At 36.2% G+C, this 72,089-nt stretch overlaps 1 protein-coding gene across 1 annotated transcript; it reads left to right on the top strand.

Moving 5' to 3' along the window:
- Positions 1 to 5,095: 5,095 nt before the first annotated feature.
- Positions 5,096 to 44,085, top strand: LOC114364674 (collagen alpha-1(V) chain-like). Its single transcript, XM_028320905.1, has 22 exons — positions 5,096 to 5,350; positions 18,666 to 18,714; positions 19,457 to 19,482; positions 20,450 to 20,587; positions 21,688 to 21,882; positions 22,266 to 22,424; positions 23,336 to 23,453; positions 24,502 to 24,594; positions 25,377 to 25,438; positions 25,939 to 26,145; positions 26,249 to 26,392; positions 26,809 to 26,898; positions 27,263 to 27,497; positions 28,618 to 28,689; positions 29,362 to 29,465; positions 30,299 to 30,391; positions 32,457 to 32,576; positions 34,233 to 34,363; positions 40,087 to 40,266; positions 40,721 to 40,864; positions 42,631 to 42,711; positions 43,105 to 44,085. Exons 1-22 carry the CDS (start codon positions 5,162 to 5,164, stop codon positions 43,175 to 43,177), a joined length of 2,703 nt encoding a protein of 900 aa, XP_028176706.1. The 5' UTR covers positions 5,096 to 5,161; the 3' UTR covers positions 43,178 to 44,085.
- The last annotated feature ends 28,004 nt before the right edge of the window (positions 44,086 to 72,089 follow it).

Consider the following 72,089-nt stretch of genomic DNA (forward strand, 5'->3'; position numbering starts at 1 on the left):
CTGTGACATCTATGTAACTGTAGTTCCAATAGGCGCGATTTTGCCATAAATAGTATAGTATAGTCTGACGTGCTGTCGACTGTACCTAAACACTATAAAATTTCATTATTTTCATATCTAATTGTTAATAATACTCCCGTTAGTGATTAGGGTTCATGCAATTATTGGCCGATCGCTCCCACTAATCAGTCTATTATCAGATTAAAAGCCCAATTAAGCTCTCCAATAAGTTTAAATTAATGGCCGAACAGCTTTCTTTGTTAAGCTCTAATAACGTTTATTATGTAGGATGTAGTTCAGACTTTATTAACTTTACAAGTTTAGTGCTATTACTAGTTTTAGCAGTTTTAGTAAGGATTTATATAGAATCCGCACTCAAAATAAGATACTGAGTGTATTCAGAATGCAGAACAATGGTCAAATAATACAATGCCGTTAATGCTAATGCAAGAACGACTATTGTTTCTTGTAGGTAAATGAATTTTCTTATTTCTGTACTAAAGTGTGACATGTTGCAATATAAGGAATTTAATCTAAATACCATGCTTTACAGGTAAATACAGTATTCGAAATAAATAGATTACACATTGACAACCTTTTAGCTTGCGACTAGCCTAAAAAAATAAGTAGTTTTTTTATTCATGACAAGTTAGGTATTTGACCGCAATCGCACCTGGTATTAAGTGAGAAGCAGTCTAGGATGGTCCATTATCTGCCCTGTAAGTGCCTATTCACTCTCGCCTTGAACAGGCCCAGATTATAGTGTTTAGGAAAGATTTATCGTTGTCTATCTTCAAAGGTAGCCATGAACCACTAAATTAAGGAACTTCTAGATAAACTAAAATAGTAAGACAGGGGTCTTAACGCGACGTTTATTAATGACATCATGTACTCACTGCTTGACGTTGCAGCCGTGGTCACAAGCAGACTGGGCGGCTCGCGGCGTCGTCCGTGCGGGCGGGCTTGAAAGACAAACATCAGATAGATACAAAGTAAGCCTATCCCATCCAAATATCTGCAATCATTTCGCTCGTAACATAAACGGAACATGATCAAATATGCATGGACATTACGCAATATATTTCCAAAGGCGCGAACCACGCTGAATGTTTGATATCACGTTACTACAAAATCTCCAACTTTCCCGTTTGAAATTTTCACAAAATACGGAGGCATCTGAGTGTTATTCGATTTAAGGCAGTTTGCATACGTAAAGAGGGCAGACGATACGAAACTTGGGACTTGAAACAATTTTCGCTCCGTCTCTGCAGCAATGTAAATCGTTCATACATTTCTTATGTTACGATATTGACAAAACCACTTCTTGTGACCGTCCACTCTCAAAGAAAAGCTCTTAGGCTGAGGTCACACGGAGCAATAAGCTGAAAATCGGATTTGTTGCAATTGAACAATAACAAGACGTGTATTCAAATCTGCTTCACTATAAATATAGGTTTAGGGGCGGGGATAATACTGAACAAAATAATATAAGGAGTAAAAAAACTCCTAAACCTTTCGTGGCTTTGGGCGTTTAAAGACGTGACGTAAAAATAGCTTCTTTACCAATTTTAGAATAGTCTTGAGACATTGATTGACCTATCGGATTACCCATATCAATTTTGTATTTAAAATTTAAAAAAGAGGAAAGGTAACTTAACAATCTTCTCTCTAAATCTTTTTCACTTCGTTTTGCTGCTAGTTGCACATTAGGCACATAGCTACTGGATTTGTAAAGTTAGGTAATACAATTTGCCTAACTTAATATGTAACAAGGTCCAATATTGTGTACAAAGCTTTACGTATACATTCAAATGGAATTGCAAGAGAACTGGCAGCGTACAATGAAAGTTTAACTTTTCATTTCCTTTAGGTGGTTTGAGAAAGATTTGGTCAAGGGGTATTATTTATTTACGTCAATTTTTCCGTTCTCAAATAACAATCGTACAGAAACTAAGGAACTTGATAAAGCTTTTCGTAAAGGTACGGGGGTATCGCATACCATTATTAGTTTATTTTGATGTAGGTCAAGTTTTAAACCTCCCGTTTTTATTGAGGTTTTTCACATGAACTTCGAAAAGTGTAGATATTTTTCTTTTTGGGTTAAGTTACGTAGCCATTTTTAAATTGTATCCTTCAGTCGGCGCACAAGTTTAATTTTAAATAGGTATCAAATCGCAATGCTCATAATAAGTAATTAGAGTTTGATTTTTAATTAAATGTTGCCAATATGCTTAAAGTCTTGTGAAAACCCCATAATAATAATAATATAGATCTCATTTACTCTCCCATATAACCTACCCTGGTAGGCACAAAACTGATCAACTAACTAAATGTCAAATCCGATCACTGATTAACTAACTTCGAGACCTTTCTAAAGTTAACTACCGTGTATTAACTACGGCTTTCAATTATTTGCATAGTTTAACCTACGACTAAATAGAGGCTTTCTATAAATTCATTGTTATACGAACCCAAAGACCCAGGTACTATAGGGATTAGAGGTATAGAACGTAATAAAGAGCGTTCGTGCGCTTTGACAAACTGTTACGCAATTAGTAGCAGTCGCGTTTTACGTAATAAGCCCGGGCTGTTCCTTGCCTTGTACGTAGGGTCTTCACCTACATATTATTAACGGGTTTACGAATGTGTGCTATCGTAATACGTAAGAAAGCTTAGAATCGTGTGGCAAGTCATGCGGAGCTCAATGTTTTTTTGAGATGTAGGTAGAAATAGAATAAGGATGCGTAGAAGAGTGTAAGTCAGCAACATAGTCCATAATGTTGATGTTCAATATTAGGTCTATACTAAGTGTCGTGCCTAGGAAAATATTTATTCAGCTGTGACAAATATTTTGGCACTCATGACCGTCAAAAACTGCCCTACGAACGGATCTTACACTAAGTTCTACAAAAACCTTTTTGTTGTTCTTTGTTTTTTTTAACAATTGGCTTTACAACTTGAATACTCTTAAATCTTTTACAAAAACGTATTTCCAGTTTCCGCTAGCCTTGTCTGACCCACGAAATTATCCGTAAGGGTATTTTCTGTCACAGACCGACATTAATAGTGTGACCCTTACGAGCTCTGCGTAAGACTTGTTTAATAGTTTATAAGACCTTTGTTACTAACACTTTTATGGGCTATGCCTGAAATAAATACCTTTTATTTTATTTATTTATTTAATCTACTACTATTCTTATGGTGCTATTGACAAATCGAAAAAAGTCCAAAACTTGCGACACTTGGGTTTTATTGAACTGTTATTTTGCTCACAAAACGTAAAAGTTTGGTTATTTAGTTTTGTGATTATATTGTTTTGCTTGGTATGAATTTCTTTCATTTATTCGTACAACCAAAGCATAAACATTAAAGTTAAGCTGCTTATTCACAATCACAGCAGCTATTAGTGCTATTTGAGATACTTCTCATTCATAATTCACTTAGTGGCTCTTAAGGATAAGTGTCATCTTAGAAATTTTCAGGAGCTGAAAATGACCGCCCGCATCATTTATATTTATTCATAGCGTCCCACCTTTTGTGATGTATACATTTGCGATGGCTCGGGTCCTCTGGGTAAGCCTACTTCAGTTGGGTTTACAAAGCTTTATAGTTATCTGGTTGCGAAAGTATTAAAGAGGGTAGGCCCTAAAGTGGTTTGCCTTTCAGTTTTGTATCGGATTCATTTCGAATGAAAACTTTCGAATTTAATCCATACACACCTTTTTTATTTGGACAACAAGACGTGTGTCTATGTCCCTGTACATTCGACAGTACGTCAGACTGTAGGTACAGTTTTTTGATACAAAATAGCACTGAAAAAAGGACAGCCGATGGGGCGTGTCAGGCGGAAATAAAATTATTGCTCTCAAAACCAAGAAAATGTATTACCAAAATGCGGTGACAGATAAATACCTTCAAGAGTATCAAAACACAATAGTTAACCTTAAAAAAAAAAAGATATTATCAAAAGGTATAAAAAACATAGACAACTATAAAATAATGTGGTCCGGTCCACCTGTCACAACAAGCACCTACCACGACTAGGTAGCTCACAATTATGGTTCGCGCTCCCTTAGGACGATGATACGTACAACATAAAAATTCATACGACTAGTTCGTACGAATTTTTATTGCTGTACGTATGAGTTACTACAGTGTACAAGCAGCAAATCGAACGCACAGCGTTGAATAGAGCTCTATGATTGGTTCGTGTCCCGTACGTCCACGCGCACTGTGAGACCTCATAGTAATGTTTGTGAATACAGGCATTATTTTACGTATTCCACAGACTTCGACAAAGTATTTACTGGTGTGTTACATCAAGTCAGCCATACTATCAATATACAATTACAAGGACGTTGTTATAAAGCCGCCTATCTGGGTTATCGTGGCTGCATACAATGGCTCGCGCTCCCTTCCGACCTGGTGTGGTCCGTATTGACGCAAATTGAATACCTTGGATACATCATTTGCATAGAGGTTTAGATGTGAGAGTGATATTTTGCGATATGCCGTCATTTGCATTGCAGATTGAGCCAGGTATTATGAGATCCTTTGAATTGTATTATGGGCTGATATTGAATAGATTTGACAGGGTTAAGTTGGACTAACTTTAGTAATTATGTTGCGAGTTACGAATATTTGTATCGATTCTGCTTTTCTATTAAATGTTAGAGGCCTGTAAAGTTCTTTGACCGTAACCGAAAATAAAATACTGTTTTTAAAAATAACGTTATTCATGATTTAATCGTAAAATAAGGCACTGCTTGACCATTATCTTTTTACTGCCTACAGTTATTTTTAATTATAACGTTACCGTTTAGCGAACAATTTGCTGCCCTTCAATTACTATTTACTAAGTTGGTAACTTTTGTAAGAAACTTTAATAGAGGGCAATAACCTTATCCGTAACTAAGGTCATTGTTCTTTATTACCTACGGCTTAAGCTTGACATTATTATCTAGGTACTCATATAATATTAAATATTCTTTGATAAGATACTGAAATGTTTTTTCCTTGTTACAGGTTAAGTGAAAAGTGCTCATCAATTTTAAAATTAGAATCAAACCTCCGCGATGTTTTTAAATGTAACAAAAGAATGCCGAACTTAAAAATTAAAAGTGTGAAAATAATGACAGAGAGGTGATAAGTGTGATTCAAAATGGCGATGGTTATATCTCAGACGACTAAAGCGGCGATCGGTGGGTTCCTGGCTCTCATGGTTTTGGGGGCTGTGCTGGTGGTGGGAGCTGCCTTCGGGTGGTTCGATCCTAAAAGAGAAGACGAGGATACGCCAGCGAAAGTCAGCGCGAGGCTGCAAGGGCGGACGTCTTTTGTCACGCATCGAGCTGTGAGTATTCATTTAATCCTTTAGTACAGCGATCGGCAACCTTTTGGCAAAATAAATTAAAGGCGGGCACTTGTGATATTAACCCTAGAAGCCCAATACATCAACGTATCTAATAGAAAAAATAAAAATGCTTAACATTCACGGGCCGCGTGTTGCCGACCTCTGCTTTAGTAAGTACATAGTTGATATAAGTGCAGTATGTTTGAGTGTGAGCGTATTTGTGTATTTAGTAACGTGAATTACTTGGACAATTAACTTATCAATTAAGTCACAGGATAAATGCTCGATAAAGTAAGTAATTTATCCAAATACGCAAGAATATAATCTATAATCACAGTTTAATGAAGTCGGTTAAAAATTAGAAGGATAGCCTTTGTTTGTAATGAACTTTATTCATGTTTTTAGGACATTAATATCCCTCCTCGTTCTCCTGATAAAATTTTGAACCTCAAACGAGTAACCATATTGTTTTTTTAAACAAAATCGACACACTTTCCACCACCAGAGAGAGTTAATCTCACTACAATCTCATCAATATTTTACTGGCAGCTTAAAATCCTTATTTATTTTAGCTCTGGAGCTAGTGAACCGTAAAATAACAAATCGCAAGTAGTTAGATAAGGCCAGGGGACGTTTGATTGGAATTTGCAACGACGAAACGTTTTATTTCAGCGAAACCCACTAGACCGTGGTGCTAGTTTAGGGATATAAATTTGTAACATCAGGTTCTTTAGAGCGATTCAGTTTCTATAGATTATACGCCTGAAGTGTTCTAAAAATATATTTAGTTTTGGCAAATTGGTGCGATTTTCAAGTGATATTTTTGCTTATTAAGTGAAACCTTTTTAGTTTACACTACAACTACATAGCTAAGTGGGCCAATTTTATATTAAATACTTATTAATATGCGTTTTTAAATTCATTGGCTAACTAAGAAAATGTCTGCTAATCGAGGTCAACGTTCCGAATTGGGCCAGACAGAATCAATCGAATGCTACTAATATCTGTAGAACCGCCATTAAAATTGATAGTTAAGCCAATTTAGTGAAGACGTTTACTTTTATGAAATACTTAGGTTATTTCTTCGTTGAAGGTACTTTGAGCTTTTGTAAGTTAAAAGGCGTTGATAATAGTTCTTACAACCTAGTTAAGATTAGAACGTATCAAAAAATAAATTTATCATTGTAGCTACGGCAGAATCTCTCGTAGCTTGCTACGACTCTACTGACTTCGTAGTACGCCGCGCCGCTACGAAATACTACAATACATTTTCGTAGCGTTAAAAATGTTAGAATCTCACTGCACTTTTATTATTCAACTAAAAACCCACACTAAAAGTACGAAGTGTTCGTGTATAAAACCATTACGCAGATTTTGATTCTGATAACAGAAAGAGCGGAGCGAGCGTTTTCTCCATCCATGTTTTTGCACTTAAAAAGTAAATTTGTATGCCAACCGGTGTCTGCTTGAACCATTTCAGAATAAGTTGATTTTAAATTAATTTAAAACATGAGGGAATTTAAAATTCTATACGGAGACTCTAGCAGCTCGGATCTGTCCTGTTTTATTCATAACAAAGCCGAAAAGCCAATTACAGGACTGGTGCAATATTTTTGATGACTTAAGCTCGACTCACGTCTCGGCTAAATGCTGCAAGTAATTTGAGCGTTTTAATTTTAATTTGAAAGTTTAGTTTTGTTGTTTATTACTTTATAATGTTAAAGTGATTTTAGGCGTGCTTTTAATAAATTTAACAGTTTTGGAGAATTATTAAAACTGTTAACATACATTCATGCGATCCAAAGTCAAACTTAATACCATAAAATATTCTATCCCAGTCAACCTGTAGGGTAACAGAAATTAGTCTACTATTTGTACTACATGGCAACGGCGACCATTTACGTAGGTACATACGATAGCTAAACAGTAAATACTAACCAGAATAACTAAGAAAGAAAAATGTTTTTACTGTAGATCCAATAGGGATAAAATTCTATGTACCTAATGTTATCCCATTCACAAAAATAAAAAAGCTGTTCGATCGAGCGCAAACATAACCAATTTCAATTACACCTAAAGGTGATCGTAGTATTTACTTTGATTCCACCAGCATTTCGATAAAATGCTAAAGGTTACACCAGAAAAACATTTCGCCAACAATGTTTACAAAAACAACATAACTGTTTACCTTTATCGTTCAGCCACAACAACCCTTACGATAGCGCGGAGAGAACAGCCAAACCAGTCATATTGAATTAGAGAGTTAGCACATTTAAGAATTGTTCTATGTGCTGCCATGAGTTTGCAGTAAATTCACTTGCAAGTAACTGCGTAAACATAATACATTATGGTCATTAAGGTTGCCTTATCTACCTTGTTCAATGTGCAAGTTAATTTTTGATAAAATAAATTGGAATGAAAAATATTACTTGATAAGAAGTTGAGGTATGCCAGCAACTTGAAAGCCACGATAGCCGACTGAAGGGGTCGGACTGGCCGACTCGTAATCCGGGGAACATGGGTTCGGTCCCCGCCGCCACTCGACTATTGTGGTGAGCTCACTCGTGATACAAGCATATTTAGCTTAGTACGAGGCGAGGGGCTAACGGAATTATAAACAAATTACTAATAATCTTAAAAAATAACAAAAAAAACTCTTCAACTGAAAAAGAGAGAGCGGCTAGAGCTTTCGACCGACAAGCGAAGTGTTGTAGGTCATTCTTAACTTAGGCTATTATTTTTTTTTAAGTTCTAAGTAATTATACTTCTACTGAACCACTAAACTCACTTCCACTAAACCCAGCCAAATGTGAGCTACACACTTGTAGGTGATTCGTTACAATATCTATTCTATTTTACTGGATTTGTTTTGTCAAAGATCGTTATAAATGTATTCTGATGTAATAGCAATAATTCTGCAACATACGTCCATACAAACTTTCGTATTTATAATATTAGTGGTATTCTATTAACTTTAATCTAAACTTTAACTATTAAATAAATTCATTCATACATCACGCAATTAAACTATTTATTAATCGCATATAAAATAATATTTCGTCGACAAGCAAAACCGCGTCAATACCTTGTGTGCGGCGATCGCAATAGATCTGCGTATAGCTATACATATTCGCCCACTAGGCTCAAGGACGCGCGCCGTGCGCCGGCCGCAGAAACCGAGCGCTCGCCAGTCCGCAGCTACGATCCCACGCGAAGCCCGTGCCCGCCTGCGCGCGCGCCACTGGTATTCGATTGTATCGATCTATTACATTCGGAAGTAAACGACCGTTGTTTCAAGTCTTATGTTTTATTTCGCGCTCGGTAAATTTAGAATAACACATCTAAACACTCGCGTGCAAAAGTGTTTACTTAACACTTACGCGCTTGTCCCCATAACGTGTCGTATTCATACATTTCTTAAGGGGTTGGCGGCCGCGTCCGAATCACAAGCAAAATTATGATATACCTGTTATTTAATACGGCCGCTTGTGAACAAGTGCGTGGTTTAAGGTCAAGGTTGTTTGCAAACGCTTTAATTTAACGATGAAGACAAATAAAAGATGCTTGAATCGTCAATTGAAGCCTTTGGCTTGGCAAACAGTGCCAACGCAATTTGAACCTCATTTTCTTACAATAAGGTCAAAAAGCAATGCACTATAAAGAGTCAAGTCCTTGAAAGTGACTCACTTTAAAAAAAAGTGTCACAAATTGCTTTAAGTCTATTGTTAAGCCAGCAGAATAACTTATTTAAAAGCGCACTGATAAAAATAGTTCTTTTAAGTGTTCGCTTAAGCTGAACATTTATTTAATGGATGGCATGTCTGCTTTAATTATTCTACGTTAGCTGAGCGAATAGCATCACTTATATGTGTTTTTAGACCTTACTTTGTGAGTAATTAAGGCACTTTCCCCCTTTTAGCCGAAACAAAGCGTTTAGTCGACCGCTATTTTATTCAGAAAAAGCATTCTCACGAAAAGTAGGGTGGAAATGTGTTGAATACTAACGGGGGAGTGTAGAACTGTAGACCAAACAACGAATATAGACTATGAATAATAAACAAGCCTAACCCTTAATTACGCGCATAAAGAATCTTACATAACTGCTCGCATGGGGTCACAGATGACCCCAAATTGTATGAGTAGTTTTTAATACATACTGAAATTTTATAAGTAAATGAACTATATCATTATAAANCTCGCAGTACGGCGGCTGACACGATGCGACTCCCACAACCTTATACTGTAGTCATAAAGTCACGATGACGGAGAGTGCGGAGTGCTCTCGGAGGGCTCGGAGACGTCGGAGGGCGGCCGCGCCGACACCGACGATGAGGGCATCGAGCGGGACGCGGAGCCCGTGCCGCGGCGCCGGCGCAGGCGGCGGCGGTTCATGCTCAGGGACGTCATAGAGGCAAGTACCTTACTGTTGTCATCATTAGGTCATGATGACGAGAGACGACACAGAGGTAAGTTTGGTCTCCACTGCAGGAGCATGACCCTGTCTTAACTCACCACAGGCAAACGGAGGAATTTAGTGAAATGGGAAGGAAAGCAGGTACTCATAACAACTTAAACATTTATAACATTCTTAACGTTCCATTTCTTTACTCTTAATTGGCATATGTCTCAGTGTATTGAATTGAAACCCGCTCTTCGTAATTACTTTTATCTTGGGTAGTATCACTAACTTACCCTAGGAATACCGTTGGAGGACAAGCTGGAGACCCTGACTTTCCTGGAATTGCAGCAGTAGGAAACAGTTTCATTAGCGTAATAATATGGATTCAGTAATTAGATTTCATCGATGCGTAATTTTGTAAAGCTTCGAAAATACACATGAGAGTCTTCCTAAATCACCATTTGCTCCCCATTTAGAAAACAATAGTTAACCATATGGAACAGTGTTGTCAATTTTATTATCCGATGTCCTTGGGGGCAATAAAGCGGGTGGTTTATTGTTATTGGCCTCCGCAGGCGCCGGCACTTGATACACTTTATTGGGAAACGTCTCCACTTTCACTCGAGGATGAGATGAGCTTTAGGCTTGGAGCTCATCTTACGCATTATTAAATGCACTCTTGCACATTTCACTGATTTTAACATGGTGGTTGACTTACTACTGTAGATAACGAATGACCTAAAAAGGCATTTATTTATTTTGAAATAGGTACTTATGGTGGTAGTACGAATACAAATTATCTGGGTATTGATTTTTTGATATTTTTTTATTAGTACAGATTTATTGGTATTTAATTAATAAAACATTTTTAGTTGATCAGAGCATCCAAAAGTGACGTGAAAGAATTCAACTTTATTGTTATTTTTTGTCTTGACTCACACTGAGTAGCCAAAACTATACAGAACCTGCATGATGTCCCAAAAACCGCATCTCGTGAGTTACTAACTTTATCCGATTGGATGATACTACAATTCCTTCCACATCCGTTGTATGATATAGCATTTTTTCTTTCATCCTATTACAACGATTGCGTTCCATCTACCCAATTGTTTTTCCGGGAGTAAAATAATAAAAATTTGCAATTTTGTTAATAAATAAGGTCAACTTACGTCTACAACGACGAATTCTCGAGTCCTTAGGTGATTACTTTAACCAATGTTTGCAATATTACGGATGTCTTTACTATTTGCGTCATTGAAGTTTAACAGATGTTGACCTATATGACAGATGGAATGTATTGACGAACATAAAGCACGATTACACGGAAACGAAGAGTGTTACACGATACACGTAACTCTATTAAGATGTTCGGGACTGCTCCAATTTCGCCACGAGCGTGATCATGGTGGACTCGTTCCATTCATCCGAATGTTACGCAAAGTGACGAGCGCTCGCCGAATAAGGAGCCATCCGTCACAGGTCACGCGGATGCCTTATACAGGCTGTGTCACTGTCACTGACGCTGGCCAATGCAGGGATGATAGTGATGTGCGTTATTTTTGGGAAGGTAAACTTTGAGTTTTGATTATTTGGTTTTATTTGTCTTCTTCCATATTGAGATTGTTGCGGAAATTTTGTGGTTGAGAGCTTTCTGCGCTTACTTGTCAGCAACAAAATTGAATGATCAAACGAACTTACCAAGTGAAGTTCGATCTAAATTATCCTGTTTTCGCCTAAGAGATTTATTTTACCATGTAGTACCCCTGTACGACAACCCAATCCGCACACAATATTCAGCGTAGTAGTATTAAAAAACAAAAGAGCGGGCAACCCCACCCCTACCACGCTGTGGGCTCGGTGTCCGAGCGGTCTCATTATATTTAGAGAAGAGATGACATTGACGTTTACCTCCAGGGAAGAAGATATAGAAATCTTCGGGTTGGGAGGGACCTTAAATCTCTTCGGCGAAAACAGGATAATTTAGATCGAACTTCACTTGGTAAGTTCGTTTGATCATTCAATNTCGCATGGGGTCACCACTCAAGAGCGCAGCGACGCATCCTTCCACTCCCGTGAATTAGTCGCTATCAAAATACAAACTAAGACGTGTTTTATGAAGCTACTGGGGGCGCGGAGAAAATCGGGCCGCGCCAAGTGCTTCATTTTTGAATCCGAAAATGCTTTGACCCCATGCGACTAATTAAGGGTTAATAACGGTTCTAATAATAATTCTTTGTTTCTGTTTGGTGGTCTGGCTAGTGGACGTGATATTAACTGGGTCAAATGCTAACCCGTCTTGAATAAAAAGTCTTAAGACACTTTAAAGTTGTATAGGATGAAAATATACGGTGACAAAACCCCATGGGTACGGCGCGTCTCATATAATTCATTATGACCACTAACAATACAAATCGATGAGTTTCCTCAACTGATTTATAACTTAATGCCTTCATTTTAAGGAGCAAAACTTAGTAGCTTAGCTCAAAGCTGTGCATGAGACCGAGTTTCGCGCGTACTTTTGGCTCACCCATGTATGCTAAATCTCTAGGTTTTCAGTTTAATGCTCTAGCTTCGAAGATGAGCTCCCGCGTAGTCTACGTCTGGAAAGAGACCATTTTAAGGTTGAAAATAATACCAATTACAAAGATTCCACGGTATTAAGTTTTTAATAACGTCGTCTACATTAGTGTAAGGAAAGACGTGTGTTGTTACACTTTTTGCTGCACAACGTAGTCTCTTTCATTTTAACCATTTATGAGTCCATGACTGACATTGTATATTAACGATATGAATAACATCATGCAATATTGTTTAAAACGATCTTCTGTAAAGCAACTAAGTGACAATCTGACGTAGTTGTCAGTATAGGGTAAATCGAGATCCGAGGAACGCGAGTTCGAAACTCGCTGCCGCTGGACTATCTTAGGACTCTCACTCGTAACACCACGAAGGGTTCTTTTATTATAATATAAAAAACCAACCTAATTCAATAAATGTCTTACATACTAAAAATTCAGACACAGTCAAACAAATTCTTACAAAGGCATACCTACCACCTAGAAATCCGCATCCTCTGTAGTACGTACGCGGATTTCCACCCGCATACTAAGTGCTTAATAACTGAAGCAGTGTTGCGTTTATATAACTTGGCTAGGGGATCAGAAGGAATTTTCGTGGAAACAAGACAGCGTGCGATAATGTAATTCACTGTGAAGCTGTTTGTGGAAGAAAAGAGAATGCGTCGGATGAAATAAGACGTAATAGTATATTATAGATATCTATATAAATAAAACACTGGTGGATACATAACTTTCACATTATGCCATTTTAAAAAAAAACATCACTTAGCACAAAAGCGCGGGGAGTCATCTCTGCGCGTCCCTGTATTCTAACGTTTTCTCGTGTGACATTGACATTACGTTAATGTCACTATGGCAGCAACTCTTTGACTATAACGATACCGTTAATTTACTGATAGATATTAGTGGGTCTAGACAAAGTGCAAATTATAATCGCAAACCAGTCGCAACGTGGTCGAAAAGCCCCTTTTTTGTATGGAGTTTTGACGGATTCGATTTTCGATTCGATCAAAAAGTGCGTTTTGTCTAGGGGGGTGGGTCTAGTTTCAGCATTTCATAGTTAGTTTAATAGAATATACTCCCGTGTAAGTAACCCTGAAAAAGAGCCTATTTTAATACAGATGCCGTCGCAGATTTAAGTGTCGCAGTGATCAAATAATATTTTACAACAAAATTATTAAAGATCTTTGAAAACGTGTATTTATAGTTTTATTTAATAAGAGCATTTTCAAAATACTATTTGCAGTCCTTTAAACAACTAAATAAATGAAATTGTTACTTATTAGTATACCAAAAAGTATTTAGACCTGTGTTCGTTCGTTCGTTCGTTCGTTTCAGCCAAAAGACGTCCACTGCACCTGTGTATGAAAATAAAAAAGTTCAGCTTAATGGGCTTAATGTGTTACAATACAATAGGCTGTTAAAGTTGAACAAGTATAATTAGAATGATATTGACGTTCACAAAATCATTTCCGAACTGGAATACGTATATTGTATCTAGACAATAAATATATCTATATTTATGTAGGCAAGTGTCTGCGTCATAGGAAAGGAATTATCGTTAATAATCGAATTGCGTGTATGGGAACACAGCAGCTACATAACTGTACTAGGTATGTTATAATAATATCAGTATCAGAGGCAGACTTATCCTAAAAAGATTACATAATATGATTATGTAGAGATGAGGCACAACAAGCATAACACTGATATCTTTTGACATGAATACAATTTTATTAAAAAACTAGCGGCCGCCCGCGACTTCGTACGCGTGGATCCCGTTTTACCCCCTTCATCTACCTTACGCGGTTTTTTCCCGCTAACTCCCGTTCCCGTGGGAATTTTGCAATATCCTATTGTAACTTAGCTTTAAGTTTAGTAAGGTACCTGCATGCCAAATTTCAAGCATCTAACTTAAGCGGTTTAGATTTTTCATACAAAAGGATTATCCCGCTAATTCCCGTTCCCGTGGGAATTTCGGAAATTCCTTGTTGTAACTAAGCTATAAGTTTATTAAGGTACCTACATGCCAAATTTCAAGCGTCTAACTTAAGCGGTTTAGATTTTTCATACAAAAGGATTTTCCCGCTAATTCCTATTCCCGTGGGAATTCCTAAGTATAGTATAACCTGCCCAGGAGTATGAAGAATAATTGTACCAAGTTTCGTTAAGATCCGTCAAGTAGTTTTTGTTTCTATAAGGAACATACAGACGGACAGACAGACAGACAGACAAAAATTTTACTGATTGCATTTTTAGCATCAGTATCGATCACTAATCACCCCCTGATAGTTATTTTGAAAATATATTTCATGTACAGAGTTGACCTCTCTACATATTAATTATAAGTATAGACAAGCAAATAAATTAGTTACTCTTCAAATTTTCAAATGATTCCAATTTCTGTCGTAAGTACACTTTTAATCTGGATACAATGAAGCACGACCTTTTTAAAAAAACAAACTCAAAGTTTATGTCACGACATAGTGTTATTTTATATTATGTATGTGAGCCATGTGCCACATGATTTGTTTGTAGGTCAACTGCATTTATTCTTTTACTTTATTTTATCAGTCGATTTGATATACAATGTGACAGAACTACAACGATAGCAAAAGTAAGCCAAGTTGTGGAAATAGTGCACACGCTATGCTATTTTTACGTTATCACACTAAAATCGGCGGTAATATAAATTACAGCTATAAAAGCTCTAGGAGCTTTGTTGTGTAAATAAAGGTTAACTTTTTACAGGTGATAGTGCTATTAGGTTTAACGGCCGCATTGGCTATAAAATAAACAAGTGATCAGGGCTACTCTATACAAGGTTTTATCTATGCCTTTCCCGCAAAAAGAGAGGTCAGCATTAGGGACAGTGATAGATAGACTCAAAAAGACGTAAATATCCGTGGATAAACTACAATTACCTGTAGACGTTAATTTACGTAGCAGACAATCGTCAGTCTTTTTGTTACGCACTGACCTCGAAACAATTACTAATTTTTGACGATTTTTGGTAGAGAGGTAGATGGGACATAATTATTATTGTATCTTGGCTTGGTTCGCGCCGCTTTTTGGCCTCAGTTTCCGATAGGAGCACGATAATCCTTTTTAAATCCATGCAGGCGGCATCACAGGCCAAAACTAAACTTAAGTTGGGCTACTAAATCAATGGATTTACAGAGCCACGCACTATATTTTTGTATTCATCTATACCTAACTAGCTAACTTATTAGAGCAAGCACAATTAAATTTCTGAGACAGATATTTTTAAAGATAAACGTTTCTAGAGTCCATCAACATTAGACTGTCAGACATTTTTATGCAAAAGACTTTTGAAAGTCGGTTCAGATTAAAAAATTAACTCTTAAAACTTTACTGACTTATGAGTGATGATACCCAAATTGTCCAAATACCTATTTCAGACCTGTAATACTTAATCGTAATTAAAAAGAGAGAAAGAAAAAAATATTTATTTAGTATCATTACACTTGAAGACAAATCTTTAAAAATTAATATACATGTACTCGTACTTGTACAGTCGACAGCATATTAACCTATACATTTTTGTTGCAAAATAGCCTGTATTACTACGAGATAAGATGACACTGTGTTAAGGTTGATGTGCTGTCGTCCGTACAATGATACTGAAAAGATATAATCCACTCAGCGTGGTGTCGTAGCATCTTATTCTGTTATATTAACGTTTTGAATCACATTTTCAGCTTCGGGTAGTTAGGTGTTAACAAGTATCGATAAAGACTTATCGCTCCGCTTGCAAATTCAATCCAGAATTATTGTTTGAAAGAATTCTCGTGTTGCCATATCAAAGGATTATGGATCTGAACCGTCTCGCTCCCCTTAATCCCGAACATCCGAAAAAGCGCAAGGAGAATTGTTTCAATATCGACGCAACCGTACTGAACAGTATGAATTATTTATCTGTATCGCTGATACTGGAGCCATGCTGAGTGTTGGGCGTGACTCGACTCAAAGCCAGAAGGTTTTTATTCAGCCAGCTTTATATGGTTTGTTTGTATCCTTTTCGGGATCTCTAAGTTGTCCCTAAGTATTGAGGGTCGTGATCATTTTGTGGAATGAAACATAGGGAATTTATGGGGGCTAGTGAAGTTTTAGCTTTATCTGTAAGTTTTATTCGGTTATTTGATTTTAGTGTGTCATTAAAGTTTTGGACACACAGCTGGTGTTGGTATAGACGGATATTAGGTATGACACTTTCGTTTAAATTGGTTGCCTGTGTGAGAGAGTACGCGGGGCTTGCTCTATATGAGGTACTGAGAAGTGTGGAAACGTTATGCCGCGCCGTTTGCATGCAAGTGGCAATACTTAGTAATTTATGTATGCATAGTTGTATTTAATTTAACACATTAATACAAATAATAATAGTTTATTTTGTTACCTGACTGTGTCTGAATCTTTGAGTACAGAGTTATTTTCATGTTAATTTGTTTTTAAAATTGAAAACTATTCTGTCATCCTAAAATTTAAGAAATTTACCGATGTTTGAACTTCAACCCAAAGAGAATGCTAGAACTTTTATATAAATCAGACTAAGAGATAAATAAAAGCAGTAAAACTAACTTATTCAATAAGATTCTTAGACTGTAATTGTCTAGCTAAAACAGATTGTGCCAAGAAGTACAAAACACGAAGTTTCTGCGAGAAAGAAACAGCAAAAACAAAGGTCTTTGTCGTAGACCTACGACACGCTCAATGGTACACTTTGTTGTTTCTAAAAAGAGTTCAACTATGTTTACTTTGAACCGGGCCGCTGCCCCAGATTCTGCCTCAAATATCTATGAAAAGGATAAGCTGGCTTCGTATCTTAGGTGAATGCAAATAGCGAAAAGATGGGCCGCAAAATAACAGGTTTGTTTTCAATCTATTTATATCATGGATGATCTATGAATATTATAGTTATTTTTTAATATTATAACCATAACATACAATAACCAGGAATTTATTAAAATATTAGTAATATTAAGATTACAGACGTATGATTACACATAAATCTAAATCTACTCAATAGTTAGTTCAAGTTTATTGCTTCCATAATAGTAATACAGGTGTTTTTGATTATCGTTAATTATGCCGGTCTAATTAAGCGCATTTGGTATCACAATATTATTCACAGGCACTATTAAGTGAAGTTAAAAACTCATGCCACGAGCACATCTCATAAAGAATGACTAGAATTATTGACCCATTCCCACGACATATTAAACTTCACCTCCAAGACAAATCACTAAAACTAAACATTACCTAAAATCACCATAAAAGTGTTCATTTAAACACCATTCCCCTAATTCTAATTATACATTCCGTCAATTATCTGAGACATAAACATTGGCCTCCATCTTATCTGGAGGCGTGAAGGTAAACAACGAGCGAAACTGAATGCTTTGGGACACGACATAATCTCATTAGGGGGCTGTCCACTTGTTGTATTGATTACACTGGCTTTTCAGGGTCTGATTGAGGTATAACAGTATAATATTTAAGTAGAAAATTACTTAGGCTGAGTTGCACAACCTAACTTTGACCGTAACTATAACGTTAACCGGTGCTTTTGTATGAATTTTGACAGATTTTTTACGTTTTCTAAAGTTAAAGAAAGACTTAGCGTTGTCAGGCCTCGTACTAGGTGGACCGATCTGGTAAAGGTCCCGGAAGAGCCTGTATGCGGGCAGCGCAGGACCGTTCATTGTGGAAAACCTTGGGGAGGCCTTTGTCCAGCAGTGGACGTCATTTGGCTGAAACGAACGAACGAATATGGTGCAACCCAGCCTTATTGGTCTTAGCGTAAAAAGGTTTGCCTAGTTAGGTCTAAGGGCATGTGGTATTTATAACGATGACGCAAACCCTGCTTGAAGAAAATGTTTCAAAGTGTTTAAATATTAAGCTTGATATTTGAAATAGGTACGAGTAACGTACCATTCCACACTTATGTGGTGGTAATAGCTGTTATTTTGTAACAAAAACGTGTATTCAACGTCATGTTACCTGTACTTACTGTGTTTTTAATTGCATCGTTAGGAATAAGCACGTTACCTTACCTATTTAAAATTTCAGGCATATTCGTCCTTACCTTCATTGAACACACTGATTATACACATTTACGAGATGCTAATCAAACTGTATTACCATACACTAGAGGTGACTTCTTTCATTAACAAGCGACCTTTATATCTACCAGCAAAATTGAGAACGCAAAAACCTTTTACCTCCCCAAAACACGTAGCAAATCAGCACAAAATTGTTATCTTGTTACAATTCCAGCATTCTATAAAAAGTATCTCACATGAAATTTCTTTTACAGGTAAATCCTGAGGAGAACCGGCTGCCTGTAGTGTCACATTCTTCCCCATGTAAGTAGGTTTTCATATATTTTCCCCCGATACATCAATCTCACTTGACACATTACCGGAAGTTACTTACTTATCCTAACTTGGAGATGGCTTCATATTTACGAAATGTTTTTCTCGTGTGAAATTCTCATGTGGTGTAACATTGTTATACGGTAAGAGGAGTGATACAGAATTATGTACAGACCACGAAATGTCAAGGTAAACACTGATTCGTATTTAGTTGAATTAAGGTGCGATTTTGCAAGAAAAACTTTTGATATTCCGTTGACTGTACATAGATTCTATAATTTATATGAAACATAATTAAATATTTTAAGGAAACGCTTACATATTATGTATTTACATTTAAGAAAACAAACTTATTTCACATAACACTTCGGTATTATGTGAGGATATCAATCTTTATTAAACTTTTGGTAAAAGTACCTTAAACATGACAAAACAGACACCTCTAATTACCGGTATACTGGTACTTAGCATTACCTGAAATCTAATTTTGCTGATCAAAGGACGATTCCTAGGATTACATTAAAAATCGAAAACACGTTGTCAAAGAGTTCCTGAGTAATTTGATCTTGAAGTCAAAAACTTTAGGCAAGCTAAGTGAACTAATTTCATAAAGCTGAAGTTTCCCAGAACGTGTTCTAATTGAATCATCTTAATTATCTAATTACCAAAAACTAAGCGTATGATATTTTAATCTTGCCAGAAATTAGTAATTTCATTTGCTCTTCCATTTCAGTCTACATCGGGGAAAAAGGAGAATCGGTAAGTTTTTTTTGTTCCTACACTAAAAAGTCACAAGTAACAAAAAATTAAAGCTACGTAAGGGGTAATGACATCACAATAAAAGCCGATATACAGCCCAGCACACACTGCTGTGATGTTTCCCAGCTTTGTATAAAACGCGAAAACTTCCCCCTCACTAATTCACTTTGTATCGCGCCAAAAATCCAAATTTCGCACTCAGGGAACCGTGAGGAGCCGAAATAAAGCTTAATATGCATATGCAAGAACGGAAACTGTATACATTATTTACATCAAAACGGGTGTATTATCTAAACTGAGATCAGGTGACGGTGCGAATAGCCCGGCCCTTCCGCTGGTCCGATCCGGACTTCGGGCAAAGTCAGTCAGTACACAATCACGCCAAAACACTCCTTATACTGAACAACCTAAGAGTTAAAGTGGTCATTCAAAAGACCACTGTACAGCTTCAGCCTATTCAGTATTGTACATTCACTTCAACAAAAGGGTGAATCAACAAAAGACGTTGGAGATAACGTTACGAATTTGGTTTCGAATGAAGCTTTTGATCAGATTACCATAATCACGAGGCTCTTGTTACCCGTGTTTCTGAAAGTTGTAAAGTTGACACCTTCTATTTCGTTAAGTGCTTTTTCATAATTCCAAGTGCTTTTTATAAAAAATGATCGCTTCTATCAGAAATAACAAATATGCTATATATTTCAGTTTCAAAAGACTTATTTTTACAAGAGGCGCAATAAATAAACACTTATTGAGAAGAGATTCACAAAGTCAGTCATTAGTCAGATACCACGCCATACCTTCACACTGATAACTTCATATTTGAATTACATGAATCAATTAAAACAGATTGAAATGTGTCATAATCCCTAGGGCTTCCCCCTTCACAGTAGATTATAACAAGTAAACCCTTGATTAACCTTCAAGAGTAAACCTTTACAAAAACTGTCTCTCGTTCCTATTTTAGATACAGTCACCGGGATACTGCAGGTGCTCCCCAAATGATGTCTCACAGATCCTGGAGACCACACCAGAATTGAGAGGACCCCCCGGTCCACAAGGACCTACTGGTGCTGATGGGACCACAGGAGCACCTGGGAAGACCGTGAGTTAATTTTCTCCTTTATAAATGTAGAATGTAGATCTGATTTCTTTTATGGACAACAGTATTATAGGCTTTTGAATGATTTCTTTTATATTGGTAACTGGTATTCGGCCTTATCCCGTTTAGTTAGGGTGCAGAGTTTGGGCCATATCCTCAATTTTTTCTCTGGTAAAAAAGAGAAGGTCATACTCCTGCAGTAGAGAACTAGAAACAAAATCACTTGATGATGACGATGTTTTTGGCAAATCCGACGCTGATTTAGTAACAAATTCACTCAAAGACAAGCAAAAGATAATAAAGTACTTAGGATTTCATTTGGGAATGTCGTTAGAGAACAATATAGTTTTCTATTACCTCTAGCTGAATCTAAATTGAATATTAAATCAGACATAATAGATGTATACCTCATAATGTTTTTTATTGACCAAAATCGGATTTACTCCATTTAATATTAATGGGTTTTTCTCCCTGCCGAATGTAGTAAGAGTATTTCATTTGTATCAGTAACGAATAAAATACTGACCCAATTCACTACAAAATAAGGTCGAGTAAATCCCCATTTCCATCGTATTATTTTTCAGTTCCGGTTACTTTACCCAGGATCACTATAAACACGCATTGTCACTGTACATTGTTTAAGACAGCGCCGAGGGAAATCTCACTTCGCTACTACTACAGTTTTTCACGAGACAACACAAATTATCGGGGGACCCGACAAATTGTTGCTTACAAACTATAGTGAAAATTGGTCCGACAATATTTGGAAATACGCTTTTTATCAGCAAACTCCTGTACAGACATCTCTATTAATATCAGCGATAGTTTTCACACGTTTGTGTACGTCAATAAAGACTTGTAAAAATACTTGTTTCTCGTCAGGACATCGACAACTTTGTTATCATGTAAATTCTTACCATTATCATAATCAGTGCAATTTATTTTTTTATTTCGTAATCTTCATAAAAAGACAGAAACAATTTAAGGATGTGTAGTACCTACATACCTACGAGTCGCATGTCTGAAAAAGCCTTTGGTATCTAAAGTAGTTTGAATAGTATTTTCTGTGTTTGTCCCGTTTTGAAAATATTTTCTGTTTGTAGGGTCAAATGGGTGATCCAGGACCGCCAGGGCCTATAGGCCTAAAAGGAGATCGAGGAGAAAGGGGAGAATCGGGCACACCGGGCCCTGAAGGCCAGCCTGGGCCGAAAGGGGAACCTGGCCTTGATGGTATCCAAGGCCTCCAAGGCCCACCAGGTCCACCCGGCCCTCCTGGAGCAGTGTCTTCTGCTCTGATGGTTTGTTCCCATGGTTTACTTTTCACTGCTGCATGCAAAAACCGTATTACGTAAAATTCTGCCGCTAAACATAAAAAAGGAATGATTAAAATTAATGAAGATATTGATCGATAAATTTTGACTTCATGGTGTGAAAAAAACCTTTGAGTGACTTTGGGTCTTCTTATGGTCTTATAGTATGAGAGCAAATAACTCGAAATTCCAATTCAATAAGTTAGAGATTCAATAAAGAAAAGAAATAGTATTATATTATTATGTCAGATAAGAGATATCCCTTTTGGATGATATATAAGCACACAAAATTTCACTTAACTCTGATTAGCCTGGAACGTTTGTCAGCAACTACATTGTTTACTATTCTAAACGATAACATTATTTTCTAGGAATCAACGGTATTATACGGGTCTGGTAACGGTGGTTTACCTGGCCCTGTAGGGGAAAGGGGACCAATGGGACTTTCCGGTCCTCAAGGCGAAAGGGGATATCAAGGAAACAAAGGGGAAAGAGGATTACATGGTCCAAAGGGAGACAAAGGTGAAAGGGTAAGTTAAACTATGTAAAATTAAATTATATTTTTTATGAAATTGTAAGATAAGTATTTTAGATTATAATATTCTCTAAATATTATTTTATGCTAATTACTTCTGCTTTATATGATTAAATTACGTACACGAGTGTTTGATTAGAATAAAAAAGTTTCAAAGTGACGGAGTATTCCCAGAAAATAATAATTTTATTCACTCATTCAGTGTTGTTTCGAACGTGAGATCGTATCGTGTCTAGAGCAATTTAGTAGAAGTAATTATCAGAATGTTTGATAAATCAACTCTTATGATTAATTCATGATGTCCTGAACAAACAAACTTCATTGTGATTAAATTCAAAAATAACTTCCCTGAAATACCTGACAACGAATACGTTTAATTAAGACTCCCAAAATGTAACATGGTATGTATACATAATATTAAAAATGGTATACTTACGTTTTGTGTCACAAATAGGTACATACCTACCTTTTATCACCATCTTTTTATTACGAGTATTATCTATTTTCACTAAATCAAAACACGTGCGTCTGCGAATGATATGGAGACATACGTTACTAGTATTTATATTCAAGACTCATAAAAAGAATTCCACATAATCCGTATATGAAGGCGCTCAAGTGAAAAAATGTACACGCGCTACAAACATACTCCATTCATTAGACGTGATATTTAGACGAATTTTCGCAGCGAGAAACGTAACAAACGAAAACAGGTGGGGGAAATAATCCAGTTACTTACGACGTACTAGAGAATGGAGGTAAACTAACAAAATCAAAGTGAAATCTCGCAGACCGTCACTAATTTTGTAGGTTGGATAATAAACGGGACCGAATGCAATAAGAGCCCGGTTTGACCCTCGTAACGTAGTGTTACCTTCGACCCTTAACATTATAACTATGTTACAGGGTTTCATAGGCCTCAGAGGCCCACATGGTGCTAAAGGCGAAAGGGGACAGCCGGGCAGAGACGGCACGCCCGGCCTGCCAGGCGCCCACGGCCGACCAGCTGAAAAAGGCGAAAAAGGTACGAACTAACTCGACCATCAAATTTTATGTTCACCATGACCCTTATTTATTCGCAAAGAACGCGTTCGCGAGATTTTAGGGCTTCATAGTAACGATTTGGAAAATCTTTATTTCTTCGCACTAGACCCTTGTAAGGCCTCGCGCTGCACGCCAGCTTTTATTTATTATTGACGTTCCTTTTTACGGTCGACGCTTACTTTTTTATTTTCAGATCGAAAGTTAAGAGGTTTGTTTATTTATTTCGGAGTCCACTTCGCTTCTGAGGTGTTTTTTTATTTGACGTTTAAAGGGTTCTGATGAAATATTGAATGTTTTCTGACAGTTAAGGCGATTAGTGTCCTCAATCCGCGTGAAATGGTCATTTTGTAAAGCCTACTCCTCTTTTACTGCTGGACAGAAATAGTTGAAAAAAATATATGTTATACAACAGTTCAAGGACTACATTTGACACGTTTGAATTTTTCCTACGTCTCTTTGTTGTGGATTAAAAAAATAAATACGGGACATCGATTTTTTACTTCTATTCCCTACTCCTCCCAAACGGCTATGTTAATTTTAAAGATTTTTGCACGAATAGATTAAGAATTCTTTAATCTTTNTTGAACGCTCAAAAGATTGTTAAACAATTCCATTTCTAATTCATGTAATTACAATGTAATATTAACGCTCATGTAACTTTCAAACACGGGTCTTTCTTCAATAAATTCTTTAAGCAAGTTGTTGCTTACTTTTTCTGGAGTTGGCCTTAAAGTTTGAAATTTACATATGTAATTACACACTTGTATCTATGTTTTAGTTTCGAGGGTCGTGGTTACGGTCAATATGGTTCCATTATGGGCTAAACATAGGCCAATATGATTCCAAAACTGTATTTCCAAATATTCTCATTAATACACATCACATTAGAAATAAAGACTTATTCTAACGAAGCTGTTATTTAATCTGATTTATTTAAAAACATGTTTTACCCCACGTTTGTTGCTACAGCAACAAGGACTGATTTAGCTAGAACTTTTGTATATTACTAACTCAATTTATTTCTCTAGGTGCGCGCGGTCTGCCCGGTCCCCCCGGGCCTCCGATGCCTGTACCAACAACGGTATCAGAAAATACTATTACAACGGATAATATAAGAAATGGTGAGTTTTCCGAATTCAGTATCAATATTGAGATATTTATTATTATTTAAGGCATTTGTTATTCTTAGTTATTTATTTATTTGTCTGTGTTGGGTCGTACCCTCGCCAAAACCTGTCCAAAGATGAGTGAGGTTCTTTTAATTTGGGTTACGAGGATACTTATTCTCATTGACCTAAATATTTTTCAAGGTTTTTGTTATAATAACTGGTGAGTTTGTCTATAAAATACTATAAGATATATTTAATAATTATTTTCTTTTTTAGATGATTATAAAATATCGGATTTTAATTTGTGACACAGTAATTTCGATATTATTTCACCTACAAGGTGATTGGTTTTAAAGCCCAATCCCTATGTACTAATTAATATTGCAAAACCTCGTTATAACTTGAACTTTCGATTGTTGGAAGTTAAATTACCTAAGTTTAAGAATAAGTTATTATATTGGGTCCGCAGAATTTTAATTATTAATTTGTAACTTCTGAATCGAAGTCAATCATTTACTTTTGAACGAAGTAATCAATTAACTTCAAAAATAAAATCTCCAAATGAGTTACTACGAACTTCTAAAAAGCGACTAACCCTATTATAGTCCACTGGATCTTCATTAAATAGCCACTTTAGGACGATATTTAGAAACTGTCCTTCAAATTTTATTACTACCTTTTGAGTAACATTTTATGAGCATGCTCCAGATATCTATACTAATAACTTTTCTTCATTTTATGGGTTTTTCCTAACGGATCCTGAATATAAATGATGTTTTACGTAATTTTGGCAGCGGTTCGAGACCCACAACACTTGAAGGCACTGAAAGGGGACCGAGGGGAGAAGGGGGATAAGGTAACCTGACAGGTTTTTTATTAATTATTCTTACAAAACTTTACATCAATTACTGAACTAAAATTCAGTCTCAATAAACGTTATCTATAAAAGTTCGACGAGTGATATTGTTTATAAGGCAACTTGAGACGGTATTACAACTCGCAAAGATTGGCTACAAACAACTTTACCAAAGTTAGTTCGTTGACTTAAGAAACAAAAGTCAGAATAAATCTTAAGTTAAGTTCAGTAAAATAACGTTTAAGTACAACACATTTAATAAATTGAAATTATATTCTAGAAGCAGACTTTCCTATATCAATAATGATACTTTTTATTACATTTCCAGATCGTTGAGTTGATTAAATGAATGAAATCTCTAGAGATTTAAGCTACTTAACATAAAATATATTGACTTAATATTACAAATTATTCAAATGCTTTCAGCATGGCTGTTGACACTTTTATTGCTGATTTGATTAATGTTCCCGGGTATAATAAATGTTGTTATGTAATACTAGGGTGAAAAGGGTACGAGAGGCATGGAAGGACCACAGGGTTTCCCGGGTAATGACGGGAAACCGGGCGAGCGAGGGGACATCGGGCCATCTGGGCTGCCTGGAACCCAGGGCCTGACGGGTCCAGCTGGCATTAAAGGAGACAAGGGAGAAGCGGGTCCCCCAGGACCAGTGGCAATATCAAGGGACGAAGCGCTTGTATTGACGAAGGTAAAAATTTTGCAACCTTTTGTTTAACAATCAAAGGTTTTTCATAATTACTACTATTCTATTTACTAAGGGTCAAAGATCATAATTATGTATTCTTTTTTAGGGAGATAAAGGCGAATCAGGGCCACGGGGTAAAAGGGGCCACCCTGGACCACCTGGCCCCAGAGGTCCTCCAGGCCTCCCTGGCCCGCCAGGCACACCTGGCACTAATGGACCTTCAGGAGACATAGGCCTGCCCGGATGGACGGTAAGACAAAATAGTACCGTGTTTGACAAAAATAGTGAATCAACAAATTATACATTATACTAAAAATACAATACATTAATCCTTACTAAGTATTTCTTGTTGTAACGTCTCTTACGACAAAAAAAACATTATTGTTTGACTAACTAATTCCCGTTTTCACCATCAATCCCTCAATTTTAAATGACCCCTATGAAAACAAATAACAGGCATTTTGTTTTTATAGAGGTCACTTAAAAATTAGGGATTGATCGTGAAAACGGGCATCAGACACCTAGGTAGGTATATCACTATTAAATATTTTACTGTAACATGATAAAACCTATATTTACAGCCCAATGTTACATTGTTACACTATTTTTTATCACTTTTGCTGCGCTAAAGAGACAAAAAAGGTTTATTTCAAGTATTTGTCACAGGGTCCACCTGGGGCTGCCGGCCAACCGGGACCCCCAGGGCCTAAAGGCGAGAAAGGAGATTCTGGATTAAATCCATTAGATTTAGAAAAGGTAAGCTATTTATTGTCCTACTTGTCTTGTATGATTTACTCTATGTTATTTATACATCGCTAAAACAAAGACTACAAAGGATAAAAATAATAGCAGACATTGACAAAAAATAATTTGTAACGATAAAAAACCATCAAATTTTATGGGATCAGAAATAAGATCCAATAAAGTGACTTTGTTTCCAAAACGATGTCTTTATCTTTTTTGCATTCAATAAGACATTTACAAAGAATTTCGTGTTATTTGATGTATCTGGCTCATTAATCGAATCGTTTGCCGGCAAAAAAAAAGAAAAACACCACGAAAAGGTCTGGGGAGTTGCGACCACGAAACAAATGAATAACGACAGTCCATTTATTTAAAGATAAAAGGTGAGAAAGGCGACCGGGGTTACGACGGGGCCCCGGGCGCGCCGGGGAAAGAAGGGGCGAGGGGGCCCCCTGGGCCGGCTGGTAACCCGGCGTCGAATGTGAAATACGTTCCGGTGCCTGGGCCACCGGGGCCCCCGGGGCCCCCGGGCCCTGCAGGCGGCCCTTACGAGGCCCCGGCCGATACATTGACCGATAGTCCAGGGATTAATCGGCGGGAGCCGGGCACAGGTGAGCATTAAGAACTTTTCAATGAATAACGAATTGGTTTTTTATAGCCTGATTCCGGACCTTTGTTTCGCGCGTATTAGCAATTTGCCTTTATTACCGACTAGCTTTCCGCCCGCGGCTTCGCCCGCGTGGAATTTTGTCTGTCACAGAAAAACTTTATCGCGCGCGTCCCTGTTTCAAAAACCGGGATAAAAACTATCCTATGTTCTTTCCCGGGACTCAAACTATCTCTATGCCAAATTTCATCAAAATCGGTTGCGAGGTTTAAGCGGGAAAGCGTAACAGACAGACAGACAGACAGACAGACAGACAGACAGACAGACAGACAGAGTTACTTTCGCATTTATAATATTAGTTGGGATGGGTTCGGGAGGTTGAATTAATTTACCTTCATGTTCATGTATGGTTAGCGCAGAAGAGATTACATTGTACTTTTAAAGCCTACTATAACAGTTTTAATTTAGTAAAAGTAAGTAATAAGTTAATAAGTTTAATATTAAGAGCGTTGTAGCAAAAAGTTGGCGTTCGAATTTTAGGTTTTTATTGCTTGACGTCGCGTAGTGAGTGCGCAAACTGCATTTATCTGTACAATTTCAACGCTGCGTCGACTAAAATTGGAAGTTTTGTCATAAATCAAGCTTACGAAAATAATTAATTTTACTTAGGCATTGAAAAAGTCAAAACATAATGGATCAATAATTACATCATTGATTGCTGGTTGATTTCCATTATTCATTAATTCATATTTGAAAAGAGTGTTCATAGGATTTTTAAAATAAATAAATAAATAAAATCTTTATTGAATAACTTATTTGACAGTTTAAACTCTAGGCTAATCTTATGCTACAAAAGGTAAAATTATACCAGTGCCTGAACTAGGAAATTTCTTTCCTGTATGTATGTCCTGTAAAATGTTTTAATACTGAAACACATAGGAACTTACATTAATTTGAGTTAAGAATTTGTGTAAATTATTAATAATTGAAAAATGAAATAGAGTTTACACTAGTTTAGGAGCCAGGGTTTCTATATAAAATATTACAGTGTAGATATTACATCAATAAAAATATTATTCTTCTTATTATTATTCTTATTCTTATTCTAATCATATAATTAACAGGAAAACAACGCAACCCGCTCAACATTCTGCGAAATCTAAACCACTTAGTGCAATTCCGCCCAGAGTCATACGGTTAGTACATAAACTAATTTGCCAGCGAAATATGCTATTAACCAAATAAACCTGTTAACTATCCATAAATTAAACGCAATGGAGTATCAAATACAAAGTTTCGCGCTCTATTGACCATTGTTACTGAACAAGGAATTAATTATTGCGAGCTGAAAATCTAATTTACAAGAGGCGTATTTACGTGCACTTGGTACTCATTCATTAATAATAATTATAAACAAATGACAAACGCTTTATCTTTTTATTTACGCCACTTTACTTTAACCGTGACTTCTAGTCACGGTGTTGTATGGAGTTTGACAGACTTTTGATGTTTGTTAAAGTAAGATGGTGTAACCCAGCCTTAGAGTTTTTCTTATTGTGTGTGCTATTTTTAGTAACGAAAGCATATTATTTTGTTGTTTAACTGCTGCCTGGAGTGGTAGTTAGCGTAATAGGATACAAATTAATACATGCTGCTTGCTTTGGGTTCAAATGCTGTATGAAGCAAATATTAATATAAATAAGTGACAGCTTGTTCAACTGACAAATAGTTGTGATAAATTAATTATTGTTGTACCTAATCTCTTACAGAAAATTACTTTAAGATTAAACCACTCTCTAGATGTTGATTATCTTTTTGCTTTTAGCATTTTGTAGGGCTATGATTTTAATTATATCGTTTTGTTTTAGGTTTCTTAGATCCAATGGGAGATAACTCGGAATTCGATGATGACGAAGATGGCAGAGCTATAGTTGGGACTATCATATTCAAAACTACTGACTCCTTACTCAGGGTAAGTTTATTAACACTTACTTAGGTGTTATTCGTTGGGCGAGTGATACTTTGTTGAGATCACGAATAGCTCATGTTTCTTTTATACACACTTTGCATGTGCTCAGTACGCCATAGTGTCATATTATGTGACTATTTTAACAAAGATTCTCGGTCTTGCTTACCAGAGTGAAAATTGAAATTAGTTAGAAATATCCTGTGTTACCATTTCAAAAACATTTTCTTCTTCTATCCGTGGCTTAGAACAACATTTCCGATTAAAAACAAAATCATCTGATTATTCCAAAACCACTTCAAAACCGTAATGAAAGTGCCATAAAATGCCTTGGAATTCCAATCCAAACAATCCCTATCGACTTACTAATAAGCCATTATACAAAAGTATCTAGTTATTTCGCGGGTGGAGTGTTGCACTACGGTTCCGTGACTTAAAGCTATTTTCCCGCGGTCGGAATCCTATTAAAGCGATGAATCTAGCTTTTATTTTTTATTCCATTTATACTAAATACTTGCCTGCTTCTTTAAATATACCTTTGGAAGGTTGCCGCGCCAAAAATACTCGTGGAACCAAGGCGTATTGGATTTTCCGAATCAACATTTTTGCTATGGCATTTTATGGTAGCTGCAATCATAAAAATAACATAAAGAATTATATACCAGTTAGTTACCTACTTGGTTAAAACATTATAATTTGAGTTAAGGCTTTAAGACTAATTTCTTGTCTTGAGAGAAAGAAAATACAGCAATAAACGTCTCTAGACGTAATTTATTTTCGTTTGAAATTACTTGTGTTTTATGCTGAGCAAAAGTGCTATGTATGTTTTATTTTCTCAGCTGGGAGCGAACACACCTTTAGGAACATTAGCGTACGTGATACAAGAGCAAGCTTTGCTGGTTCGCGTCAACACTGGATGGCAGTACGTGGCGGTAAGTTACACCTTGAGTCGCTGATTTATTGTAATGTAGGTAGACCTCCTACTTGGTGTCCCGACGACCTGGTGAAGAAGGTCGCGGGTCGAAGGAAGCGCCTGGATGTGAGCAGCGAAGGATATTCTGAGGCTTTTTTTTGACCAGCAGAAGAAAAATAATCTTCTTTATATGGCTGCCTAACAATCACTACTTGTTAGGTACCTACATTGGATTTTACTATACTACAGATTTGCCTATTTCTATCTTCAAGTTTTGATGTAAACTATCACTAAGTTGGAGTAAGTATTACTTTAAAAAAGTAATGAAAAGATTAAGGTCCTATTTACATAAAGTACCATAACCAGATAATAATCTGGTTCACGCCTCAAAATATTCATAAATGAAATATCATTTTAGTATGTGCTAGGACAATCAGCGTGTTTAATAATACGCGTATGATTCTTCAAATAGTTCTACTATCAGTAATATATTAGAGTGGCAAATAATGTTTCCGTGAACGACTAATTCAGCGCTATGGCATATAATTATGAAGTAATTCTACTAATTGGAATGTCCCGCTATGGACAGTCAGCTTTACGAAATTGTTTTATAGTTGTGGTATTAAAATAGGTACTATTTACTGCCCCATTAGTATGTGATATTTGTAATTATCGTTAATAGCTTAAATTAATGTGGTGTAATAAGGTTCAAAGTTGTCAATATAACACGTATGGTGCCGCTTTTTAAAGGACGTAGCACACTTATCAACCCGGAAAGGGATCGTAACAGTATCAACTCGAGGCGGTCAGTATCTAATATGCGTATCTAGTATTCGTTCGTTTCAGCCGAAAGACGTCCACTGCTGGACAAAGGCCTTCCTACTGCAACGCACGCTTATCCGCACTGTAACGTAAACACTTCGCCTTGCGGTTGACAGAGCGCGTGCGAAAGGCGATACGGTTTTGATCTCTTACCGAGTTGATAAGTCTGCTATGACCTTTAATGTAAATAACTAAGGTCTTTGGTTGTCCTTATTAGTACGTATTCTTCCATTACAGTAATTTGTTGTAATTTTAAGACTGAAACTGAAAAAGGATACATTTATTTAAATGACCTAGTTTTTGGTAAATAACCGTCTAGTAACTAGTCAATTAACTCAAAACCTAAATACCTTCTCCAATGCCTGTTGTTCATTTCATTTAAATCTCATTTCTCTCTCATAATTTTATTATCAGAGCCTATTAGTGTAATACGGGTTAACAAGTCGTAATTTAACAAAATGAAAGATTATTTTGCGTCGAAACAATCTTTCTCATGAGTATGATTAATCTGAAAAAATATTTTAACAAAGAGAAAAAAATATAAAGTTTACTCTACTGGGAATAGCAACCTCTTTTACTTTGCCAGCATTATTTAAAAGGAACTTATTCTTTGTCCCATCGGGTAAAGCCTTGAATAAGTTAAAACCATTCCGTGTAGAATCAACTGTAAATATTATCCGCTCTAATGCGTTCGCATTAAAGTTCTAAATGGACCGTACTCTTTGTAACTGGATACAGAATATGCTCGGGAGTAAGGACTGAGCTTCATTTGTTTAAGTTATAATCTCCTCATTTTTAGAGTTTTTAGTAGATTGTTTATGTTTTATAAATCGGATTGAAATTACTGAAACAGTAGATTTGTAAAATTTTCTGTACTTACTTACTTTGATTTTTCAAGTAATTCTTCGTGTGCACCATAAAACTATTCTTTTTCTACGGCTTTTTAAAAATTAAACCCATAAAAAGTAGACCTAGATAAAATTAGAAGCGTTTTCTAGAATTAGCCAAAGAAAACTCTGTTATCAGACATTAAATAATTTATTGTGTGTCAGAAAAACACGTCTTAAAAAGTCAAAATTTGTTTTCGCAATAATATCTAAGTATAAACATAATTAAACTCTACCAGGAAGAGAAATGTTATTCACCCTTGTTTGCCATTTGAGGCGTGTAATTTGAAACATAACACTGCAATTTAACTAAGTTTTAAACTAGCGTTACTAAGTAGGAACTGTGGAAGTTGATGCTAATTGTTTTTGTTCTAGATGGGATCACTTCTAGCTATCCACACGCCACCCAACAGCCCAACAAGAGTGCCAATACAGAACATTCTAGAAACGTCTAGTCTTGTTCATCATAAAAATCAGCTGGTGGAAGGACCGGTGGTAAGTTTTTGACAAACTTATTTGCATTACTTGCTAACAATTTTTGTAGGGTACCAACGCAAAAAAAACCTTTCTCTGTACTATTTGGTCAATCACTTTTGACTACTGATTTGTATGCAAAAAGTACGTACCTATATTAGCCACTAGTATCACTCCCTTTTACATAACAGAGGGTCCTTGTTGCATGCTTTATATTGTATTTTCATTTTTCGTCCTATGTAGTATAGCAGCTTTTCTACAGTTTTACTTAATGCGACTAAATCCTTGTAGTATCAAGAAAGTGTTAATCCTTACTATTCCATGACAAATATATTATTTGTATGCATATTGAATGATTGAATGCATATTGTACGAATGACGCATGTGCAAAACAAGCCCCGATCACGTCTCACAGCTATGTGAATATCCCTTCACGTATTTATGTATTGATCCATCGCTGCCCAAGTTAACCCCTTCGCGACTTAATAAACTGGATTTTGACGCCCTCAACTAACTTAATTGTTTAGGTGCGTAACCCTATTTCGTGGGAAAATAGGAACAAAGGGACTAGAATTCCCTCAGTGCAATCAGGGCCTTGGTTATTTTGCCCGTTGATTAGCTTAGAGCTTGTGATAGAGCTTTGACCTTAACGAGCCTGTATGTACTTAGTTTCCAAGACGTGAAGAAATTGGATTGGATTCGGAGAAATCCTGGATGTGAATAAGAAATGTACTAGTCTTCTACGAATGTTATACGTAACTGTATTGGGTACTCATTAAGGGCCAGATTTCTATAGCAGTATCCGGTTTTACAAATCTGGTCCCTAATGAGTGGGAAGGTAAATGTGATTTTGTGTAACTCTTTGAAAGTTAAGTAGATTAGTTATGCGTAGGTTCTATTCCAAAACAATTTCTTTCATTTGTTTAGTTTGCTTAGATATTTAACATATTATAAGAATGACCATAAATACTTGTTTCACCCATACTAAAAGTTATCCAGAATTCATATTTTAATTTTAGTAAAATAAACTTGTTAATAGCGCTACCAAACTGGACATATTGCCCCATTCTATAACTTATTCATTCATAATGTTAAGTTCTGTTAATTCCTACCATAAATATTGGCTTTGCTTTGAACCTGTATTTGAATTACTATAGCATCGGTCAGTGATTGATGAGGATTGGAGATGGAGAGCGATCGTATTCAGACGATGCGGGCTATGTATCAGAACTCCGATAAAAGGAAGGTGCGGCAAAGGTTAACGACTTTCAGAACTTTTGAATGTGTTCGAAATTCAACTTCGTTCTAAAATCAATGTCTTAGAATTCATTTTTAATTTTTAACCATCAAGCCAGTAAGATTTAAAAATTAAACTAGTGACGGTCATGGGTAAGAATTACTACACAGAATAAAAAATAAATTGGATTTTTATAAGCTTTGTGTTACTACCAATACACTAGATAAATAGTTATATTTTATATCAAGAAATGTATCTAACTAAAGTTCTTGCCTAATTGCAATTTAGAAATAAGCTCTTTTCTAAGCGTTTCAGCCAAATAGAACGTTTGTGTATTTAATATTGATGTTATTTTCATCAAGTTCATTTTCTCATCAAAATCAATGCAGAAAAATCCGAATCAAGAGATTTGGTTTTTAACATGGCAACATTGTCACCAGTTGCGACTGGCAGCACTGAACGAGCCTCACACGGGCGACATGCACGGAGTGAGCAGCACCAACTACGAGTGCAGGAGGCAAGCCCAGAGGGCTAACTTGGAGGGAAACTTCCGCGCGTTCGTGTCCTCGAGGTAAGAATGGATGTAGTTCAGTTATTTAAAGTTTCGTCAGTCAATGACCTCTGTAAACGTGGCCGTTTGGAGTTTTATAATGCATATTCGCTCGCGAGTCGAACGTTGTTCGCATTCGTTTGCAGATTAATGCTTCAACCAGAACAACGAGTGCAGATCGCCATCGAATAGTGTGTGCGCGATCACGGCGCGATCAATGGCCAATGCAATGGCGATCTGCCCGCGTTGGTGTGGTAGAAGCTTAACTTGGACAACGCTCGCTCGTTATTACGGCCTACTCAACCGTAGGCCCTTTAAAGTCGGTGCAGTAGGAATTTTTCTCTTCACTCGTATGTTTTCGCTAGGTATCGATCGAATTATTTTGTTCACTCTGTGGAAATGCATTATGCAATTATGCATACTCCTTGGGGAGTAATTGTTGTCAGTTGGCAAGTAACAAATGAGTATTTTAATTTCTCCAACGTAATTCTTGTGAACGTTTAAATACCCATTATGACCAAAATAGGTATAGATAGGTAACATAAAATTTTAACATAAGTATGACGAGACTCGTTTTCAGTGACCGCTAAAGTAATATGAAGCCCATTATAGTTCAGCGTACTTATCTCCACCCAAACGAAAATGCAAAACATATTATTTTCCACGCGAGGGGACTATTCCGTAACTACATATTATTTCCCCAGTCTGGTGCCATTAGCAGAACCCTTACAGAGGATGTGCTGACACGTTATCGGAGAGATAATAGCGACTTAATTCTACTCGTCGTTATTGCTACATTAGCGAACGATTTCGAGATTGTTCCCCATTAAATCGGTCTTCGGAGTTTTGGTGATAAAATGAATCTTGATTTTAATCCGACTAATTCACGGGTCTAATTCACTAATTAGATCCTCAAACTAAATTACATAAAGCCTAAATACCTTGAGTAGAATATTAACATAATTTATACTTACAAAATTATACGACTAACAGCTGAACAGTTACAACAGGCACAATAACCATTAAAGATGGTTGAGTGCTAATTTCTGGAATGATAAAAGTATTTTTGTGTTGGATAGGCCATTTACTCGTATCTAGGAAGGCTGCTATTACGTCACCAATAGCAGCGAAACTCAATGAAAAAATTTGAAACAAGAAAAAATACTCCAACGATTTCCAAACGTACGAAGTCACAGGCACAGCCAGTTGAAAATGAAAAGTATCAGGGAATTTCCTCCTTCAAAGGCCGTCAAGTTCCAAACCATACAAAGCCGGAAAGCTCGGGTTTAGAAATCTAATTCAACTAATCGATGCGAGGCGCCGTTTGTCAAAAAGTTACAAGGGTTACTCTAGGCACAGAATAAGTAATAGTACAGGTACAGAAGGATTACTCCGCAAGACGATTTAAATAAATGCGAGTCTTGCTACGACGCGATACAGTGGAATTCAGCTCGCACAGCACTACGTACCTACAATTTTATTCACCTACAAGTTTTGTCTCTTTCTATCGCGTGCCTCTGAACTCTTCTTACGCTGTTAGGGTTGCTGTCTAGTGAAAAAATAATTAATCTACTTATTTGTTATGAGGTACGTATGTAGGTAAGTATGCATTCATTATGGAAAACCTTCATAGTAGGTTAGGTTCCTATACTATCCTAAGAATTATTTATTACCTACATGGCCAACAAACCTTTCAGCATCTTTGGGAAGCGAAAAAAAAAGATAAATCCGGTAGATTACTTTTCGAATTTAAACACCCGAACGCCGCACAATATGTCTGTAGGAATTGAAACCCAGGTTGTATTTCTTCAGCTTTATTTGTATTTGCTCCAGGATAAACCACAAAAAATAGGAACGTCTTAGAACCGTCTTAATACTACTCGTCTTCTGTTTAAATCCCGTCGTTCTTACTTCCTCACTCATTCATTCCGTCTCACTCACTCCCTTGCGTTCCGTTTCACACTCCCACACTCGGCCATCCTGCGTACAGTCCGCCCTCGGACTGTTTCATTTCAAAACTTTACATTAAAGCGTCTTATAACTAATCTTGTTTAATACAATTCTTCTCGTATGTTCTAGCTTTCTTTCTTTTCTTGTTATAAACTCTAACACTTCCATCTTGAATTGTCTCCACACATTCTCTTGCCTTTTCTCTTAACTCTGGTCTTGTCTCGTTCATTCTTTCTACGTTTTCCTCTTCTATCATCTTAACAAGTTCATCATCTCCTTTATTAATCCGGTTAAACAGTCTTTCTTTCCCTCCCTCGTGATTCTCTCTTATAATTTCGTTCTGCGTCTTCTCCGGTACTACAAATAATAATTCATCTTCATCTCTTTCTTGGTACAACATGTCATTCTGGTAGGATTCTTTCAGCATCTGAATATGTTCGTCTTCATCTTGTGCTTTCTTCAGTCGTGCAGTCGTCTCGGTAAGTACTAAACAGCTTAGGACGTCGGCTTGTTTCATACGTGATACAGGTCGGTGTTCAATCTGACAGTCGTTACTTTTCTTTATTTCATCTGTAGGCTTGCAGTCTTCTAATATTTTCTCAATTTCAGTCATGTGTCTAGAGTCGTCTATGTCGTGTACTACAACTTGATCATCTTTTTCCAACGGGACAACTTCGGTCCGTCCGAGTCCACTCAACGTCAAACATCTTCCGTCGTCGTATTTTGGGGAGCCGATAGTTTTGTACACGTCTTCCGTCATGAGATTCACCTCGCTGCCCGTATCAATAAGACTCGCCGTAGTTATCGCGTTGTTGTCAACAAATTTGTCAAGAAAATAATGAAATACTTGAAAGAAACCAAAGACTATGGTTTGTGTTATAAAACATCACAGCAGAACCAAGTAGAGGCATACTGTGATGCAGATTTTGCTAAAGACACGTCTACAAAAAAGTCGTTGACGGGATATGTGTTTATCAAAAACGGCGCAGCAATAACATGGGCAACACAGCGTCAGCAAAGCGTTGCACTTTCCACCACTGAAGCGGAATTTATGGCCGCCTGTTCTGCGACAAAAGAAGCTTTGTGGTTGAAAAGACTATTATTAGATATTGGTAAATTCAATCAGGATTCAATTTGTTTGAATATAGATAACCAAAGTGCAATTTGTTTAATCAAAAATATTGATTACCATAAGCGTTGTAAACATATTGATGTCAAATATAATTTTATAAAGGAGAAATATGTAGAGAAACAAATTGATCTCAATTATGTTTGTACTAAGGAGCAATTTGCTGATGTATTCACTAAAGCTTTACCTAGAGACAAGTTTCAGTATCTTAGAAGTAAAATTGGTATTATGAAACTTGCACATTACTAAAACTGTTAATTTTTGGTGAGAGTTATATGTCTTTAAGTTTACTTCAGATGCAAAATGTTATTTGTATTTATTTTAAAGTAGTTATGTTTTAAGAACAAGGGTTCAAATTAGGTGAGAGTGTTGTATTTATTAATATTGAACCCTATTTACCGATTCAGCAGATCTACACTAGTATGTAGTTACGTCTCTAGTTAATAGACAAATCGCTCTATGTCGCCATCTTGTTCTCTGTGGTAATCTCTCTGCAATAAAACTGCGTCTGCTAAATTTAAACTATTTTTATTTAAATTCATCAGGATGCCGTCTATGATGTATTTTATTGCGACGTAGTCGGGCATTTTCCCGCGCCTTCCCAACTCCTTCATGACAAGTAAGTAATCAGTACAGCTCTCACTATTTGCCTTCTTTCTCGCACTCATCATTTCGTGGACTGTCTTTACGTCTAACGAATCCGGGAACTCTTTGAGTAAACCAGTTTTGAACTCGTCCCACGACCTGAATGGCTTCTCCGACCGCAACCAGAGTGCCGCTGTTCCAATGAGTGATCTGCGTCCCACAATGAGTTGGTGTAATGGTGACCAACCAAAGATCTCAGCGTTCTCCTCCACCTCTTGGACCCATCTTGATGCGGTGACAGTTTGGTCTCGACCACTAAATTTTGGGATCAGCTCCTCGGCATAGGCAAAAGTAGTAGGTATGCGCTGCTCCAGGGTCTTGCTCGGGCCAGCATCTTCCGCATCTTCGAAATCATGCTTACTATGTCGTCGTCTCATGATTGATAAAAATACGTCTCACGTCTCAATCCGTCGTAATCGTCGTGAATCGTCGTGTTTCCTTTTCTTGGGCTATCCCGGACGAGCCCCCAAGCTGTAGGAATTGAAACCCAGGTTGTATTTCTTCAGCTTTATTTGTATTTGCTCCAGGATAAACCACAAAAAATAGGAACGTCTTAGAACCGTCTTAATACTACTCGTCTTCTGTTTAAATCCCGTCGTTCTTACTTCCTCACTCATTCATTCCGTCTCACTCACTCCCTTGCGTTCCGTTTCACACTCCCACATGTCTTTCTCTTTATGTCCATTTTTAAATAATACTTCGATCATAGAATTATAATCATACTACAACGCACGCCAGCGTCCTGACGAGCGCGCGCGTGACACTCGACTGATATAATACCCGCCGGCGGGGCGCTTCGCTGTAGGTAATTATCGGATGTACCGCGCGGAGTGAGCCAGGCCTGCTCTAGGTAACCTTCAAGCAGATAATCTAAAGATGCCGCAAATCTTTCAGATGCGAGATATTGGTGTGCGAAAGGTTAAGGTTTTTTAAGATTTACTGGGGATTTTTTTACTTTCGTGGGCTTACTTTAAAAAAAAACCGTTTGGAAAGTGTGACCGTCCAGTTATTTTGTGATGAGGTCAAAGTTACAAGGGTAACTCCAGGTAACCTTCAAGCAGATAATCTAAAGATGCCGCAAATCTTTCAGATGCGAGATATTGGTGTGCGGAAGGTTAAGGTTTTTTAAGATTTACTGGGGATTTTTTACTTTCGTGGGCTTACTTTAAAAAAAATACCGTTTGAAAAGTGTTTTTGTGTGTTATGTGTTTGGTTCACCGTCTGTTATTTTGAGATGAAAGGTCAAAGTTACAAGGGTAACTTCAGGTAACCATGCGGGCATAATCTAAAGATTCCGTACATCTTTTCAGATGGGAGATATTTTCCGAGTGTTTAAAAAATTTTTTTTTCAGGATTTCCTTGTAGACTATTTAAAAAACCTTTTGTCAAATATATTCACAGATGTGTGATTCACCATCAATTACTATTTTACGAAACATACCTTTATAGGTAGTCATGAATGTTTTTAGAATCGTTAAAATTTCAAAGCAAATTTGCTTGTAGGCGTTTTGTTACATAAACAATAGGCCCGTAGTAATATTTTATTTGGCGTAAAAATAAAAATCTTTTGTAAATTGTTTTGGTCGTTACCCTTGACCTTTAGAAGTCAATGATCGATTTCAGATATGTATAGGGGAGTAGGTACATATACAATCACAATGGAGAAACAAAGCGCCAAGCTACAGACTGTATTATAATCGTAGGGTTTTTGTAGGTAGGTAGTATATTACCTACCTACTATGAGTAGGTATCTACGCCCAGTAGCATTATTGGAGTCTTCCAGTGACTTGGCCCACAGACTTTTAACTTGGCCCATGGGCCAAATCGCTGGATTCAATTTTTAAATACATTTTCTTCCAGTAACTGGGCCGACATTCAATGTTTTTATTAATGAAATAAACACCATATTAACAAAAATCTACTCTTGAGTGGGCTTAACCAAGCTAAAAGTGGGCCAAGTCACTGAAAGACTCCATTATTGTTTGATGTTGCTCTTTTTCATCTAATTACTTGTCCTCAGGGTCCAAACAATGGACACCATAGTGTCTTGGGCCAACCGTGCGACCCCTGTGGTCAACATTCGAGGGGACGTCCTCTTCAACTCATGGGCAGAAATGTTCGACGGATCGGGCGCGCTGTTTGCGCACGCGCCGAGGATCTTCAGCTTTAGCGGCCAAAATGTGCTCATGGATCCTGCGTGGTATGTAAAAGAGAATAAGGACAATTTTTTAAAATTATTTTTATATTAGGTAGCAGGTAGCTAGCAATTGCATAACAAATAAAGCAGATTTGTTCGACGAATCTTCAGCTTTAGCCAAATGAGCTTACAGATCCTGCGTGGTATGTAGGACTCTTTTTGCTGCAGATTTCTTATCTATGTTAGAAATTTTAAGCAATTTGATGGTAGGATAACTCAAATGTTATTAACTACTCTCTTTGATACACTCTTTGCACTGGAGCGATGTTGACACTTACCTTGGAACTCCTCATTTTTTTTGCTCTTGCCATGGATAGTCCGTCAATTAGATTTTACCCCGAGACATTTACCCTTCAAAGGATGAATTGATATGCAGGCTTGATCCCTAATACACAGGATTTACATTAGGCGGTAAATTGACGATAGAATAGCCCGTAACAGCATCCATTTCCGGCAGGCCTACCAAAGCGGTCTGGCACGGTGCCAACCCCAACGGAGAGCCGGCGATGGACGCGTACTGCGACGCGTGGCACAGCAGCAACGCGGAGAAGTTCGGCCTGGCCTCCTCGCTGCACTCCAACAAACTGTTGGACCAAGAGACGTGAGTTAAAACACTTATAGATCGTTTCATCCACGAAGACGCACCGAGGTGCGGGAAGTTTGATCCGAGCAATCCGAGCGTCATTATTGTAGTGTGCGTGTGCACTCATGGATAATTTAGCGTGTACCGATAACACTCAAACATTAGCGGAAGAATGGTGGGGCGCGTCTTCGTGGATGACACGATCTATACTCCTTTGCATTATAATTATGTAGCTACCATTTATTTAGAACTCTATCGTCTTGTTTTTAGATCCAAAATCGACTTCTTTGCATTATTGCCAACATAATTATTTAGAACCTCATCGTTGTAAGATCCAAAACGACTGTTTGATTTCGTTTGCATCTCAGACCACTATGCCAGAGCTCCCGGGTTAGATTCCCTCACAATACAAATATGTGTGCTTAAAATATATTCAGACTAAGTATCTATTGAATTTCATATCTCTCAAAATCAACATTGTATACTTACCTAGTATTAAAGAGACAATTACACTTAAATCACACGAAATATAATTACATAAAACTTCAAAGCTAAGCTTTTAGTGCACTACTTTCTATTTAAGATGTCTATAGTCAAAGCTTTATAAGCATTTTCCAAAGAGAATACATAATTATTCTTGGGAAAACCAACCTGGAATCCTTTCTCTGAATGATTTCTATGAATGCAGTGTTAGCACTGGTCTAGTAAAATTGGATTACACCATATACTTACGTATTTATTTGTTGACGGTATTATTTGTGTGAAAACTCAAATACATGTAAATATTATCTCCAGATTTCATTACAATTGGCTGGCTTAGATTATTTTGTTTAAAAATGGAGATCTTTTTCTAGTTTGGAGGTAAACATAAAATTTATACAAACAGGCATTACTGTGAATGTTTCAAATATCATTACAATAATACCAAATACGAGTAACTTCCAATAAGTACCTAGATGTAATTTCACAGTGAAATTAAATCAGTTCAAAATATTGCTCTAGAAAAGCAAAAGAAACTTCACTGTTTATTTCTTTTTATTTTTATGTAGAGAAAAAAATATTATTCTAGCAAGTTCTATTTTAAAACTGATATGTATGAAGTAGAACACGATTTACATAAAAATGTTGGTGTTGGATTTATTGCATTAGCTTCAGTTAGCGTTCGAATAAATTATAAAATTATTTACTACGTCTGAAAATAAGTAGTTTGCAGTCAAGCGTATAAAATCGCACTTGTTTATAGAATTAACCTAGTTTACTGAAGAAAATATCTCGTTTGGTTAATAATGTACTCGTTACGTAGCCATTATTAAAATCGTAAGCTCGACATTTTATTTGTAAATGTCCTTAACAAATAAAAATAATTGCTACAATATTTAGTTTAATGTGCAAGTCGTCTGTGTAATCGCTTGCAGTTCAAATAACCACAAAACTTAGCTATTTTTTTTATCCACAACGAGGAAGCTCTTGGCCTGTATCTCACCTGATGGTATGGACCAGCTATCGGAAAGAAATTGATAAGGTTATCTTATCAATTCGGAAAGGGATCAACCAGTACCTATCGCCTTTCGCGAGCTGTCATTGCCTTTCGCGCGCGCTGTGAACCGCGTGGCGAGGCATTTACCTTACGGTGCGAATAAGATAAGTGTGCGTTTCAGTATGGAGTTTCATACAAATAATACTGACCGCCTTAAGTTGATACGGTTACGATCCCTTGATAAAATTATGCTACGTCCTAATACAACTATGTAAAATCATACAGTGATTGTTTTTCTTTTCTCTAGGTACTCATGCAGCAGTAGACTGATTGTTCTGTGCGTGGAGACCGCACCTGTAAATACTGTAAGAAGAAAAAAACGATCCAAGTAAGTTGCCCACCATCAATCTCAACTACCCTCGCATCCATTCATTCATTATTTCGTACAGATCAATCGTGTTCTCCCTGGGGGTATTTGAAAATAACGAGACGGTTAATTAGTAGAGTTGAATGGGTATATGAGTTGTTTTCCTTTTTGGTGAAGGGTCTTATTTTTATTAATAAAGGGGTTAGTAAGAAAGTTATAGTTGTGGAAATATTTGGGAAAGGCCTTTGTCCTGCAGTGGACGACATTAGGTTAAAACGAACAATTAATGAAGATGGTCACGTGATAGCAAATGTATGAACATAAATCTTTATTATTTTTAGAATAATTCAACTAAAATAATACAAAAGAAGATAAGAAAACATGAAAACTCTGTCATTAATTTATTTGTAACAGGTATCGGCCAGACAAACTACATCCTTCACTGGATATCGAAGAACAACTGAACGACACTAGTATTAACTTATAGAGGTTTTAGATATTTTTATTGATAAGAAAAAAATGTGAAGACTGTAAATAAATTATAATTATACCTGTTTCGTAAAGCAATGATTCCGGTGGAACATATCGACAATATATTTCTAAAACAACGTATTAAACTGCCCTTGCTTCCTAAGAGGTTTTCCTTAATACTGCGTAAGAATTTTTTTTAAATATTATAATAATTAAAAAATAAGTAATTCAATTAAAGAACTAAATCCTTTTTGAGTTGAAACGAGATCATTTTACTGGACTTTAATGTGACAAGCTCTAAACATAAGGTAAAGGCATTTAGTTAGGGATCCTATGGATCCCATGAACAATCTAATTTTCGTCACCACTTAGATGTTACGTATCCCCTAAGCCTAGAGGATCGATAGTTTGATTTCCATAGCAACGAGTCAATTCTAGGTAACACCTAATCACAATATTATTCATTGGTCCTACCTATACCTACTTATTCGTGGAATTTACGTAAGTATCAAATTTACGGAACCAATTAGTTTAGCTCTAGGGAATACCTACTTAGGGGCTTGTCGGTAAAATGGGCATTAGTATACCCATTTTTTTTCTATTTATAATTTGTTTGTGTGTGAAATCTTCCATGATTTTTATGAGTATGTTTTTTGATGTCCTATTTTAGATTTATTTAGAAGTTCTTTTATTCTTCTTACGTCAGTATAAAGGAAAATATCAATTTCAATGTGTAACAATCTTGTAGTCATGTGAATACCTACTAAATAGGCTTCGAATCGTTTTGTAACGTAAACTCTATCAACACATCTCAATGTCTTGTGTATAAAATATAATATACTTAATCGTATGTCTTATTGTAAATATTTATTATACTTTAACTTTTTCATTTGTCCGTTTATTGCTTGGTCCAAAAATGATTGTGGGATAACTCAAATACGTTAACTTTTAGATATAAAATAATATTTTTACGTCAAACTTACAACATATCCAATAAAATTATGTTGAATGATCCTGATATGTGTAGATAGAGAATTGTAATTGTAATATTAATACACCTATCATATTAAAAAACAATTGGTAATCTGTGTTACTACCTACTGTATATATTTCTGCATAATTTATAGATGTTTGAAATCAAAGTGATACGAGAGCTACAATTCTTATTAAAAATAATTGGAAAGCAATGAACACGAAATAAGAACTATTTTAGATTTGTGATCGGCGTTTGTAAGTTCGGGTGATAGTGCGTAATACGCGTAGCATGTGCCAGATACGACATTATAAAAAGAAATGTTATAAATAAAGAAATTAAAAAGAATACTATCAAGAATTAGCTGCAAACACAGGCGACTTTATTTTTTTTCCTATTTCTTTTTGATATTGTAAAGCCTGAATTGCTAACAATGTTAATATTTCATGTCAAAATTAAGTATTGTCGCTCTCTGTATAATATTAACTACCTTTTGGTAGTTTGTTTATAAAATGTAAAAAGATACGATGTAGCTCTTTATGTTTTTGTTTCAATTTTTAACTTTATGTCAATATTATTAATCACAATCAAATAAATATCTTTTTTTAATATCATGTAAAAATACCACAATTATTTAAAAATTATAAATTCAGAGTAAAAACTATTGATGTCATTTGTACAACGTATAATTGTATTTATTTATTTATGGTAATAAAGTTCGCCATTATTAGAAATATTTCTTAACTAATTGATTGTAGTTAAGAGGATGTTCACACTAAGCCACCATTCAAAATACTTGAGTCATTTGGTATAAAAAAAATAACTATTTGCCAATATTATAAAACTTCGAAGTTGGTTTATTTCGTCATTTTGTCGTTTGGCTACAACAACGGCCCTATTTATTCAAAGAAAATTTTGAGAATTCCATTTTTAAAACCTGAGCGAAGAGATTCAAACACGTTCGCTATCAGGATTTTCATTTGTTTTTCACAGAGACATTTTTTCCCGTAGCTTGCACTGGCGTACTGTGAGGAAAGTTCATACTGCAGTGTTGTATTGCTTTGCTTATCTTTTATTTTTGAAGAGACAAAGGTGATACGATTTTCAAGAATATACGATTTGCAAGGGATTGAGAAAAAAATATAAAATCAAACTTTTTAATTGCAAATTACGTTTGAAATTAAAATTACCAAATGCATTAATGTAGGCATTTCGTTTTTATCTTTAAGGAAATATTTTAGAGAAATTTTATTTTGTTTTATAATAAACTGTGGCTTAGTCTGAACACAATGAATGTACATGTCTGTGATAATTAATTTACTTAAGTTAAAAAATGTTATTCGGTTATTTATTTAATTAAGTTCAATTTTGTATTTGCCGGTCAAAGGCGTAGCCCGACGTAAAATCGAATATTGTAATGTAAAACCTTGTAATTTTTCATTGTTAATAAAACGACGCTAGGTGAATTTTATTGTACTTGATGAGTACAGATTGTTTTGAAAATAAAAAGGATTTTTTATTTTGCATTTTATTTGTAGAGACCAATTTTTGTGCCGAGGAATTTAAATTAAACTGCAACAAAAATTAATTGTCATTGTACTTTTGAAACTTTACAGGAATGGTGATATTTTTTAGGTTAGATTTATTTTGTCGTTCGGTGGAGCACTGTCTTTATCACTGCGTGTGTATAATAATATAACGTCATAAATAATTTTGTAGCTAAAAAACTAAAGCGTAGACTCTAGCTATTCATACAAATAACAGTTATTTGTTTAAATATCTTGTACTTATCACAATGACGAATAAAATGTGTAATTATCTTTCCGACACTCGAACGTCTACTAAAAATGTCTATCGAAATATTTATCGACACTTCTTACAAAAATGTTTCATGACGGACAACACATAATTATAGCGTAACGAAAATACCCTGAATCTTTGAAATACCTTATTCGGGAAAAAAATTTGGGCATTTAAAATATCAATGTTCCGCCCATCGGATGTCACGGTTTGCACGACATGAAAAAGGCGGCAGGTCATAATAAGGGAGAGTCCGCTAATTTGGACCAGTTTTTTTCAATCCCATTTTACACATAGTTTTCTTTTGTTTTTGCTAATGTCCATGGTATATAATAAAAGATACATTATTCAACTTACTATTTCATAAGTATTAATTAACATGATTGTTGTATATTTAGCACAAATCAACAAAGTACGAGTTCAGAGCTTCGGTCCAATTTAGCCAACCGGTTGGATAATTTGTACCACAGGGTTACTAAATTGAATTTCAATAAATTTCAAGCCTATTAAAAAACTATGGCAAAATATTATACGATACATTCTTAACAAATTAGGAAACGAAAAGTAACAGTAGTTAATAACATAGACAATCGATATTGTTTTACACGTTATCACGATTTTGAGTACAAGTTTTGTAATTCCAATTATCGTAACGCACACTTGTACCTAATCTACTTTGCCAGTCTTTTGCTTTCATTTATTGTTAGTCAAACATAACTACGCTATTATAACTTCAAAATATGATTTACTAAAAAAAATTTCAAAATCCTTTGGTAAAGTTCCATACAACTTGGTGTGGTACAATTTAGCCGACTAGGTGATAGTGCCTTTACAAAATTGGTAAAAAATATAGCTTATAAATACCGAAAAATGTTTCAAATAATTGTAATCCACACTAATTTACGCTTCTAAATAATATATTAGAAACACCCTGTGATTAAATTTAACAAAATTACAAACTAAACATGAATTGTCAAAAGTTACTTGAAAACAATGAAAAAATACTTTTCAAAATAAAACACACGTTATTGTTGTCACGGCAAAAACCACATGGCCGATATTAATTTATTTTAGTTGTGTATCGCTGAGTGTTGCAATTACAGACATTCAATAAATACTTTACGAAATATGAGGGTGGTACAATTTACCCGGCGGTACAATATACCGAACTCTCCCCTATAACTTGGGGTTGTCAGCAACCGATATCGGGTTTTGCTTAGAACGACTGTTTCAACTTTTTTGATGTTACACTGTTTTCAAGGAAAAAAGGCACGTGACGTAACTATCTACTTGTTTGTCAGCATTTTACGATTAGGTAGGTATTAAAGTGTCATGATGGTCTTCAAAAGTGATGTGATATGATTTGTGTTCAGATTTTTAACTGGATATAACCCAGCACACAGCAAGGGACTATATTAAAGAAGTACTCAGCTAACTTCGTTGAAAGTTTATTTACTTTTTTTTATGTTTTATAACCATTTATGGTGAAAGGAGTCACAGCAATTAATCTTGTTATTTTTACCACCAGACCACCAATGGAAATATAGAAAAAATAAATGTCAATTTCCATGAAAATTTTCGCTCCATTTCAAATTCAAATCTTTAATAACATATTAAGTGTTTACAATCTTCTCTTAGTAAAACATGAATTTTCTTTCTGTCTTTCATTTTAGTAAGAGCCATCTTACTAAAATGTGAATTTAGGCGAACAACGTTACCTTAGTTTTAATAGACAAAGACAAAAGGCCTGGAGCCTAACGAGTGTTAGATAAAATACCTAAATCCAGTGAAACCACGTGTAAGGTACAAGGACGTGCTATTTCTAAATTAAGAGGGATCTAGGTAAACGTGAAGACTACTATTCGGCGGGAAAGGATTAGCCTATAATGTGATTTCTAAGGATTTTCCTAATCTAGGTCTGTCGGAAAATGAGAAGTTTGCTACGATTCACATCTCCTTCACATAAGATCTATCCTTTTGATTATTTAGGATCAACCTAAATCTAGATGAAACCATAATATTTATTTTAGTTTAGTTGTGGATTTAAAAGATATCGTATGACCTGACCAAGAGGTTTGAAATTAAGCAATTTCTAGATTCTTTACTTTAAAAACTGAATTGCTCAGATAGAAGTACATCTAAAGTTTGAAATTCAGCTTAATCTACTGATCTTCAAAACTACAAAATAAATAAGACAAAGTATAATATTATAGTTATAAATTACTACACAATCCTCATTACGTTTATCAGGTACTTTAATAGATACTTGTAGAATTTAATCAACCAAATGGTAAAACCAACTATATTTTACTTTACGGCATGATGCCATCCACACATTGGGCCGCTTGGGAACCATTACGTCAAGCGTGATTGACGACTACAAGCGCATTCGTGTCCCGTGGACCGTGACGTCATAGTTCATCGCATGACGCGTATGACGCAGCACATTTTGACTTAATAAGGAAGAGATACGGGGAAGCGACTAACATCACTATTTTCTCGCTCAAAAACGTAAAGCACGTCAATAAGTATTGAGTAGAATGCAAGCTGAATGGTCTCATGGCGAGTATCAAGACCGCTCAGCGAATTTATATTTGACAGCTCTTGTTGCATCTTGCGAGCTTGAGGCAGGCGAGTGTCTGACATGACCGAGGCAAATGGCCACATTTCCTATTGGAGGCCAAAACACATTTTGAATCGCTGAGCAAACAGTCAGTAATTGTAAGTATTTTCTACTTTTTAACACGTTTTTTGAGTGAGAAAATAGTTATTTTGGTTTTAGTATTACCTTTATCGTCAACGGTGGAACGAGTGCCTTATTCGCACAGAGGTCATCTAATTTTCCGATGAAAAAAACAAAAAAACTGGATGTGCATTGCACACTGCAGATCGCTGAGACAAGCATTGAGATTCAGCTCAGTTGGTGAAATCCAATACCCAGTAGGTACATGAGGAACCATTTCTTTGAAATTGGTAATCATCATTATGGTACAGTTTTATTTTACGCAGCGTATTGAAGAATACGATGGACGAATCACAAAAAGTCCTGAGCATTATAAATCGTAAGTAACTATTTATTACTAGCTTTCCGCCCGCGGCTTCGCCCGCGTGGAATTTTGTCTGTCACAGAAAAACAATATCGCTCGCGTATTTGCTCACCGTTTAGACCTACCCTGGACTACGACAAACATTTTAAAACCAAAATCAGCTCAATCGGCCCAGCCGTTCTCGAGTTTTAATCAGACTAACGAACATCAATTCATTTTTATTTATATAGATTAAGAACAAACCTAAAAATAATGTCAGTTAATAGGTACCGAATATCTGTTTCTCAAAGGCCTGTCCTCAATTTTAATTTCTGCCTGAACTGAAGTACAATGAGATAGCAATCTAAGATCACTCTACTGCCCAGTTTAGTTCGCCAATCATTCAATTCAATATAAGGCCAATGACAAAAGAAAGCTATCTTAGAATACGGCGCACTGGCACAAAATACTCAGACCGTAGTACTTCGGGGCCCTAATGACAAAAACATCCTAAATGCCTACTTGTGTATGCGTAGAAAGAACAGAGCAATATTCCAACTGGACCTCGCTTTTGTATTTCTTGTCCATACACTATCTCTAACTCAGTCACGTCTTTAATCAGTAGTACAGTTTTCCCAAACATATCGCGATGCTCAAAGAACGTAGAATATTGACCTGTTTCACAGTTGATTGCCTTTTTGACAAAAGGATACGCGTACAAAGGGATGTTTCGCTAATTTATTGACATTTCTCGTACTTACCTCTTTGCTGGGTGAGTATCAAGGTAAGTACATACAGTATCTGTTAGGGCCGTGTTACGAAACGAATCTCAAGTATGAATCTAAGCTCAACAACAGATTAAAACTTTTGATTGATTCAAACAATGGAATTCAATACAACACAGGCTTGAATTTGAATCGAGTTCTGATAATTCGTTATAATAATGTATGGATCTCACTATTCTCACTGCCATGGCCTTACCTACGTGTATTCCTGACGACACTAATAGCATACTTAGCTAGTAATCTTATTCAAATACAATGCAAGCAAATGAAACTAACCATGATTGCACGTCTAAATATGGAAACTAAGTTATCTTAAAAATCTTACATCCGTATTCACAAGCGATGCTTGCTTAAGTGAAGCAGCAACGCTATGCGAAGTTGAACGCACAGCTTGAATAGAGTTCTGTGATTGGTTCATGTGTGTCATTCCGCCACTCAAATATTGTCTAAGAATAGGTTTTTGGGACCCTGTGCGTCCACGCGCACTGTGAGACCTCATAGTAATATTTGTGATTACGGGTCTTGTTATTTACTACACATTTTATTTGACGCAAATGATAAAGCTTCGTTTATTAATAATAATTTATTAGAGCTAACATTCACAAAATATTTTAGCAATTCAATACAGGCATGAAAGAATTTGGTAGACTAGACATAAAAGAATATACGTTTTTATTTCAGCTTTGTAATATCAAACAGATTTCACGCAAAAATAAACTTCTTTCATTTAATAAAGCTGTATGATTTGTTATTGGGAGATTGGGAAATGAGGCGGACTGCCTCGCAAATATTTGCGTCGATATTGTGACGTAACAGGAAGTAAGTGGATGATATTAAAAAATACACGCTATAATAATTCCTTGAGGGTAGATAAGTAGACATAATTCTTATAAAAGGGACATTAGAATTTCAAAAAGCTTTAACATCAATTTCGTGAGCAACGTATCAGTGAGTTTTTAAAATGATATTAATATGTTACAACACGCAACCAGTATTGTTAAAATTACGATTTTAATTTTTGTGATTAAGTATTGTAAGTATTTTCTACAAAATTAATAATTTAAAATTAATTATCTTCAAATAAAAAGTTTTTGTATTGACTTCCTTATGATTTTTTACCGACCGTCACCTGACCGTCAGTTGTATTTCATACTTCGGGCCGAGTCGTTCTCCGGATTCGAATTTGGCTGGAATGTTACGACAAAATGACTCTAGAACATTTTGATGAATGCAGATTAAAATTGGTTATTTTGACTTTTCGTTGTAAAAAACACTTACCTAATTACTCTGGGCTTAAAATACTGAACTACTAAACACTGATTCTAGTGAGCGTTCTAAGTAGTGATGTGCTACAAACTCCTTAGTGATCGTAAAGTGCCGTGTTCCGTGGATTCAAGGGGATCTCATGCTCAGCGGGTAGACTCTCCTCTCCTGTCCTGGCTCCATTCGAGATCTGGCTGAAGGCGATGCTGTTTTGTTCAGGTAAGTGATTTTCCATTATTGTAATCTTAATTTAACTATTGATACACCACACTATATGGTTAGGAGAGAGTAATCGTTGGCTGGAATAATGACATTAGAGAACAAAAAATACTGTCCCATTTCGCGTATTAATTTCTATCGTCCAGAACATAGGATAGGCGATAACATAAACTAAAAATGAACAAATATAGATGGCAAAACATATTTTATGACTAAAATTCTTCGCAAGCTTAAAAAAATGGGGGCTGATCGAAATCTATAACAAATGTAACATGATAGAATCTACTATTACTTAGTATTACGAGTTTCAGAATATTCATAGGATTTATAGTTTGATCTCTACAAGTGGAACAGTGATGTGGGTTAATTTTGAGAAAAAGCTCTCTACTGTATAGTTACAGTCATTGTGTTGGGCCCGCAATGAGATTACTTAATCATTGATTGATTTATAGACACCAATGTAGGAGTAATAATTATTTTCGAGATTATGCTCTCTGAGAACCTTTTTAAAATAGAAAGATGCGCTGTTCTCATGAATCACTTCTAACGATTCGTCGAAGACCATGTTTAGAACCTCGTGACGCCATGACTGTGTTTAAAAATTAAGAATGAAAATCTAACCTTAAAATATTCCCCCTGAGTAACTTTTGTATGCATTATAGCGGAATTTCACGCTGAAAATAAATTAAAACTAGAACCGAAGCGATGACTTTCACTATACAACGAGTTTACTCACGCGATGCAATGTGGCTTCAAGAGAAATATTTGCAATCAGTAAGGGAAATTGTATTTTGCCTCCTAGTAATTTAGTGCAAAATTCAATTTCAGCTTCGACAAAATTAACCCTACATCTTTTAAATGCTATATAGTCCCTTTTAATGAACCTTTACTTTCTAAAACCAATTCATGTGAACAAAATAACGCCCACTCGCAAAAATAAGCATTAATTTTCCCTTTGTTAATGTTCTTTTCTATTTTTACCAAGGCGATTAAAATATTGGACAAAAAGAGGAATCTGAAAATGATTTACCTGAACATAAACGTTCGCGTTCTCTTCGTTTTTCATAATAACCTTCAGCGGTACCTTTCACAGGGAATATTGAATGTGACATGTATACTTGGGCCATAAATTATTTTTATAGGCAAATGTTTACGATTCACCATAGGACAAATAACGGAGAATGTAACTCATATGCCTATGTTTGCCATAAAAAGAACGGTAGACGATATTCTGTTGGAAGAAACGTATGAACAACTGCTGGGCTTTCTTTGGCGCTTTACGTGTACACCAGAAGTAAGATTATTTTTCATGGCAATGTGACGGTGATAGTAACTTATATTTTCGTTTTTCTAGCGATAAATTGGACCTAGGAGATTACTATAACGCAAGATATCTGTTTGAAATCAAGTTCTGTCTATTTAATCCCGTTACTTAAAACCTGTACTCATATTAGTTTGTCCTTTGTTCCATAAAGACATAAGAAAACATAAGAACTTTATAATAGTAAAACGTTATCACAACAATAAAGCGGCGGACAATTAAGCCAGGGTAAGCCCAACATTCCAGATAACGTCCTGGAATATTCCAATGGAGTTTCATAGTTTTATTGCAGGCGCTGTGATTATAGGCTGTTTTCTCTGTACACCCATTACCTGGACCTGTTTGCGAATGTTTGTGAACTCGCTCTGGAGAGTTTGCAAATGTGTACGTAGAAGGCTAGGAAATATATTCTTATTTCTTGGGAACGCTACAAAAATATCTTAAACAACTTCCAGCTCTATCTTTGTTAAAATTGGTTTCAGCTTGTCAGAAAACTCAGATAGTAATTATGGTTAGAATAAAAAAAAGTTCCTAATTGATTCCAAGCAAGAAAAGCACCCTTTTTATACTCTTATTCTATTACGTTTTGTACCTACTTGTCGTCACCCCTATAGCTTTGACTTTCGGGTGACGGGAACGGGTGGGAAATTAACTGAAAAAAAAATCCCATTCAGTAAAATTCCCATGTTACCCCAGGTGATGAATGGGATTTCAAACCTCACCATCACCTAATAAAACATTACATAACTTTGTGACATTCAGTCATTAACGTACTAAACAAACTCTTACAAAACTACTGTCTCTATAAAATTACAGTACTTTTACTTATTTACCTTCCCACACATAAAATCGTGATTGGACTATAAATCTGATTTCATAATGCAATTTTCAGTTGCGTGTAAAGGTAATGCACACCATTTATTCGTAGCTACGGTAATAGCAGCTAAATTGTTAGTAAATAAGTTTAGCTTGCAACGGCGAGTATCTAAAATTGCTTGCACAGTGCGGAAAGGCGTGATCGAATACATAAAGCAGGAAGGCTTTGCTTAATATCCTCCTTTTTACACACATTCATCATTTCTATTAGCTCGCGTATTTTACAGTCGTTTTTAAACAGGTCTACTTACGTCCCGTTTTGTACGTAATAAGCTATTGATGTTTTAATACCAATACTTACGAGTAGACTGATTTATGATAACCTAATTACAATAAGTACCTGCTTAGTAATCAAATACCTAAGTCAAATTTGCTAGATGTCAATAAATATCGTTAATAATAACATTACAAATTAAATTTTGATAATAAAATAATAAAAATTTGAGTAAGAAAACACCTAATTATTTGAAAAAAAAAAATTATAAAAGAGACTTCAAACCATTAATCTTAATCATCTAGATCTAACTTAAAGTATTAATTTTCTCACAGTCGAATGTCCGAAAAGATATGACTATCAGCAATGTAGTCATGTCCTTGGCAACTCTTAAATCTAATCATAGTTAAATATTATTATAGTTTTAATCCGTATATTCCATACCATATCTACTATGATTTTAAACGTATCATCAACATTTTAAACGTCTTCTAAAACCATTTTCAGCTAACTATCACTTTAACCAACCGTATCGACTACAAAAACGTTAGGTAGACGTTACTAGCAGGAAGGAAACCGAAACTACGGGTCCGAGATTGTGGAGCGGACACGGATATTTTTGCTAGCTTTTAGCTAAGTCTGCAGACACGAAACTTGCGACGGCGGAGCGATGGCGACTCGACGCGACGGAGGAGTAGTATTGCAATCGCCCCGCTCTGCCGCCGCCCGTTTCGAGCGCGTCACCATAATACATCTCAGGGATGGTGAAAGTAATTAGAAGAAAAATATAAATAACATTTTAACTATTACTTTATTTATTAATTTAAAGGTACAACAACAGAATTTGTTTGTTCAAAAGTCTTCTAAAACCCCCGCGTACTCCGCTACACCACCGTACACATGCGGCCGCCGCTCTGGGAGAGTGACCGATAGACCGATAAAAAAACAACAATTAACATGGGCTAGTGTCGGCTCATATACCCATTTACCTAACACCCTGTATACAACCACCCCTGAGATGGGCGTTGTTTTACAAAACCACACCCTGTATACTGGCCATGTTGATGTATGTATCGCCGCCGCTCCGCCGTCGCGTCGCCCCGTCATCGCGCGATGTGCATGTGGATTGAGTGATCCTTGCTTCAATCTTAACAAAAATCGAGAAAGTTTTACTTAAAATATGTTAAAACATTGCGATGAAGTTTAAAAATTTGTTAAACCTAAGATAAAAATGTTATGGCCAATAAATAGGAGCACTCATACCGCACGCTTTAAGAAAACGTCAACATGTTTATTTCAGAAAATAAAGCCTTTCCACTTCTTTTTATAGTATTGAAAAATTGTTAAGAATATGTTAAAACTATTAACAAATTCAGAAATTCCTTGCACGTCCCGTTCCAAAGTTATGACGATTATTTAGGATCACTCACACCGCACACGGGCCGTATGAGTGCTCTTCAAAATAATGACTTTTTATTAATAAATACGTTTTATTTCTGTTGGGAAATGTGTGCAAACTGACGAGCGAATTTGTTAAAGAATAAGTGTGACAAAACTTAAAAGCTGAAGGAAGAAATTAACCTTTATTCTTTCCTCCAATATGCCGTGTGAGTGATCCTTACTTTTACCTCTATCTGCTCATATGTGCCGAGAAGATCACTGGCTGTACGAGTGCAAGAGGTACAGGGAATCCAGTGTAGACGGAAAATGGGATATGGCAAAGAAGGCAAGAATGTGTTTCAAATGCTTGCGCTTCAAGCACGCAAGGAACACGTGCCGGGCACAACCATGCAAGAAGTGCATGAGGTGGCATCACATCAGTCTTCACTCAGAAAAGCCCGCAGCGGCGAAGACTCAAGAGAAGCCCGCCGAAGGAGTTGTATCGTCGGTGCACACCACGAGCTGCGGAAAGGCCTACTTGAAGATGACGCCGGTAAACCTCTACGGGCCCAAAGGGACAGCAAAAGTGCTCGCGCTCCTGGACGAAGGGTCCACCGTCACGCTGCTGGACTCATCAGTGGCGAAGAAAATTGGGGCGCAAGGGAAGCCGGAAGCCATCACCATCGAGATGGTCGGGGGGAACGGAATGGAGAAGAGCAACTCCCAGAAGATCAACATGAAGATCAAGGGGGTCCATTGTAGAAATAAACTCAACATGGAAGCGAGAACTATCGACAACTTGAAGCTGACCAAGCAAGGTGTCGAAGAAGGAATGCTTCAGAACTGGAAACACCTGAAGAAAATTAAGAAGAAGCTGGTCTACNAAAAGTCATTATTTTGAAGAGCACTCATACGGCCCGTGTGCGGTGTGAGTGATACTAAATAATCGTCATAACTTTGGAACGGGACGTGCAAGGAATTTCTGAATTTGTTAATAGTTTTAACATATTCTTAACAATTTTTCAATACTATAAAAAGAAGTGGAAAGGCTTTATTTTCTGAAATAAATATGTTGACGTTTTCTTAAAGCGTGCGGTATGAGTGCTCCTATTTATTGGCCATAACATTTTTATCTTAGGTTTAACAAATTTTTAAACTTCATCGCAATGTTTTAACATATTTTAAGTAAAACTTCCTCGATTTTTGTTAAGATTGAAGCAAGGATCACTCAATCCACATGCACATCATCGCGCGGCCGTCGCCAGTTTCGTGCCCGCAGACTTAGAGTGCTTCGCTTACAAACTTTTACTCGGCTTACCTTGCCTCTTGGTTTAAGGATAACGTGGTTTTGATAAGATGTTTGTAATTTTTTTTAAGATAAATAGCTACTTAAGCTGGTACAGTCACCCAAAATAGCCAAAGAGTTCGCAATACGTCTTTGTTACAATTTGAATAGTGTAATAGTGTTGTGTTGTTAACTTTTCGGCCACTTTGGGTGTCACGAACTATATTTTGACGGTGACTGTACCGTGAAATTCATAAATATTGATTATTGAGTCACTTTAGCTTCCATCGTATGAGTTATCTTGATTTCAGCTGCCACAGGCATCTGTCATAGTTTAACCAAATCGAAGGCCCAGCCCAGGCCTTCTTAAAAGCACACATTTATTTCACCTACGTGAGAATCGAATACTGGACCGAAACCAATCGTAATAGGTCATTTATATAACACAGTGACGTAAATAATATTAATTTCGTATCAATATTTGTAGTCTAATAGTTACTTATTAAGTACGAGTAACTAACGATATTAACATCGTTATTCGTACCTAATAATAATGTACCTACTCGTATTACGTGGGCGGTTCTTAAGGTCAGTAAGTAGGTTTTCGCGAGATATGAAGTAATTTTGCCAAAGCTGGAGAAAGTAGTAACTATTTTTAGAAAATGGCTTCTAAGAACCGGTCAGTGTGTTTTCTTGTGCTCGCGCGCGTAGTTGAAAATAACTGAACTGGATGCAATTTCTTTTTTGTTTAATATAAGACGGAAAGCCGACCCCAAATAATGGTAAAGAAAGGGCTTTAACTAGATACTACGAGTAGATGACCTGTGTAAAATAGAGGGCAAAATTAAACTACACCAAATAGAAAATTGAATCGTCATAAGATAACCCATGTGCCACGTCACAACGACTGTTGTTTGTTTCGTCACTCGGCTATTAAACTGACACAAGCAATTTGTTTGCGGCCACATTTTAGTGCTTCGGATAGTAATCATATCACAGGCCAGAACGTGAAGTACAGCTACACGTTCTGGCTGGCTTCAGGACTACTTCGCGTTCGAGACCCGTTGATCCTAATTTCGAGACCCGTTGACACTCGGCTATTAAACTGACACAAGCAATTTGTTTGCGGCCACATTTTAGTGCTTCGGATAGTAATCATATCACAGGCCAGAACGTGAAGTACAGCTACACGTTCTGGCTGGCTTCAGGACTACTTCGCGTTCGAGACCCGTTGATCCTAATTTTTAGTAGTTGAAAGTCACATTCACTACGACAATAAAGTTACATAGCCTTCTATTTACTAAATGACCTATGTAAAATAAAGGTCAAAATTAAACTAAACTAAATAAGTATAAAATTGAAACGTCGCGCCATCACCACCACTCGACTGTCGTTTATTTCGTCACTCGGCTATTAAACTGACACATGCATTTGTTTGCGGCCACATTTTAGTCCTTCGGATAGTCCAGTAGTCATAACAGCAGACAAAACGTGAAGCTGTAAGTAGGTACTAATTTACTATGTAAATGTCGCGTTTGAGACCCGTTGATCTTAATTTTTAATAGTTGTAAAGTTACATACATCACGATAATAAAGTAAAGTAACATAGCCTGCTATTTACTAGATGACCTATGTAAAATAGAGGACAAAATTAAACCAAGTAGGTACCTAAACCAAATAGAAAATTGAAACGTCGCGCCATCACCACCACTCGACTGTCGTTTGTTTCGTCACTCGGCTATTAAACTGACACATGCATTTGTTTGCGGCCACATTTTAGTCCTTCGGATAGTCCAGTAACGTGAAGCTGTAAATACTAATTTACTACGTAAATGTCGCGTTTGAAACCCGTTGATCTTAATTTTTAGTAGTTGTAAAGTTACATACACGTCAGTAAATAAACCTAGCTAGCAGCTAAACCTGAGGACTTAATATGTAACTAATAAATAGATCTATGTAATTATAGAGAAAGCCGTGTTACTTTATATAAACAGAGGACAAAATTAAACTTTACTTCATAGAAAACGAAACGTCATGAAGTAGATAACCCCGAATATGCGCCATCACAACTCGACTGACGTTTGTTTCGTCACTCGGCTATTAAACTGACACAAGCAATTTGTTTGCGGCCACATTTTAGTCCTTCGGATAGTAAGATAATCATATCACAGGGCAGAACGTGAAGCTGTAAGGACTAATTACAACATAAACGTCGCGTTTGAGACCCGTTGATCTTAATTTTTAGTTGTTATAAAGTCACATTCACCACGACAATAAAGTAAATTACCCTCCTTCTGGCGCAGTCGGGTAAATAGCCTACTATTTACTAGATTACCTATGTAAAATAGAGGACAAAATTAAACTACACCAAATAGAAAATTGAAACGTCGCGCCATCACAACTCGACTGCCGTTTGTTTCGTCACTCGGCTATTAAACCGACACAAGCAATTTGTTTGCGGCCAAATTTTAGTCCTTCGGATAGTCCAGTAATCCAATTTGGGTGTGCACGGGCGCGGAGGCCGCGTCTCTCCGGCCTATCCTCGATTTACACACGTCGACCGGCCAACTGTTTGATTTGATTTCGCCATTTAGAGGCTTTGCCAAAGGTTTTTTCTGGGTACATTGAAATTGTTTTGGGTACGGCTTTCCAATTAACTTGGGTGGAAATTGCGTTATTGTTTTCGTTATAATTTAGGTGTACGTATGCTGAAATGAGCTTCAATTTCATTATGGTTGAAAGTAGGTTCTCTTGACTCTCAAGCCCCAAGATTTCTAGACAGGATACAGGAAAGTGAGTATTTTGCTCTGATATTTCAGACGTGACCCAATTTGATGTTCCAATAAAAGATGATTTTACAATACAGAGAGCACGTTAAGTGGTTTGGTTAAGCCATGTCAGACGATTATTATGGAGGCTCATAATATCCTCCAATTAAAGCATTGCCAGTCCGGCAAACTGTAAATTTTTTTAAGTGTAGTTTAAACAGTAACTATTTTTTATTAGTACTTACCTTACCTGATCCACTAAGGTGGACAAGTTAAATGCTGTAAACATCAAAAATCAAGGAAGTCCAATGTATACACGTAGAGGTACAAATTCCAAGCTGTCTCAAAGGCATACCGATTACGTATCACTCCGACGGCGCCGTGATGGGAGCGCGAGGAATGCCTCGAACCCGGATCCTTAAGTTGCGAGTTTGACATACCCAGATAAATAAGACGTAAAATGTACGCAGAATTTAAATTCTCGATTTTAAAGCATTTTCTAGAATGGTAGTAGAGATCGGCGGAATGTTTGCTAGCAAGCTACAGAACTTAAAATACTTTAAACTGAATTTATTAATTCAGATAGCAAAAAACAGATTATAAAACCTTTAAATTTTTATTATCTTTAGTAATTTTGGATCATTAAAAATAAAAATTTACATTTATGTCGATGGAGTCGGTAACTTAAAAGTAATACAAAAAAATTAACTTGATAATTTTCCCCTTCCATTGAATTTAATTAATGCTATAATTTTAGCACGAAATAGGAATAATTATAGTTTGTGATTGTTTAAAAAATACGTATGTTATCTACTGAAAACGCATTCATGACTAAGGCCACAACTAAGGCCACAGCTAAGGCTGAGTTGTACGAACTTACTTTGACCGTAACTTTAAGATTAACCGGTGCTTTTTGTATGGAGTTTGACACATTTTTGACGTTTGTTAAAGTAAAAGTAAGATGATGCAACTCAGCCTAACTGTTCTAATTGGATGTAAAGAAAGTTAACTTATTATAGCTTTACAATATCATGTTTGAAGAATGTTTTGTAAAAGCATAACAAATTAAAATATTTCCTTATCAAAATAAAAACTTGAAACTAAGGTTTCATTTTGTCCTTTAAAATGTAGCACATTGAAACAGTGGTTAATTGGTGTGTGCCTTTTTGTTAGCAATATACACGCGAAAACGATACTTGAATTTTGCTCATAATAACATTATTTCATGTTAAAGATTCCTTTTATTCTATGTATTCAAATACCAGTGAGTCATTCGACGTGGCTCTTGATATAATCACTTTAATGAAGAGGAATTTCTAAGAACCAATATGAATTGCTTCTTAGAACATTGCTTAGATAGGGTAATTCCAGGATACATGCCCCAGTGGGATAGGTGCCGCGATTTTAAGTACACTATGTTACAAGCAACTTAGCATAAAGATATAGTATGCATAATAGAAAGGGACCTCCCCGTACCACTTTTCGCCTCGCAAACCATCAAAGAGTGCGTTCGTTTAGCCAGTGAGAGCAAAAATCTTCCGCGGCCAAACCTCAGCGAGCGTCGAAATAAAATTGGTAAGTATCTTTTAATGGATAATTTTTTTGTCAGCTGTAAAATGAAGCAGATTTTTATATAATTTGATAGACTATCTTATAAATTAGACGGGATAGCTATGTTTAATTTGATTTTTAGTGTTAATATATTTTTTATTAAAAAAGGCACCTATCCTATGCTAAAAGGATAGTTGCCTAATTTTTTTTGGGTATAGATGCCCTTAGGGCCATGTCCCATGCTCCTAGGGGCATCTATCCTAACCTGCTCTTTTTGTCACAAGTAGCAAGTAAGAAGAAAAAAAGAATGTAGTACGGCTAACCTTAGGAAAGTAATAAATAGATTATTCCCTTCTGATCTAATTACCTCTTTTCCCGACTTCGGGTGGATGTACTATGTACTATTTTTATTAAAAAATATTAAATTTCATATTTAATTCATTTAATAACAAACAATCTTAAATAATAATACTTGGCTTGTTTGATTTCAAAAAGCATTTGATTCTTAGAATTCTAAAACTGTATTAACGAGTCATCTATCCCTGCATCAGGCATCTATCCTTTGAAGTAATCATACAGTGAGTCTTCTATCCCCCACATTAGGCGTCTATCCCACTTTTTAGAGGTCAATTAAAATGGTATTTACTCAGAATCGGTATAACTTAAACTAAAATAATTATAGTAATATCATAGACGAAAGACCAAAGTTTACAGATACTAAGGTCAAATTGTTGATAAAAACTTACTGACTGAGTTACAGAGCTGTTTCAAAAAGTGGGGCATCTATCCTGGACTTACCCTATAAACAGTGAGCCTTTTTATGCGAAATTTGATGTTATTAAATAAATTAATGTTATTATCAACCTGAAATTCTGTTAGCTCTAAGGATTACATTCATCACTAAACTAGTTAGAGTCTAAATACCTAGACTAGGTAAAGACTAAATTCCTAGAGATTATATTCATTCTGGAAAACAGATAAATAAGATAGGTACCATTGAATCAAAAGTCAAATAGGAATTATTTACTTACAGGAAACCTAGACTCGACTCCAGTGTGCTTACCGTGAATTTACGTTAGGTGTGTTGTGTGTACGTCAAAAAAATCTATGAAGAATTTATTTATTGAAAGTAGCCGCTAGGGGCGCTGCACAAATGACATACGTATAATGACATTTTTTTACGGAGTCGCTAGCACACCTAACGTAAACTCATGGTAAGCACTCTATAAAATGACACTAATGCCAAAATGGAATAGAAATAAATTTAATTTTGTTACACTGTATGTACCCTATCTATCTAAAAAGAAAACATTATCTATTATCTATGTAATAAATGCTTCATTTAGCATTATATTATAATCCAATCTTGCGAGTAAGTTTGTACTATGGTTAGCCATTAATCAAACTGATGGGTGGTTTAATATGCGCCGCTACAGGCACTACACCAGTTATCTTTACTCATAATTATCGGTTTGTTTAATCTCTCGGTTAAAATAGTAGTGTAATAACGCCCGAAATATTTGGCCAATCAATTATGAAAATGGGTTTTCTCTCGGCAAATTATGTTGCAAAACATGCTTTAAAAACAATTTTCCAATTAAACCTGAAGTTATTGTACGCGAAATACCGTTAGGATTAAGTAATGATCATTACATTGTTGAAATAAACATATTTATTGCGCAGAAAATCTGCTTATTCGATATGCATGGCCAAATAAACCAATGACTGTGTACTGAATTCGTGAATAAATTATTTATCGAACAAAACGTTTAATTATTCTATGAAGAGTCAAACGCTTAGAATAGTGAGAGATGGCGTTTAGTTATAATAATTATGGCATTGATCGATGGATGAAACCGCTGAAAGATGGTTAATGGGAGACTACATTTGATAACGTAACATCATAAATATTTGAAAGCTCCGTCACTATTGACTCACTTTTTTGTACATCGCCTCATGGATTCAAATCATCCAAAGCATTTGATTCGCGTGCGCTCTAATTAAATTTTATCCCAACCCTCGTCACCTCGACGTCAAAATGACGGCCCACCTCGACTCAAAGCCACGGTAGATAAGGAAACCGTTTAAGGACCACAATAAGATAACTTCCCTTCCAGAACTATGTTCTTTTGGAAAACAAAAACAAAAAGCCCCTGATTTATCTGCGCTTACAGCTATCTTCATAATATTATATACTTAGTAAATACGGAATGCTTTTTATTCTCGCAACGTTTCTCGGTTCATTTTGCTTGCGGGTTTCTAAGAATGAGAAAATACAATAATGGAAGTATTGGATAAATAATTTTCATAGCATACAAAATAGCTATTGGGGATGTTATTATCGTGAAATTCTTTGATTCTAATAGAATGAGGTTATCTATGTAAATACATAGGTAAATATTTGGATTATCCTAACTTTCAAATACGAGCTTTTCGTTTGAAATAAAACTTTCGGTCGATGACGATCTATCATGTAAGCTGTAATAACAGAGTTTCTGTCGTAAAAGTTCAATACTTAGCTTGGGGATGCATGTGGCGATCAGGAAATAAATCTGTTGTAATGTTGAATATTGTCTGAGGGCATTTAAGAGCTCAGCTTATTTTTCATTACCTAAGCTTACAAGGCCCTAACCTCAGGGTTTTTCACCTATCTAGGTATCAACCCAAGATACCACTATTTTAATTAGATAGATTTTAATCCCTCGATCTGGAGATCCTCTTGGTTCCTGGAGTAAGTCTCCAGGAACCAAGGGGATGTTAACGCCTAACATCCCCTTCGCCTAGGCCTATGTTAAGATTGCAAGTTGAGTAGGTTTTAAAAGAATGCATTAGGTAACATGAACTAATTATTCCCAAAATATGAAATGAATATCAAATACGATAATAAAACAGCCTTAATTTTATGAATAAAACGTTTCCTTATAAAAGGTCGTAAATCGTAACCACAACGGCAACCCATAAAACGTCAGCCATCAAAATTCTGCAAGTGAATTGTGATTACGCCGCACGTTCCAATACGTGAATTTTCTTATCCGTTACACTCATTAGGCCACCGCAGCTGGGGGCCGTAAAAGCCAAGAACTTAATTAACCTCCCAAGGGTCCCACATTTATTTGGCGTGAATTCGGTCCCGGCAATAAAAATAAACAATGAAAAGCGCTCACGTGGTTCCGGCAGTCACGCGCGAGCGCACCTATGTCTACGGTTGACGGTTCGCTCACAATTGAAATGCGTGCGGTAGGTATGCGTAATAATGTACTAAGGTGAAAAGAAAATGTGCAAAACATTGTAACACAGCTGCCGTACCAATTTTCATAACAAAAAAGGAAAAGACTATGTCGCAAAAAAGACAAATAACCAACTTGTAACACAACTGCCGTACCAATTTTCATAACAAAAAAGGAAAAGACTGTGTCGCAAAAAAGACAAATAACCAACTTAAATTATACTAATCTACACAATCATCCCCGTCCTACATAGATTCGTTGCATACCTACGCATAATAATAAATCTCATACTTGTCTCTATCTTACATTTTTATAGTTATAAAAAAAACTTAATGTAAAAATAAAACTTCTATCCAAAACTGTGACTCAGTTTTTACTAAACCGATAAACTTACAACCCAACAAAAGCGCGTATTTAAGCAACCCCAAAAATTTTGGTATTGAATAAACCTACTGTTTTCAATGTCAATTGTTAGTTTCTTACCACGTAAAGGCTGGATCGGTTAATTAGAGGGTTATAGAGGACTTTTATTTATGGCGTAATGTACGTAATAAGACTTTTTGTGTATGATCCGTACAACAACACTTTTCTGGACCGAACTTCCTGATTAAACAATACCTATTCATCTATCTTCACCTTTATTATAGTACACAATGAACAAGCCTATTAAAGGTTGCACGTATCTAAACTTGGTTAGTTTCTTCAGCTATCAATAGATGGCGCTGTACTGAATTAGGACGCGGTAGTTTTGGGAAAGGCCTATGTTCAGCAGTGGACGTCCTATGGCTGAGATGATGATTATGATGATGATGATGAGTTAGATTCTTTCAGTTACTTCAAGTCTCTGGGAATTTTTGTAAAAAATAAGCTGTCTATGCATCTAGTGATATAGGTAATAGTATAAATTATTATGAGTTATGCTTTCTTTGCAAATTGATAAATCGTTAGAGAAACTAAAATTGAAGGTTTTTATACGATGAGTCACGCGAAACAATTTGCGATTCCAGTTATTTTTTAAACAGGATTGAAAAGACTAAAAGGGCGGCGCAAATAATATTTGTGGAAATCCTTGGGGAAGGCCTTTGTCCAGCAGTGGACGTCATTCGGCTGAAACGACGACTAAAATGCATTTTCATTGTTCATTATCACTGCCCACTGTTGAAGGCAGGTGACATATCAAATCGAGAATACGATTTTAGATCTAGACCACAAAGCGTGTATAATGTAACTGTTTATTAAACCTCCAATGTGCGGGAAATCACTCTGAGCATGCGGCGTGATACGTTGAATTGAAATGAATGTGTCACTATGCGGTTATCATTGCAATGTCCTGAAAATGGAATAATGTAACACGGACGTGTGGTCCGACGGCAGACGTAAATGTAATTGAATTCACTATGAAAACCATTAATTGCATGTGAGCGCTTCATTTCAGCGATTAAAACATTATGTGAATTAGCGATGTTGTAATCGACACCTTTATTATCTAATGCTAATAGCAATCGCTTTTCAAGTGATAGCGATTGGGTGCTAAATGTCTTCATTGATGGAATCTGGGGGTAACTGCTGAATGTCTCTTGTTGAAAATGTGTTCTAAAGCAATCTAACCAAAAAAGAGTTCAACTGGGCTTCGGGACTACTAGTAGCTACTAGCAAATTGAAAGCGTGCTTATCGGTGACCTGCCGTCAGTTTCGAGCCTGTGGCAGGCCTTTTTGGAGTCAAATTCTATTGCTTATATCTTAGACGAACTGTCCACACGCTAACAGCTATCCTACGAATATTTCTGAGCTCTTGCTGGACGTCGATACCAGTCAAATGACGATTTCATAGAGAGGTTGACATAAAAAAACGGTCATCCTTCTGCGATGTGCACTGGCGCTGTTCAGAACTTGGTCTCGGGATAAAGCCATTAGTCTCCCGAAAGCGTCTTAAAACTTTCGAAACCCAGGACTGGCTTATGTGGAGCTGACATGAGACAGCCCGCTGGCTGAGCCCTTCTTGCAATAGTGCAAGGATTTGTGCTGCTGCTGAAGGTGTAGAATCCCAGGTAAAGTGTCCCAGGTAAAAAAAGAAGCTGAGATGTGTATGGATCAACGTGTGAAAGCAAAAATCCGAAAACACGTGCTTTTATAGGGGGTAAATGGGCCGCAACTCGCGACGTATCAAACAGTTGATACATGTATTTTTCCTTACTTCTTCACATCAGCCGTGATATCTTTTTAAATACTGGTGTGATTTAAATGAATTTGGTATCAATTTAATGGTAAAAGTTTAATCTTTATAATGGTGCCTCTTTTTTTGTTAGTAACAAATTCGTTAGTACACTAGATCGCGTGGAAACAACTTCATGTAAGTGATTCCATAGTTTTGCTCGCGAGTGTAGATGTTGGAACCAACCAACTGATCAAAAAGAAAACCCCTATTTCCCATTTAAAAACACTAAACCAGCCAGTGTTAAGTGTTTTAGCGGTTTGTTTTTTTAATCTCAATTAAATGTTGAGGTCAGTCGTAAAATGAATTCTAAAATTGCTATAATTTTAATAAAGTTCGATAATAATAGCTTAATTTTAGGAAATTGCTATTAAAATAATACTTTAGTTACATAATAAGGGTTTCAGGTTGCCAAATTAAGTGGTGAAAGAGCAATACCTATTTCAATAAACGGACGCTGCTACATTTAGATTGCAAATGTTAGAATGATTGATCTAACCAAATTATGTAGTATTTGAATTGCTAATTAAAACGTCGAATAGACGTCTATTGTATTGCAATATGCGTTTGATGATACTAAAATACATAAAAAGCGAAACAGTATGATTTTGACTCTTTTGTTTTATTCTAAACAACCTATGCCTACGTCTAAGAATGGATCCATCAGCATCTCAACATTCACAATTATTACAGTGGTTTTAGCGTGAAAAAATAAGAAACAAACAGAATGTATACGCATTTTCGATAGAAGATCAGTTCAATATAGTTTGTATCGCTCTTTTATAAAATTCTCAAATTGTTTTTTAATAGCAACAGTAAGTATTTACTCCAACCAATTTATTCGCGGGGTTATTAATTATTTTCAATATAATTTCATCTCTATTATTTTCAATAACTCTTTTATCCTTTCCAAAAAACGATATTGAATTTCATAATGATTAAAATAATGAATAACGAGACCGTTATCCTTTCATAAGAATCTATTCACATTGTACACACCATCTCATTAAAATATCGAGCGAAAATTTGTACGAAAAATATGGCAACATTAACATGCTGTTCGATTTGGAACTTTGTTGCCAATAAAATAGAGTTGTTGGGGTGTCTGCGACGAAATTTGCCGTCGGAAAGACCACATGACGCTAATTACAGTCTCGCTCCGCTGATCCAAGGGACTGGTAATTGGACACGTTTTATTTCTCTTTTAATTTTGTCTACTGGATTGACATAAACTTGTATAAAATTGGCAGCTTATGTGAAACAAACACAAGTTAGCTAAAAACAATATATTTTGACACTCGTAAATATTATCTTCATCTATATTTTTCATATCAAAAATGTTCATCATCATCATCATTTCAGTCATAGGACGTCCACTGCTGAACATAGGTCCCGCAATGATTTCCGTAATGACCTCCAGTTGATAGCGACATGCATTCTGCGCCTTCCTGCTACCTTTATAAGGTCGTAGGTTCACTTTGCGCTTTTCTGTTATGTACGTGGCCTCCACGCCAGAACCTCGCTGCCTCATTTTCCGTCAGTTCTGCGTACTATGTGCCCTGCTCATTGCCACTTCAGCTTGCTAGTCTGCCGGGCTATGCCGACGACTTTAGTTCGTTTACGGAAATGTTAGATTTTGTAAATTACCTAGAAAAACTCTATAAAGACTTATAGAAAAGTTATTAGACAATGAATGTCCATAGGATTAGAGTGGCCAGTACCAATCAATTTATGAAAATCATCAACATTTTACTTTTTAAAATAAAACAAAAGCCTGTGTTTCAAATAAAAATTTACTCTCCCACGCTTTTGTATTCAGGATATTTATAAATATAAATTCTAGTGTGGGGTCGTCGGTAAACGCTACTGCTATCATAAAGAGCTCGTCAATAAGTCCAGTAATGGCGTTTTCCTGTCGTTGCAAAATGTTCTCGGTAAACCATTGGGACCATTTAATTGCATGAAAAGTTGTACATATTTTATTTTCCTGGAAATAAAACTTTATTTTTACGTTAAAAATATGCCCCTTGCGTACGTTTGGAAGTCAAAAAGAACATTGGAAATAATGAATATGTCAATTTGTCACCTCTATAGGATGCTTAAACATCAACGCATTAGGTGACCAGACCACATAAATTCTGTTAAGGATTTCGTACTGTATCTAAAACAGTTTCAGCTTGATGAAGGTAGGCACAAGTGTATGTCCTGGATTTTTATGATAATTTTCCACGTTTGCCTACGATATATCACCAAAGAGACGCTGTAAAGATAAACGGAATGATCACGTCAGCAACAATTATTATCATTTCGTCCACTGCTGAACTTAAAGGCCTCCCTCAATGATTTCCAGATTGGCCCGTTGGCAGCGACCTGCATCCAGCGCCTTCTTGCAACCTTTATGTATACGGTGTACAATGAAAAAGGCGCCAAAAAGTCGTGAATACGAATTTATACCTTCCCAAAACCGACCAGCCCCACTCCCATAAACTCCAGTTCCAAGTTAAACAAACGTGTGCACTAAGTTTCAAGTTTATAACTTGTTCATACACGAACAGTTGTTCACAATCAAACTTTTGCCGTTTGCCGTGCACTGTACACACCTGTCGTAGTGGTCACGAATTGAAAACCAACGGCTTGTAGACATGCGATACGTGGAAGGGGAATCGCTTCGATTTAAAGTGTAATCAGTAACTAAAAATAATTGAATTTTGTTGATTGATGAACCTTTAAAAAAGGGTGAACAATCTTACAGTTGACGATCTCAAATAGGACTCACCCACGCTTCATTTGTAACGGAGTAGTAAACTTGTATTTGCACCATTACTTTTATTACACATTACTTATTATTTATTTTCCAGTATTATTATTTAATAATTTCATTTAAATAAAATGCGCAAAATAACAATCTTGTCATCAATTTTTTCAAGCCGTATCTCTGACACGACTCAATTATTAAATCAACAACAAGTTAACAGCATGCCCAAGCCAATCAGGGAATCGTACCCAAATCTGTAAATATTGGAGCGGAAGAAGGCATGGATGGCTGGCTATTGATTTAATAAAAACCAACCTTATTGAATCATCTTTATCAGACCAGTCATCAATCAAGTCACAAATCACTTGAACACATTAATTCAGTTATGACACCCACAGTTATTTTGAGGTAACTGATGATCACCATCGTTTGATCGACTGGATCTAGACGCATTTGCATTTTGAACCCTATCTGTACATTGATAGGGTAATAAATAGTTCGGATTGAGTACAGTTGACCTTTGATGTAGGAAATTGATTGTTGAACTCGCTTGCACCGCTCGATAGCGAAGTTAAATTGCAGTTTAAGGGTGAGGCTGAATTTATATTGTTAGGAAAGATTAGTTTGTTTGTAAAGCGAAAGCTTTTATAAAACGTGCAAGGATTGTTCCAATAAAATTATTTTTTTAGTCATTAACATTTTATAAAAAACTTGAGAGAATTTAAAAAAGTCTACAATTAATTTTAAACTTTCGCGTTGCATAATTGAATGAATATAAGCAGGTTTTAACACGATACGCAGATAGGTGCAACCCGGTCGAAACGTCAGGCAAATACAGATAATATTTCAATATTACTTATCCGCGTATCGCGTTAAAACCTGTTTAAATTAATTCAAAGTGGCTAAAAGTTTTTAAGCCAAAAATATTTTGGCAAAAAAGTTAAGATCTTATTACCAACATGATTTTAACCGCTGAACTCATGATAAGATTTTCTTTGACAAACTGAAATCCACGCGGGCAATTTCGCGGGCTAAAACTTTTAAAAAAGTTGCACGCATTTTGAAAAGTGTCCCTCTCCCTACTGTAAAGAGAGTCATTTTTTCTTGATCATAGTATATTTTGCTAAGAGTTAAGTAAATAATAAATAGCCATTGTAGAAGTGCCGGCTCCTTAACAATCAGCCGATACGCTATCTAAATAGGCCGTAAATAAAGGTCAAACTATAAATATAGGGTGATTATGTACCCGATGAACTTCCGCTCAGTCAATTTTGCACCGGAAATTGGTAAATGCGCTGATAAATTTTGACGACTGGACCGTCCTAAGTTGTGTGGTTACAGCTTGAACGTATTTTGGTATAAAACGGCTATTTACGATGAGGTGCTTGATTTAAGTCAATTATTATTACGCCCTACGGGCTTGGTGTAAAAAGTAATAAACAATCCAGCCAAGTGGGAGTTGGGCTCGCGTTTAAAAAGCTTGTAAAAATTCGTTTAATTTTTAACACATTTCTTTTCAGCGGCTGTGCTTCAGTTAGATCATCGTCATCAATTTTATTATCATCATCATTATTTCAACCACAGGACGTCCAGTCCACTGCTGAACATGCGTCCTGCAATGATATCCAGATTGGCTGGTTGATAGCGAGCTGCAGTCTAGCGCCTTCCTGCTACCTTTAAGAGCTTTAGTTAGTTGTTTTGTTTTTATTTAAAAACTAGCTTTCCGCCCGCGGCTTCGCCCGCGTGGAATTTTGTCTGTCACAGAAAAACACTATCGCGCGCGTCCCTGTTTCAAAAACTGGGATAAAAACTATCCTATGTCCTTCCTCGGGACTCAAACTATCTCTATGCAAAATTTCTTCAAATAGTTTGTGGTTTAGGCGTGAAAGCAAGGCAGGCAGACAGACAGACAGACAGACAGAGTTACTTTCGCATTTATAATATTAGTATAGATAGATGATTCCAAATTTCTAGGCTATTTAATGGTTCAGAAGACACGACCTCATTTGTTTGTTTGCCCTGTCACAAAAATACCGGATCTTTATTAAAATTCCCTTTGGCACCTTTGTGTACGATACCCTAATTATCCAGGTTTTCATAAAACTCGCTTCAAAAAGTTGTTAAACGTGGCAAATACACTTATCCAAAAACTTCACGGCTCTTTGGATCTAATTTGAATGCCAGACAAGTAAATAAACTATTTTAGGGACAAGGTGCCAAGGACCTGATCTGTTGATCAAAGAGAATGTTCAAAACCGAGTAAGTAAAGAAATTAAGGTAATAGTCTGGAATATTCCGTACACACTTTGAAGAGAACTTTGAACTCTACTTACCTATTTGGATTTCATTACTCTCAGTCTGGCTAATTAACATTAATTTAAGAATGATTGTCGATAATTAACAAGTTTTGTTACTTTTCCATAATCGTTTTGTTTGCGACCAAACGACTGTCGCGTTTCTTTTCATTTAAGTTCTAACGATCCTACTTACAGGGACATGTACAATTTGTTTAAAGGACTATGAACCTTAGATAAATATCTTCTATTTCATCTTGTGTAATAAACACTCTGGCACACAGTGAATTTGCAAAACAAAATTAAATTGACGTAAATAAAGCCTAACGCTAAATTCTGCCTCATAAGTATACACTTCAAAGAGAAATAACGAGCTTTTCTATTTCGGGCCCGTCGCGTCATTAAATGTGGAAAAAGTTGAATGTGGGATTATTCATTACACTCACAGTTTTTATATTTTATCCCTTGTTACACTGGAATACAGGCTACATGATGATCAAGCGGCTGAGATACACTCCACGTTTTCATTAAAAATAGTGGGTAACGAACGTATACATTTACATGTTAGTGCTACTTGTTTTATAAAAAATCTGGTAGGATGTGTAACGAAAATAAGAGCACTGAAAACTGTTTTGTCATTATTATACTTTCAATAGTTAACTGAATTGAAAGGATTTTTGGAATTTGCCTATAAGAGTACACAAAGTTATTACCTACATAGTGATATTGGAACTGGTAGGCTTAAACAAAGAACTGAATATTGCATTAAATTGCCCAACAGAGATGAAGCTGATGTCAAATAGACGCTCAATTCTAATATTGCTTTAAACCTTAAAAGGCTAACAAAATGGGCAAATACACCGTTACCTTCCAATTCAGTTCCCATAATCCTCACATTAGTAATATTTTCAAATAATATCGTACCCTTCCAGCCCTTTCTTTGCAACAATTTCCTATGTCCACAAGACCCGGCATGTGC

Source organism: Ostrinia furnacalis, unplaced genomic scaffold, assembly GCF_004193835.3.
Source record: "Ostrinia furnacalis isolate ACB-3 unplaced genomic scaffold, ASM419383v2 OfSCF7458, whole genome shotgun sequence".
NCBI classification, from domain to species: Eukaryota; Metazoa; Arthropoda; class Insecta; order Lepidoptera; family Crambidae; genus Ostrinia; species Ostrinia furnacalis.

What these genes read in the sequence shown, in the direction of transcription:
- LOC114364674 (XM_028320905.1), top strand. Translation starts at nt 5,162, where the DNA reads ATGGCGATGGTTATATCTCAGACGACTAAAGCGGCGATCGGTGGGTTC. An exon ending in CAGGAGCACCTGGGAAGACC is followed by an intron (nt 20,588 to 21,687) that starts GTGAGTTAATTT and finishes TTCTGTTTGTAG; the next exon opens with GGTCAAATGGGTGATCCAGG. An exon ending in AGCTGGTGGAAGGACCGGTG is followed by an intron (nt 32,577 to 34,232) that starts GTAAGTTTTTGA and finishes CATTGTCACCAG; the next exon opens with TTGCGACTGGCAGCACTGAA.